The sequence below is a fragment of the Lissotriton vulgaris genome, chromosome 1_1 (genome assembly GCF_964263255.1).
Source record: "Lissotriton vulgaris chromosome 1_1, aLisVul1.2, whole genome shotgun sequence".
NCBI lineage: Eukaryota > Metazoa > Chordata > Amphibia > Caudata > Salamandridae > Lissotriton > Lissotriton vulgaris.
In genome coordinates this window covers 134,982,164-135,054,252 of record NC_141685.1, presented here as the reverse complement: position 1 = coordinate 135,054,252, position 72,089 = coordinate 134,982,164, and the positions used below count along the sequence as shown (strand labels likewise).

At 45.6% G+C, this 72,089-nt stretch overlaps 1 pseudogene; it reads right to left on the bottom strand.

Moving 5' to 3' along the window:
* Positions 1 to 34,905: 34,905 nt before the first annotated feature.
* LOC147737786 (protein-L-histidine N-pros-methyltransferase pseudogene) lies at positions 34,906 to 71,068 on the bottom strand (annotated as a pseudogene).
* Between the last annotated feature and the right edge of the window lie 1,021 nt (positions 71,069 to 72,089).

Sequence of the window (72,089 nt, the reverse complement as noted above, 5' to 3'; positions counted from 1 at the left end):
CTCTGTGCCTCAATGTGCAAAATGGTGGTGGGAACCGGCAGCTTCCTGGTTGTGATGTCATCACTGGGCTCGAAATGCGACTTCCCGTTTTCCCGATCTCGCGAGTTTGCGATCTCGCAAATAGCGATATCGCAAATAGCGATATCGCTATTTGCGAGATCGCAGTCCAGGCGCGGGTAGGCGGAAATTTCAATCGGATCGCTATCGGATTTTGCGATCGCGTGCGAATCGCTTTTTTTAATCGCAATTATTCATGAATTCGGATTTGCGATTTCTGAATAGCGATTCGCTATTTTTCGCTATTTCAGAATCGCAAATGCCGATTTTCATGAATATGGCGGAATGTTTTTTTGTTTTCTGAAGGTGAACATGTGCCTAAGATCACACAGTTTAAGTAAGGAAGCACTGATTTATTCACATTTTCTGGTTTCACCTTACAAACGAGACAGTAATTGAGTGTCTATTAGGCGTTCTTTATTTAAAGCCTTTGGTTTTTACTTATTTGTGCATTTCTGTGTAGTTTTTATAAAGATACAGCAGAACTCGACCTGAAGTCAGCCCTAATGGTTTTGGTACAACTGGCATTCTGAACATACATATTTGATTTAGTGTGCTTTTATACCCAAAAATGAGGAAAAAAGCTTTGGTGACATAAAAGTTTGCTTAAGATCACATAATTTAGGTTGTGTAAGCCCTGAATTATCCCTTATTTCTAGTTTTACTTTGTGTAAATCAGCCACTAATGAGCAGATTTTATGCTACAGGTAGTCCCCTTGCTTATGGTGAATGCGATTTAGCTATGAAAGTCATGGGGCCCAATGCCACCAAAACCATTAAACCATGGTATTGTGTGGGCACTAGAAGACAGCTGTAACTGTGGTGCATTAGAAAATGCATAATTTTATCAGATTTTTAAAAATGAGACTTGCACAGAAAATGGTGACGGGCCTCCCCGAAAATACCATGCCGCACCCCGCGAGAGATCTCCCTACATGCTCCAATCCCCAAAGGGTGAGTCTAGCCTCTCCATTTTCAAACTTCACCAGCCGCCACTGCGGGTATCGGAGCGCTTTACATAGCACCAGTTACGTTACACAAGGACACACATTCATTTTGTTAGGCACGGGGAGAATAAGTAATGTGCCCAGAATCACAGGAGGTTTGGCGACATTACCGAGACTCAAAGCGGGTTCCCCAGGTCCGAGGTCGAGCGCCTTAGCCGTTATGCCAACTTCTCTCCCCTTATTAAGATTCAAACGTGAGCTACAGATTCTCTGCTACGCTCTGCATCAAGCATACTTAACCCATCCCACCCAGCCACAAAATAATGTCCGAATCATGCACTACAGTGTGCGCGATCAGACCACGTGACGAGCAGTGGAGTATGTAAAACAAGATTGGGAGCGCGTCAGCCAGGCTCTCAAGGCGCTACAGCAGGAATAGCTTACGCGTGACCTTAAAAGGATGAACACGGACAGGCGGTTGGAATGAAGTAACCCGAGGTGCCTTACACATATGTTTCTGTGAGCTTCCCCGAGCATCTGTCTCTGGCAATGTACCCCTCCGATTAAAAGTGCTACATTAGCTCTTATGTTGGAGCGCTGAGCGGCGTTGAGAGGTGACAATCTTTCCGAAATGCCGTTCTGTTGGAAATCAGGGAGTTATGTCTCAGCACTGGTTGCAAGCGCACATTGTGGTTGCAGGTGTGCCTTAAGCTTGAATAGAAAGACAGTGGGAGACCCCTACAAAAAAAGAATTCTTTCAAGTTTTTTACAGATACATGCTTTACTTACCCCGTCCGGAATGCTTTATCTGTGTCAAGGGATTAGTTGTTCTATTGGTGCAAGTGCCAGAAGGCAAACACTGGAGCTAGTTGCACTTGGTTGGCCCTTGGAAACTAGAGAACTTCTGCAAAGGAGGTGGAGTGTGAGGGGGAGGGGCTCCAAAGGACGCCAACCTAGAAACTGCTACGTGGTTCTGACGTATGATTACCCAGCAAGCGGTTGAAGTGCATAACAAAAGTATGGAATGAGGAGGCGGGGCCAGTGACGTGGCTGAAAAAATGTTTTCAATATTTTGTTTATCTTTCATCTTAAGGTAAATACGTAGAAAATGTAACGGACGCCTTTCATGGACAATTAAAGCAAGTTAAAGGAATCGGAGGGCAATGTACGACAGCTCTTTGATTAATTCCATCCCCGCAGATGCAACCACATAGCTGCAGAAATGAATGCCGGCTGGAGCAATCATCACTTTCATTCACAGTTGTATAAAGTCCCAGATTGTAAGAGCTGTGAATATCCAAAGTATACCTTTAAAAATTGTATTACAAACAATAATAAAGAATATGCGCAAAGAGATTTACAGCCTTATTCATGAAGGGGCCGTTTTGCGAGCCCCTAATAGCGAATCATAGCGATTCGCTATTAAGGACTCGCAAAACGGTAATCATGTAGGAATCGCATAATAAAATGCGATTCCTACTGATTCCTTATTTGCGATTAGCAAATTGCTAATCGCAAATAAGGAATAACTCGCCATTCATTCCTATGGGCCAAAAGGCCCATAGGAATGAATGGGGAGTATTCCTTATTTGCGATTAGCAATTTGCTAATCGCAAATAAGATTGCGATTTGAAGGGTGCCAGGGGTGTCCACAGGACACCCTGTAGCACCCCTCAAATGAAATTTCACACAGGTGTTGCACACACACATGTCCAAAAGACATGTGTGTGTGTAACATGCAACTCAGAAAAATGCATTTAAATGCATTTTTCTGAGTTATCGCAATTTACCGGCAAGAAATTGCAAATTCGCAAATTTAAATTGGATGTTGAATTGCATTTAAGGAATCTCTAATAGAGATTCCTTAAATGTAATTCCTCGCACATTTGCGACATCGCAATTAGCGATTTTTGCATTTGGGATGCTGAATCCCAAATGCAAAAATCGCACTCGCAAAGGGCCGGATTCTCAGAATCCGGCCCTTTGCGAGCCGATTTAGCCTTCATGAATAAGGCTGTTAGTGTCAAATAAAACAAGTATGTCCAAATGTTGTGTTTTGTGATATAAAATCAGACCTAGTGCAAACCTTTTTTAAAATATAAGTTTCTATCAGAAGGACAGCACTTTTACATTTACATTTCTTTCAGGGCGCAGACACCCTGGCTTGTTTCTCCCTGCCTCCCACATCATGGCGTTGAAATACTGGCGGCACCTTATCAGGCCCTCAAGTTCAGAACTAACTGTTCAGGAGTCGTACTGGTTGTTTTATTAAAGCAAAAAGTGGGGGGAACTGTTTATGTAAAATTAGAAAAAGGCTCTTCAAGTCGTTCCCCAAATAGATTCACCTCTCCAACCACTGCCGCTTTCAGCTTTCAGCTCGGCGTCTTGCAAGGCTTACCAAAGCCTCCATGTTCCAAAAGCCGTCCCTGGTTCCTCTTTCTAACCTGTCACAGCCTTCCTCTAAACCGCACCATGAATATTGGAAGAACAAACACCACGCGTTTTCAAAATAACTAACAGGATCAAGGCATCAATTATCATGTTTTGAAGAAGTGCGTCGAAGTACTTCACGAGTCGGCAGAGTGATGACAAACGGAGGAAGGACAAGAGAAACGGAAGTGAGGGGCAGGCCGGGAGGAAGTCAGGCAAAATAGAGTGCGCATTGAGTCAGCCAATCCCAGGAAAAATAAGCTTTTATAAATGCAATAGGACTCTTATTTACACAAGCCCTATTTAATTTTTTTTTTAAAGTTTGGGAGTCGAAAAAGGCACAAACAGGAGGGGCGGGGGGAGGGGTACAGGAGGTTGAAAAGTGACGGACTGCAGGAGAGGGGGGGAAACAAGGAAAAATTGCATTACGGTAAAGGGACTGATAGCCTCGGAAGGCTACAAATGGCAACATGACCGTTAAGAGGAGGGACTAAGAATGGGAAAACCAACGAGAACACTGCATTTATGATGTAACCCAATCAAAACATGGGTGTAGAGTGGGTGGAGCTTAAACTAAGCTTACCCAATATAGCGTATACAGCATGCCTCGCAGAGCGATGGCAGTGCGTTGCACAGTAGCGCTATACGCGAGACCTAAAAAGCATTGGTATAATCTATAGGTGTCATTGTTGGGACATTGATGATCCAAAAGCTTCGTTCCATATATGTTGGATAATTAATAAGCGTTATTAAAGAAAAATGCGACATTTCGTTGTTGGCAAGAACACAAGGAGAAGTTTGTAGCAATCAAGAATAAGGTTGTAAATGCGCCATGTTTGAAGTTATTTGTAATGGGGGTGGATTTAGGTAGGTTCACCTAGTCTGGGGTCTAGCTGGGAGGACTGACTCCGATCCCCAACACTTGAAGATGCTGGGACTGCACTCCTTGGCTTGTCTGAGACCAGGCTGCGCACCGACGAGTGGAGGGAGGAGGGGTCCAGGGAGAACTCGGGGAAGGCCAACTAAGGGGCTGGGACTCGTATCTGGCTTGTACGGAGTGAGGCTGCGCTACCTGGGAAAACCAAACTTGAGGGACACCTGCATCATCCGGACGACTGGTCACTGCACATAGCTGTAGGGACGAAAGGACCGAGGGCTGCTCCAATTTTACCGCAATCAGGAGCCCGTCGGCCGGCTGGGCTCCCCCCACCTCTGAGGGAATCTCGCACCTGAGCCTGGAACCCGTGTGACGCACGTCCACCCGCCCGCCACCCCTGCCTGCTGTGACGACTCCACCTCGGGCCCCTACTGCCCTACACTCGCAGGACTATTTATTTTATTTATTTATTTTAGCTGTTTTGTAGCGCGCTCATATACTACCAGAGTGTCCTGGCGCGTAAAAAGAGAAACAAGCAAGTGGCCGGAGGAAAAAAGTAGAGATCTAAATTTTCTTTTTACTATTAGTATTTTAATAAGCCGTTCTGAAAAGATACGTTTTAAGTGCCTTCTTAAATATCACAAAATTTTCAGTTAATCTCAGGGAAAGGGGGAGGGTATTCCAAGTCCTAGCCGCGGTGACAGCAAGTGATTGGCCTCCTAAACGAACTCGCTGAAATCGGGGTACTCTTAAAAAGTTACAGTCAGCTGAACGCAAAGCCCGAGTAGGGACATAGCGGGTAAATCTTTCCCTCAAATAAGAAGGGCCAAGGTCATGAACTGCTTTAAAGGCTATGGTAAGAATTTTAAAGGTTATCCTCTGCACTACTGGCAACCAGTGTAGTTCCTTCATGTGAGTCCGAGTACTTTCTCTATATGGCACATTGCACAGTAGGCGAACAGTCGCATTTTGAATGATCTGAAGCCTTGCGATTAAAAAAGCCGGAGAGCCACACAGCAGAGAGTTGGCATAATCGAGCCGTGATAAAATAAGGGCCCTCGCAACCGACTCTCTTGCTGAAGACGGCAGATAAGGAAAAATCTTCCTCATGGCTTTTAGGGACCCGAAGCACACCCCAGTGAGTCTTTTTATGTGTGCTTCGAATCGCAGATCCTCTCCAAACCAGACTCCCAAGTTTTTAACAGGAATATTGACGGAGCCTGGCTGGGGAAAATCGGAAGGCCACAGAGTTTCTCTGAAGTTGGGCGAGAACTGGCCATACAGCAAGATTTCTGTTTTATCTTCATTGCACTTCAGCTGTGCTGCTGCTAACCAGTTGAACACAGCGGAGAGGCATGAACGCACAACCTCAGTGTTAGTATTCGCATCTGGCCACGTAAACAGGAGTTGCGTGTCATCCGCATACGCTATTATTTTTGCTCCCATTTGTTCAGCTAAAAAAATAAGAGGAGTGAGATATACATTAAAAAGGAGGGGGCTCAAAGTAGAGCCCTGGGGTACTCCTGTATTAAGGGGTTTAATCGAGGATGAGTAAGGAGGAATCCAGACCTGCTGAGACCTATCTGAAAGAAAGGATTTCACCCATTCCAGTGCAGAACTCACTATGCCGATATCGGCCAGCCTTGCCAAGAGAAGTGCGTGTGGAACAGTGTCAAACGCAGCAGAGAGGTCCAATAAAATTAGGACCGCTCTGCCGCCACTGTCTAAACACCCTCTAATCGCCTCTGTAACCTCTACCAGCGCTGTCTCTGTGCTATAGGCTGCACGAAAGCCAGATTGGGCTGGATGTAACGCCCCTGAAGTTTCAACAAAGGCATTAAGCTGGGAAAATGCAAGCTTCTCACCAATTTTAGCCATAGCTGGCAGAAGAGAAATAGGTCTGTAGTTGCTCGGCACAGCTGGGTCCGCGCCTGTTTTCTTTAGCAATGGCAAAAGCTTAGCCTGTTTCCATATTTTAGGGACAGTTGCAGTAGTAAATGATAGTCCTATTATTTGGGAGACTTCAGAAGCCACTACTTCGGCTGCTTCGGCCAGCACCCGGGCCGGGCAGACATCTCCGGGAGCACCAGATTTTAATGATTTAATTGCTGCCAGGGTATCATCGACCGAAGGGGGGATAAGTCTCTCCATGATGATGATGGGTGGAACCTTAGTTTCATTGTTATCCATCATCTCATATCCTCCTCCAACTGTTCTCAAACTTTGTTGAATGTTAGCAATTTTCGTTAGGAAGAAGGAGGAGAGCTTTTCACACCATTCGGTAGAAGGACTCATAGATACCTGCTCAGCACAGGGAGAGAGAAAGCTCTTTACTATCGAAAAGATTTCCCGACTGTTGTTATTAGCTCTCTCAATTCTTTTAGAGAAAAACTCAGTTTTTGCATGTTTAATGCTAGTATAGTAATCTCGCTGAGCTGAGCGAAACACTGCTTTAGACTGTGGACAGTAAGCTGATCTCCATGCTCGCTCCAGTTTCTTGCAAGCAAGTTTCAGAGTACGGAGGTGGGGCGAATACCATGGTTGAGAAGGGGTCATCCTATTTCTGCCTGAATCAGCCTTCTTCGAAGAAGAGGTCACCGCTGCTTTCATCCATCTGTCGTAAACCTGCAACGCAGAATCCATATCTGCCCCTAAGATGGCTAGACTAGACTGGCCAGTGTCGGAAGAATAGCGCTCCATCGCCGGATTTCCCCCCCCCCCCACTGTAAAATCGAGTGCACGTCCGTTGCCTCCCACCCGAGCTCCACACGACCAGGAGCTCAACAGGGAGTGTCGGGACAACAGACCGAGTGCTACCGAATTGAACGGGGGTTTCTTATTTCACCATTCCTAGCCGGGCACCTTCTCTCTCTCCCTCACTCTTAACAATGATGGCTGTGCAGTGGCTGGCCAAACAAGCACATACACAGGAAACTATTTCACCCTGGAAGATGGCGCCAGCATGGAGCGTGTTAGACCTGTCAGCGCTAAGGTGGTGTTACCCAGTTTTTTTTTGTCCCTTTTGCCTTATTTTTGCCACAGTCTTTTGTTGGACCTAGGTCTCTGGGCACCTTACCACTGCCAAACAGTGTTGAGGTACAGGTGCTCTCTCCCAACAACATGGCTGCCACAGGCCCCTGCTACTGCGGAGTGGCCTCTGTAGACACGCACTAGTAGTTAGGAGCAAGCTAGGATATCATGTTACAGTATCACTGCCATCCTGCCTTTTTGTTCCATAGCTTAATATGTGGAAGCTCCTGGACCTTCCAGCCATGGGAGGGGTTACGCTTTGCCGCCTTTAGAGGGTCACCTGACCTAGGGGTATAAGAGTAAAGGAGGGAAACCTAACTGTCCGTTGGGGCACCACTGGACCTGGGGGAACCTCTGCAGGAGTATAGGCGGTTGGGCCTAGAGGAGGAACCTACAAAACTGGGACTTGACTGGGCCTAGGCTGTATTCCCAGCGCTATTTTGTCCAGAACTGTTGCTGGCTGACAATGCCTGGAAGAACTGTCCGGCCCCCCTGTAGTGTAGTTCCTATATTCCCAATAGGCTCTGCGCATTGGAATAATATAAACAGCAGTGTAGACGTAGGACTGAGGTCGACTAGGTCTCTACTGACTATATTAGACTTAATTAGTTTTGCCAGCTAGCTCGGAGGTCACTAGACACTTTCTCGAATGTTCAGGAAAAAGTTAACTCTCTTGATTTAGACAAGAAGGGATTAGTTTCTGACAACCGCATAAACATGACAACTTTGCTCCCTCAGAATAAAGAGTGTATCTCTAGAGTCGTGTGAAAACAATAGACGCTTATTTCACTCAGTCAATCATGCATACTTAGTTTCACCAGAGTGCAGAGAAATAGAGAGACGGGCGTTTTCAATAAAAGTTGTTATTTATTTAGCAGTCTTCTTTCTCATGCAAGAGAAATGAATTGCCACAATTGCAATACTCATCATGAAGTAAAGTGCGTACAGTAAAAGGAGTATTATAAAATAATACTGTAAAAGCATTGATATGGTTTCTTAGCCATATGATACTTTAAAACGGATAAAATATATATATACATAAAAACACTGACTAACGTACTCAACTGGTGCTTCTAAGATACGCCTACCCGGTGTACCTGACCTAAGCCTAATACGTGGGAAGGAGTAAGTAAGTTGCAGTTTAAGTTAAGTTGTTTTTTTGCCAAGGAATCTGAATCAAGAATTCTCTTAAGGGTTTAGTCAGCTCCGTACCTTGGTAATAGAATGTAGGAGGTCTTGTATCTCTCTCTCAGGACTCGATCTCCCAGCAACCCGCAAGGGTGACTGGAAACACCGGAGCTGGATTTTCTCTGCTGGAGAAAAAGACAGCGTCTTTCTCAGTGCGTCAAAAGGGAGGGGCGGCTTCCTTCGGCTATCGCATCAGCTGGGCTTCGGGCAAGTAGATAAATGCTCTGCTCCAAACCACTGTGTGTTTGCTTAAGGCAACGTTGGTATATTTATACCTGAAAGGTGCCGGGTTTGACGTAAGGTTGGACATAAGACGTCACTAAGAACTAACAGTTCTTTCTGGACTCCAGGAGTTCTTGTGCAAATCAAAACAAGAGCAGGGGGATTTCCCGGGCTGCTGGAGGCTTGGTTTGTTTAAAGAACGCGTTGTACTTTCTAGGAGTCCATGGGAGTAGCCTTGCCGTATTTGGACTGCATGGGCTATTACTAAATATGGATATGATTCTTATGCCTTTATAAGGATATTATTTATTATAACCATACAAGGGCATAAATCGGGAATATCGAATTAGGGTCCTAGATAGAAACACAACATCCACTCCACGTATTAATGTCCATCATTACTAAAAACTAAGCAATATTAAACATATAACAATGCATGTGTGTTTTCCAACCCACCCCAAAATACATAATTCGCATTTGAAATGGTATATGGTAAATGCACGAAAATGAGTATTGGTACTGTACGTCTTTTAAGCTTTAAATGCATATATATATCAGCTGAATGAATTGCGAAAATTACACATGAAACGGCTCTGTATACAGAAAAGAAGGTCGAGACCATTTCATCACATATATATACAATACTGTTTATGTGCTAGAGGCTGAGGTAAAGTATTGTCTCTAGTATCTCTAAAAATAGAAGCTCTGTTCTCTAAGAATAGTTCTACTTTAAGCAGAGTACCATGTTCCAGAAAAAGGGTAAATATTTTGGAAGTGAAAAAAAATAATTTCGCTTTCAGGGGAAAAAATAGTTCCAATTTTTTTCAGTTGCTGTGTTTATCAAAAACTGAAGGCCGAATTCAGAGTTCAGGGAACGCTGTGTGCTTGTTGTTTGTAAAAGGTATTCTCGTTGTTCAGGGGGGAACATCATATCAGACAGGCTTGCAAAAAATTGGTCTACAACATCAGGTGAAAGATCGACCAAGTTTGAAAATGCTGAAACAGTGCATATGAGAGTGTGATTGCTATCATCGATGTTTGGATCAGCAATGCTCACAGAAGGTTGTACCCGTTTGGTGCTGCTTTCCTCTCGTACTTCACCGCCACCTACTCGTAGTGGTGAAGTCTCAACGAATGCCGTCGTCAGAATAGGTAGCCGCTGGGGACAACACGTTGCATGAGTCGGTACCGGACCTAGCAAAGTATCGATATCCATTGGTACTGCTGATGGTAGTGTAAGACAGACGTCCAACACGCATTCTTCTCCGCATAGCAGACATCGAAGCACAGGTAAGATGCAATCTGGCCAGATTGCTCTGCATGAAAGAAACCAAGTTGTACTTAGATTTCTTAGCCGGGCTAATCCGAGGACTTTAGTGATGCGGTCTCGGTAGCGTATAGGTAGGATCGTTTCTCCCATCGTTACTGGAGTCTTGTCTGTGGCTTGGCTTGCCATATCGGAGCAGAGTAAAACACTATGAAGAGGGAGAAAAATGCACCTCCTTTTTGCTTAGGAGAAAAACACAAGTTCACAAAGAAATTCAGGAGCTGATAGACGAGGAAGCGGAAAGTCAGGAAGGGACAGAAAAATGTAGACAAGTGGCAAGAATGTTTTATGAAAAACTGTACCAAAACGGAAATGAAAGCCAGGATTTAATTTCACAACATGTTGACCTCATTGAAAACTGTTTGTCATCTAATGAAAGTGATTTTATGAAGAAAGAGCTCACAGGGGAAGAGTTCTTGCAAGCTCTACAGAAATGTAACAAGCTATCTAGCCCCTGGGTGGATGGGCTTCCATGGGATTTCTACAAAGTTTTCTGGCCTACCATAGCCACCGATGTAATAGAAATGTTTAATAAATGTGTATGGAACAACTCCACCCCAGACAGTTTTTGTCATGGAATAATATCTCTGATACACAAAAAAGGACCAGAAAGAAACATTGGTAACTGGAGACCAATCTCCCTTTTAAAGGTGGACTACAAGCTTTTCACAAAGGTTCTAGCCAACAGGATGAAGAAAGTATTACAAACCGTAATACACGAAGATCAAACCTGCGCAGTCCCAGGCAGACAAATCTGGGACAACCTTATAACACTGAGGGACACAATCTGGTCAGCCAAAGACAGGAAAGAAGCAGTCGGCATCCTTGCAATAGACTTCAATAAAGCCTTTGAAAGAGCAGCACACACTTTCGTCCTACAAGTACTAAAGAATATGGGGTTCCCCCACGTCTTCATACACTCAATGGAAATGCTATATACAAATGCAACTAGCTGTGTAAATATAAATGGATCACTGTGTAACCACTTTTGCATCCAGACAGGAGTACGTCAAGACTGCCCCCTATCCCCTGCCCTCTTTATATGTGCCATGGAACCTTTACTGATACAAATCAGAAAAGACAAACTCATCAGAGGGACACTATTACCAGGAGCCAAAGGGCTGGAGGCCAAATGCATTGCTTACATGGACGACCTCACAGTAATCTGCAAAACACCACAAGCAGTGAGGAGAACTATTTTGCATGTACAAATCTTCGGCCAAGCATCCGGACTAACCCTAAATGAGGAGAAAACAACAGTTCTCACCAAGGGCCAATGGGACAACCTAACCAAGCTACCAGTCAAGACCACCACAGAGCCCACGAAAATCTTAGGTATCCACTTCTCCCAAGACACAAAGGGGGACAAAAACTGGCAACAAGCAACAAAAAAAGTCACAACAAATCTAGACCTCTGGCGCACCAGAAAGCTAACCCACGAAGAGAAGATCTTGGTCACAAAAGCAGTTATACTACCAATCCTTTATACATAGCTGTGGTTTCCCTCCAACCAAAGCCATGCCACAAAAACTGAACCCATGAAATCCTAACATATGAGAGCACTGTCATGAGAGATGTTCTTAGAACTATTGACAATAAACATTATGTTAGACATAATATCACGAGAGAGGAGAGACATGCACTGGAATCACTGAAGAACAACAAGGCGGTGGTTATCAAGCCAGCCGACAAAGGAGGATCAATAGTGGTACTAGATGTGGAAGACTACAAAGCAGAAATTCACTCTCAACTATCTGATGGTGTCAGCTACAGACCTCTAAGGCGAGATCCAACCAGAGAAATACGCACGGACATTACAGCCATAACAACCAAGGCACTGGAGATGGGATTTCTCTCTAAAAAGGAGTCCGATTATCTTAATGTGGGACAACCCAGAATACCAACTATATACGTCTTACCCAAAGTCCATAAGGACCCAGTAAAACCACCGGGCAGACCCATCATTTCCGGATGCGGCTCCCTACTGGAACCACTCTGCAAATATATTGATGTCTTCCTTAAACCGCTAGCAGAGGCTACTCCTACATACCTTAGAGACACCACACAAGTAATCACCTTCATTGATAACAAGCCATTCAACAAAGAGGAACAGATCCTGGTAACAATGGACATTGTCTCCCTATATACCAGCATTCCCCAGAGACCAGCACTTGATTGTATGAGGAGAGTACTTGATGGCCGGGAGCAACCTACCTCAGTACCAACTGAATTTCTAGTGGCACTTTTAGAAATTGCCATGACCAGAAATTTCTTCATTTTCCAAAGTAACTTCTTTGAACAGAGCAAAGGTGTAGCAATGGGCGCTGCCTTTGCTCCAGACTTAGCCATTCTCTACATGTCCGAAATGGAACAGGATAGCATCCTTTCACATAACAACCCATACAGAGCAATGATCACATCATGGCATCGATATATCGACGATGTCCTCATGATGTGGACTGGTCAAGAGGAATCCCTCAAGGCATTCCTGGCCTGGCTAAACAATCAGTCACATGACATTAAATTTACCATGCATTTTAATAAAGAATCGATCGATTTCCTGGACATAATCATTAAGGAGAAGGATGGACACCTCTATACCACCCTGTACCGTAAGCCATCCGAAAGGAATTCCCTACTACGGTATACAAGTCACCATACCAGAGGACTCAGGGACAATTTGCCCTTTGGCCAATTTCTCCGCTTGCGCAGAAACTGTTCCCTCAAAGATGACTTTTTTAGGGAATCAGATGACCTCATCAGTCGACTAATAGATCGAGGCTACCCCCAACGTCTTGTTAAGAGATCAAGAAAGAGAGCCTGGTTCCAGGACAGAGCCACACTACTGGAACCTAGGACCAGAACTACAGCACAGGACCGTATGATATGTGTGACGACGTTCTGCACTGAAAGCAATGCCATTCGTAAAATTGTCAACCAACATTGGGGCTTGGTTGGAGAAATTTTGAAAGCTCCTCATCCCCCTATGCATGCCTTCAAAAGATCTAGGAATGTCAGAGACTTTGTGGTGCGCTCCTTGCTTGAAACCCCACCAGCACCCACGATTCAAAGCTTATGGAATCTACCTGAACTAGTGGGCCACTTTAAGTGCACCAAATGCAAAGCCTGTCCGATGTGTTTGGAGACTAAGCAAATACAGTACAACGATCTCACTATAGAGCTTAAATCCCTGACCAACTGTAATTCAAGTGGGGTGATTTATGCCATTCTGTGTCCCTGTGACCTCATGTATATTGGACAGACACAGCAAAAAGTAAAAAGCCGCATATTTCAACACTGTAGCCGCATTCGCTGTACTACCCAAGGGGCCCCTTTGGTAGATCACTTCATCGAAAAAAAACACTCACCGGAATCCATCCGCTGGTTGGTAATTGAAAAAATTTCCCTGGGCCCACGGGGGGGAAATTTGAATACAATTCTTGACACAAGGGAATGCAAATGGATGCAAAAGTTTCAGACAATAAGTAATGGGTTGAATGAACTTGAAGCTAGCTTCTCGCAGATGGCGGGACTCAATCCTGAATAGACTATGGAACAATATAAACTCATTTGCTATATCCTGTATTCTCTGTGTAGTAACGTGTTCACATATTTGTCAATTACTCTCTATACTACAATGTTTGGACATTTTCCAGGCCATCACGATAATTGAACATTTTTCCCAGTACCTTTGACGCTGTTAGTTCTGTCTGGTCTTTTACATGTTAAATACTGTATATACTTGTATGCTTTTTGAATTCATCAGAATATAATACATCAGTCTGTCATAACTGCGTACATACTGGAACACAGCTTTTTTAAGAACTCCCCCAGGAGATGATTCAGCTCATTCAACACTTCCCCAGGAGGTTAGACAACTCATGCGAGACGCTCCCTTGCGCCGGCAAGACTAGCCTCGCTTCCCATTGGACCCGCGAGCCGAGCCCCTTTTTCCATTAGTCACCGGCATTGAGCGCCTGCACCGCGAGCACACTCGGATGCAGGACGCCGACGGAGATACAGCACGGCTGTGCGTTCCCGTCTTTAAGGTAATTACCATTCACACCAGCGCGAGTTTTTAGAGACACTCGCTCTGTGTGTCTGCACATGCAGAGCCAGTCTATTTTGCTAAATACCACTTCCCTTCTCCTTACAGTAAAAATACCAATCGAGGATCTAACTACCTGTGCCCAACGGCTGTGTGTTGACCTGCACGCCAAGTAAGTCCCGCTGACCTATCACCCCCGGCTATTTTTAATATAACAAGTTTCAGGGCCCTGATGGCACCTTTTAATTGTTTTTTCAGTACTACTTGGAGCTCGAGGGAGCCCCCTTTTCACAGACGGAACATTTGAAGACCGTTCTGACGGAGCAGGTATTCACCCACGTCCCTTCTTTGGTTAATATCACTTATCTCACCACGCAAATACTGAACTCTGTGTTCAAATTATTTTGTAGGCTCTCTTTCTCTTCCTGATGAAGACCCCACCATGAGGCCGCGAATCTGCCCTTTAGCGTAATCAGGGGTCGAAACGTAGAACTACGCCTCCACTCTACACACCATAGGAGCTTAATAAGCGATGAACTCTTGCTATCTATGTGTGATGTGACTTTGGGAACCTTTGCCCATTAATTTGACTGTAGAGGTTTTTCAATTGTCAATCTGGATGTAACCACTTTGTCACCACACCTTTACCTTGTCCCCTTCACTCACTCACTTACCTCCCCCTTTTTCCTCTGAGAGCACCATTTTCGAATACCGAATGTAATGACATGATAATTACATGTATACTCTATAATATGTTTACTCTTAACTTTGGCTGCAATTGGATCGCACTCTGACCTTGCATGATTAAAATGCCAAAATGTATGAAATGTATAAGTTGGTTCATTATTCCGACTCATTCTTAAATTTAATGGTGAGTGTGTGTTTACTTGGAATTATTTGATACTGTTTAAACTCAGACCAAACCTTATTTTGTACTGATCCACGGACCCAGGTCCTGAGTGTTTAGGGCCTCCCCCTTTCATACTCATACAAAAACTGAACAGGCTACTTTTCACCTTTCTTTGGAACTCTACCGCAGAAAAACTGAAAAGAGAACTCATCGGCAAATCCCACGACAAAGGAGGGAGGAAAATGCCAGGTGTCGCAGACTTTTTGCTCACTAAATATTTCATGCTATGCTACAGAAGCCTGCACAACAAGAACCCAAAAAATGTGTTGCGTGCTTATCTAGGATCCTGATCAATACTGTGACCTTATGCCCCTATTCGGCTATAAATCCATTTATTCCCTATATTGGCATAACCGTTCAAGTGCGATATTCAGAAAGTCATCTCTGGCCTCACACGAACAGAGCCACATTCCAGAATAGTTTTCTCTGCCACTTCCTTTGCAACCAATTAGTGCAATGACAGAGCAGAAGTCACTATCTGAGATTCCTAGATTAACACTCCGAGTTCTTCAACAAGATAAAAACTCAGCAAACCTGGAAATCCCCGCTTGCTGTGTTTTGATTAGTAATAGAACTCTAATGAGCAACTGATAGCGATCACTTCCTAAGTGACATCTTTATTGACCTCTTATGTCCAGCAAACTTACGTCAAACATGGCACCTTTCAGGTATAAATATTACCAACGTTGCCTTAAGCAAATGCTGTGTTGCTGCTGACGTTGTTAGCTGTGGTCCCCTGTTGCTGCAGCTTGCTGCCCGTCGCCTGAAGCTGCTGATACCATTATCACTGCCAAAGCGCGAACGATGGTGTGGTGAAACTAGGAGCTGAACAGCCGTCCCTCTGCGAAGAGCCCAGCAGATGCCAGCTGCCCGCGGACGCTGTCCCCCCTCCTTCTCCTCCTCGATGCGCTGAAGAAGAGACGCTGCCTTTCTCCTGCCGAGAAATCCAGCTCCAGCGTTTCTGGTCTACCCTTGCGGGTGACTGGGATACCGAGTTCCCCCTGAAGGAGATACCAGACCTCCACCATTCTATTCAGAGGTATGGTGTTGACTAAACCCTTAGTGAGAATTCTTGAAGCAAACCTTGGCAAAACCAACTTAACTTAAAGCTACTTACTTACTCCCCTCCCACGTATTAGGCTTAGGTCAGGTACACTGGGGTAGGCGTAGTTAGAAGCACCAGTTGAGTATTTTAGCCTAATGTATATATGACTGTATATATGTGTTATTACTTTTAAACCATTGTATGGCTAAGAAACCATATCAATGCTTTTACAGTATTATCTCGCAATACTTATCTTACTGTACGTACTTTTTATAATAACAAGTCTTGCAATTGTGGCAATACATTTCTCTTGTACGAGAAGAAAGACTGTTCAATAAATGTTAACCCTTTATTGACAAACGCCCGTCTCTCTATTCTCTACATATTGTGAAAGTAAACTGCACCAACCTGACTGAGTAAAATAACTGTCTATTGTTTCACACAACCCTAGAGATTGACTCTTGATCTGAGGAGCAAAGTTGTCATGTTGCACGGTTGTTGGAAAACTGAATCCCTTCTTGTCTGTGCCAGGGAAGCTGATCACTTCCTATGCAGTCAAGAAAGTTTCCAGTGACCTCTGAGCTAGTTGGTAACAAACCCAATTAAGTTTAGCATAGTCAGTAGAGGCCTGGAAGATCCGCACTTCTACGTCGATACTACTGTTTATGTTATTCCAATGCGCAGGGCCTAGTGGGAAACTAGGAACTACACTACATGGCGCCCAACGTTTGGTAAGGCGATAAACTAACGCAAGACGTTAGAGTAACTCAGTCGTGCATATTTCACACAGACCCCTTTCTCCCGTAAATACTCCAATAGACGTCTGGAGTGGGTGAAAGGTTAAAATCCGCCCGACCTTAGTAGGAAGAGATTCCTATGTAAAGCTCTGGTTTATTCAACGTTGAAGGATACAGTGTTCCAAAATTTTGTGCACCTAATCTTTGTCTCCGTGGAGACCTACTCTGCAAAACCTGCATTTATACAATGCCAGGAGAAAACAGAACCACTGGGGCCGCAGCAGATGCGACTCAGCAGGGTCCCGAACACACTGACCTGGATGCTATTATCATCCCGGTCCACTTAAGAAAATCTATAACTTTAAAACTTATAGAAAACGGACTGACACCACAAGGTGGTACAGTAATTTTCGTGATAGAGGCTCACGAATATCGGCAGACAGAGGTATTCTATTCATGGATAAACTTTCCAGCGGCAAACGCTACAACAAAAGAGTTTCACTATTACAAAATAGAGGAACCTCCGGAAGAGTACGCTCCTTTCGAGGAGACTGAAATCCCACTAAAATTCCAAGAGCACCTGCTCTGGTTTAATGGCGCCCTAAAACATAATGATCACATAACTAGGCTCGGTCCACTAGGTAGACCAGGAGCAACGTGGCCGGTTCTAGCCAGCTACACACCACATCCGGACATTGTAAAAATGTCAAAAGAAGAACTCTCAGTTAACATAAGAGAATTAACAGAAGCATATAGAGAGTTAGTAAAATGATTTATTAAAAATAATTTAAACACTCCTAAAAAGAGCTGGGATGGAAATAAACAATCCACTCCCAAGGAAAAAGTTTTCCAGTCCAGAGGAAGGTCTCCTCGACGGAGGGAAAGAACTCCGACTCAAGAACACCAGTCTCCCCAGAGGGAGCCCTCTGAGAAAAGATATAACCTTAGAAATAGGGATAATCTGAAAAAACCTGATAGATATCAAAGTATTGATACACGTCCCTCTCAATCTTTTCCACAGAATTCGGAAAGAAGAGGACGGTCAGACCCAGGAGAGCACACCAAGTCCAAAGACAAGGAACCTGCTCAGAGTAAAAAATCTCAATTTCAGAAAAAGAAGGTAGCCATTAGAGTAATCAACCATGCCGAGAATACTGAGGACACAGTTGAAAAACGGGGAGTGGGCATTGACAATGTTGGACAGTGCAGCAGAAATCAGTATAGCGCGCAAGATTTTGATGAGTCATCTGGAGACAGTGGACACGAATGAATACATTCAGGTTGAAACTGCCGACACCAGACTTAGCGAGCCCCATAAAATATACGAAATAACATTGCGTATAGAGGGTGATAAGACTAGGAAAATAAGAGGTCTATTTTGGGATAAACTCTCAAAAGGCTATGATATTCTGTTAGCTGAAAAATATTGGCCCCCAGAGTTTGTCAGGGAGTGCCCTCGTGGCGAAGAAGTGATTATGCCTGCCTCCTCGAATCACATTCCGATTCACAAAAAATATACATATGCAAGGAAATGGGCAGTAGCCCAGGCACCGGCATTATATAAAAATCATGTAGGATGGGATGAGGACTCTCCTCCCCACAAAATCCAGTTAAAAAGTGAACCAACTGCCCAACGGCAGTATCCCATTAAGCAAGAAGCTAAAAAACAAGTCAGGGAGATCTTAGATCAACTTGAATACCACGGGGTGATTGAAACATGCACCTCTCAAATGAACAATCCTTTGTTTCCTGTCTCCAAGCCAGACAATTCATATCGTCTAGTTTTGGACTACAGACACCTTAATACATGTTGCAAAACTTTTGCAGTACAAAACTCGCATAGTGCAGCCCTAATGAATAACATAGTTAGGAAAAAATATAAAACAACATTAGACATATCTAATGGTTTCTTTTGTCAAAACATTGCACCAGAAAGCAGATATTTGACCGCTTTCTCTGCATTTGGGTCGCAGAAAAAATTCTGTCGACTCCCACAGGGGTTCAAGAACAGCCCAGGACTATTCTCAGCTAGAGTAACAGAGTTACTACAAATATATGATGATGAGGCATTATCTTACGTAGATGATATCTATCTCACAGACGACGACTTGGATACTCACCTGAAAAGAGTGAACACCATTATACTTGGGTTCGCAGCAGAGGGTTACAAATTCAACTTTAAAAAGTCTCGAATTGCCCATCTGACAGTACTATTCTTAGGGTAAGAATTATCAAGTGAAGGAAAAAGCCTGGCGGACAACTTCTTAGAGAAGTGCGCTGTACTCCAAGCTCCAAAAACGCTGAAGAATTTACAATCCATTCTAGGTTTTCTGAATTTCGGAAGAACTTATATTCTAAATTACGCAGAGAGGGTTAAACCTCTCTACGAACTAATTAAACCTGATTTTAAACAAATCAATTGGACTCAAAAACACACAGAAATTTTGAGATCATTGCAAACAGACATGTTAGCTAAAACTAAATTAGATACACGTGACAACACACGCGATCTTGTAATCCGAGTCATCCCAGAAAGATGCGGATTCACGTACCTAACCTCTAATGAGGGAGAAAAGGTACCAATAGCATACAAATCACATTTGTACACAAAGGCTGAAATAAAATTCAGTTCAACGGAGAAAATTCTAACTGCGGTTCAGACTGCTGTAGCAAAAGAAAGGCCCCTAGCACAAGGTAAACGAATAATAATCGTAACACCTATACCGGCTTTAGAAGCGGTAACTAAAGCAAGCATTCCTAATGCTAAGGCTTTGCATCCGAGATGGATCCAGTGGGTTAATTCTCTTGCTGCAACAGACGTAGTTTACGAATTTGATCCTAACTTAAAAACACAGGAATTTTTACAATATGAATATGAATGCCCTCTGCCAATTGAAATCCTGCCTCTCGAAGAATACAGAAGTATTATATATACTGACGGATCAGCACAACCCGCAGTTGGGGGTAAGCAAGCTTACAGTGCTGCGTGCGCGATTGTAAAAGGTCGCTGGCACAAAGGAAAATTTAGACCACTGGTCACTAAAACACAATCTCAAGGAGATTGCTCGGCTCAACGAGCTGAATTGGTAGCATTTAAGATGGCGCTAGAAAATACCGATCGCGAATTCCCCACACTAATAGTGTGCGATTCTTTTTATTGCATACAATCTTATAATGAATACTTGCAGAATTGGGTGGAAAATGGTTTCAAAGATGCAAAAGGTGGCACAATAAAGCATAAAATGCTTTGGGAACAGGTAGTTCTTTTACAGAAAGAACTACAAAAGACTCACGTGATACATACACTGAGTCATCAACGTGATGGCGTTCACGTTGCAGGGAATTCATTGGCTGATGAAGCCGCGAAGGCAGCTGTGCAAACGGCTTCCGTAGCTGCGATAACTCGGTCACAAACAAAAATAGACAGCGATATTCTACAAGCTGTCAGTGCGTCAGTAAAAAATGATAAGTAAACACTCCCAAAAGGCTTTCCAGAAAAGTACTTATATTCAACAGATACGAATAATGTTCCTTTTGCTCGAATCCCTGGAGTGGGGGATAGGGTAATTCCAAACAGGGAACACAGGTTAGGACTAATCAAAGCGGCACACGAAGGGCTTGCCTCTGCACACGCTGGTGTTTCAGCAACAATATCACTATTAAAACAGAGATATTGGTGGCCTCGCTTGAGAATCATGGGACAGAAACAGCCCTGATTAAAGCCGCTGATGATGTACGCCGAATCAGAGACCTTGGCGGAACCGCAGTACTGATACTGCTTGACCTCTCAGCGGCATTCGACACGGTCGACCATAAGATCTTAGTCGACCGTGTCGAGAAGATGGGCATTTGTCACACAGCCAAAGAACTACTAGCCACTTTTCTCTCAGAGAGGACTCAAGCAGTCACCCTAGGACCTTACCAATCTGTTGAGCTGACGCTGCCATGTGGGGTACCTCAAGGCTCATCCCTGAGTCCGACACTATTTAACATCTATGTGTCGGACCTTGCTAATGTCATCAAGGCACACGGGATGGGCCTAACCTCATATGCTGATGACACACAATTGGTTATGGCCATAAAGGGAGATGGACCAGAAGTGGCCCAACGCTTTCAGAGGGGAATGACGGAGATAGGAAACTGGATGGCAACCAATTGCTTAAAACTTAATTCAGAAAAGACTGAAGTACTATTATTTGGCCCAATGTCACCCAGCTGGTCAGCAGAATGGTGGCCATCCAGTTTTGGTGCTGTTCCCAAACCAGTCCCTAAGGTCAGGAATGTGGGTGTCATCTTTGATGATGGCCTCAATTTTATGGACCATGCTAATAAAGTGGCTTCCACAGCCCACTATAAGCTCCGCATGATTAAAAAAATCAGTCCTTACCTCCCTGTGACGGCTATTAAAACCTTAGTCAGCTCCCTGGTTTTATCGTCACTGGATTACTGCAACGGTCTATTTTTAAATACACAATCCAGAGTACTGAGGAAACTGCAGTCAGTACAAAATGCCGCACCCCGCCTGGTTTTTGGAATTCCAAAATATGCATCCATCTCAGATGCAATTTCACGATTACACTGGCTGACAATCCAGAATCGGATTAAATTTAAATCATTATGTATTGTCTATAAGACACTTAATGGACAAGGCCCACACTCACTGAGTGAGCAACTGAAACCATACCAGCCTTCTCGCCAACTTCGGTCCTCCAATAACAATCTTCTAATGATTCCCCGTGTAAAAACAGTATCGTGGGGCGACCGTCGTTTTACGGTCGCGGCACCCAAATTGTGGAATTCCCTCCCGCTGGACATAAGAACCTGCCCAACGCTGCTCCAGTTTCGCAGGAAACTTAAAACATGGCTGTTCACTCAATAACTCATTAAAGGTATCGCTCAGATAATTAACATCATTGAGACCACTGCAAACAATTAGCGCCAAGACGCCTTCGGGTATATGCTGCGCTTAACAAATAGCAATAAATAAATAAAAATAAATAAATAAATAAATAAGAATACAAACTAAAAAGTATGTATTGGAATGCGATATATGCCAAAGGATAAAAGTATCAACAGTAAAATGACCAGCGCAGACACCCCTTCTCATCTCGGATAAACCATTTGCATGTGTTTACCTGGACCACTGTGGTCCCCTACAAAGGGATGGCAACTATAGATATATCATGGTAGCAGTGGATTCCTGTACGAGGTTCATATGGATGTGGCCCCAGCGCTCGGCTGACGCTAGAACGGTTATAAAAGATCTGCGAGTCTTTATCGGCACATACGCAATTACCACGTTACATTCTGACCAGGGTCCTGCTTTTAGCTCTCGAGCTTATAAGGAGGCCATGGTCAGCTTGGGAATTGGGTTGCGGTATTCTTGTCCGTCGCACCCCGAAGGGAATAGTGTGGTTGAAAGAAAAAAACGGGGCATAAAGCGATCTATAACAGCGAAGGTATTAGGTTCACTTGTAGTAGGGGTGGGTGACCCAATAAACCCTTGCGGGCTTGGGCAGTCAAAGTGTTTGAGGAGAAAGTTGCCAGCAAGGGATTTATTTAATATTTTAAGTTTAACAGTGTCGTGAAGTCTATATTATTAAGACTTATCAGCTGAATGGAACAGCAACTGTTCAACGTATTCTGAATCTGTTAACAAAATTCTATAGAAACTACCACACTAGCCCTATAGCAGTACAATGACTTGAACAGATTCACAAAAAATCTTGTGGTTCTAAACAGTAAATGAAATATTGAACACAAGAACAAAAGTAAAGCAACACGGAAAGGTTTGTTCTTCAAAAAAATTATTATTTATATTTTTACGAAAATAGATCATCAAAAAATCAAGGGTGTACAGTTATTGGCGATTGCATGTGTATCTTAAGTAAATGGAGCTGACAAAACAATCCATTAATACAAAAGAAAACAATCCAGTCTATGGCAAAGTAAATAAAATTGACTTCTTTTAAAGGATAATAAATAGAAAGTCAAATGCGGACAAAAGACTTGGATTGATGTGTCGACGTTTCGGTCTCAGTGGTGAAATCCAGAGACCATCATCAGGACAAAGAGATAATGCAATGAGGATGACCCCTACAAGAAATATATTTAATAAAATTAACAATTGATCCTAAAACGTGTTGCAAGCATATATCAACAATTTAAACATATATTTACATTATTCACATTGTACAGGTTCAGCGAATTATACATTATTTACATTACAGAAGTCTAACAGACTAGTCAGTGTGGTGACCAGAGTGTTAACTAGCAAGGTTACTTGAACCGAAGGAGGCAAATACACTTACTTATAGTATATATAAGACCAAGCTATTGGTGAACTCAAGCGGAAATTCAAGGTTCATTGCCTGTAGAAAATGGAAAAGGCCCAAATGAGCTGACAGATAACAAGATATGCTGCTTAAAGTGTCCCTATTAATATGGAAACCTATTTACCTTAGGGGAACTTCAAGTCTACCCTGTAGTTGTATCCAAATATCCAGGCCAGGTATTAGGTTCAGGCGCTGGGTGGGTCAAACATCTAATAAGTGTCCAGACTAGTCTTAATAACTTGCCAAGAAATTCTCTAAAAGGTTTCAGCCCATACGAACTATTGTTCGGAATTAGAATGAACATTCAGGACCTCGATAGTCAGATATCAGTGGTACAAGAAAAAACAACAGACTTTGACATCAAAGATCGTTTGGCTGTTTTACAGGAACTGAATGAAACAAGAAAATCCTTAAGCAACATAAAGTTAAAGCAACAGCCATCTACCACTGACGAGGCACCACAAGCAACAGCCCCAGCAAGGCCTGTCTGGATTCCAAAGATTGGGGATCTAGTCAGAGAAAAAAATCGCGGTGAAGAAGGAATTTGGGCCTTCTTACAGAAAAGCAGTACCTGTCTTGGCAGTCACCGGAACAAGATCAGTTGTTCTACCGCCCCTTGCTGGTAAAAAGGAGAACAGAGTTGTGTCTATCGACCTGGTAAAACCACAACCATGTGGCCTATAATCAACAGTAGGCCCAGTGGACTCCCAAGAAACAACAGAATACCCAAACTTGCAACAATCCAAGAGGTTCAAACTGAAAGACTAATCACATTCGATCAGCCTGCAGTGCACAGAGAAGGACTATGCAATAATGCCATGGAACTCGTGCCTCTTGAGACGCAGATTGAAACAGTTCGTCAAGAAACACCAGTCTACAATAATGTGGCTTCAGAAAGTGCTACCGAGAGACAAATTGAAAGAACAATCCCAACAATTGACAGAACTGCCTCTGGTTATTTCATCAACTTCGACAACTTCTCTGAAGATCAAAACGACCACGAAGTGATGCCAGAAACTAAAAAGTATTCTAAAGAAAATACAACAGGACTCCTTCAACAAATCAAAGAATTATATCTGGATTCACCGTTGATTGAGCATTGGATTATTTCAGGGGTATTCATACTCCTACTATGCCTAATTTTAGTTTTAATTTTAGGAAAGTTTATTACAATTGAATGGACACAGCAAGTCAGAACATCAACCTAGTCCTCAAACCACACAGATCATCCCACGTGAAGAAAAGAGAACTGTCAACAGTAAATGTCACAGCAATTCCAAAACCTGGTGGGGTAGTATGGGAGAAAACTGACTATGAGATCTATGGTCCGGTCGAAATCCTGAAGTATCCTCATCAACTGAAGGTTTCTTTAAGTGACTTTGTAAAACCTAGTACATTCTCTGATGATTGGGACTTTAACAGTATAAATGACATGATGTCTGATTTAGTAATGTCAGCTAGATTCACAGAACATGATTATTTACAAGGTTCATCTAGTTATGAGCAATTATTCTGCTACACACATTATGGTGATCATTATTTGCATAAATCTGCACAGCCTAGAAATGTTTTTATGTATAATCAATAAGAACATTGTGCTACACCACCTAAAAGCAGTTCTAAAACATTTTTTGAGAAATTCAAATACTTCTCAGGGTTTAACACCAGTGATGCAGAAACGTTTTATTACAAACTGTTAAATAAAACAGGAATGAAAACAATGCTGACAAATTCTAAATTGATATATTCAGAAGCATTTTATGAAAAAATGATGACATTTGGTTTTGATTATTGGAAAAATAACATTGAAACGAAAACCATTTGGGGTACAAAAGATTGGCAGGTACAAGGTCTTGAAGCACTATTCAGAACCTGCATGATACCAGAACAAATGATGTTTTTAAATGACACAATACACCAAACATCTTGTCTTGGCCTAGCTAAGATCAAAGACCTTAAAACACCGTCTATTCCAAAGCCAATACCTGAAAATACAACTACAGATATTGAGTTAGACGTCTCACAAATTTTACATTTTAACAGAACACATCCTGATTGGAAAAAGTGGTTAATCTGGCCTACTGACACAAACAACTGTCAAGATAGATTCCTGAACAAAACACAGGGGTTAAAAATGACCAGACTAGACCCTAGATACTCCCAGAGACAACATCCAGGGATAGTAACAACATACAATGTAGGGAAACTCTGCCTCGAATGGCTAACATCATCCACACTGGCTGAAATTAAGCAACACTTGTCTTTACTAAAAGATGGTGCTGATTTGCGCGATTTCATTCTTGGACCACGCAAACAGCGTCAAAAGTGTTTCATAGCGACCAGTATCTATGCTGCGTACAACGAGGCTTGGAAAGTCACACAAATTGAAACAGCTGAAAAAATACGAGAAATTGATCGTATTAATTTGGAAAAATCACTTTCTGTAGTGGACAATGGGTTAATGACTCTGTCCTCCAGAATATATTCGTTCGACAATATTGTATCTTCTGCCTTTGACATAATAGACATAGACTTGCTAATGTTACAACATGGCCAATCTCAATTACGTTCTATTGTACAATTGGGCTGGACGCTGCAAAATCTTCGTTCAGGCTATGTGCCTTGGCGTTTAATAAACACGACGTCATTATTTTCCATTTTTAACCTTACTGATAAACAAATCAGTTTGGCACAGAAAGGAGCAGACTATACAATCCTGTGCATCGAAAAACTGGAGAGATTACCATTGACAATGTCAGAGAGTCCTGTCATTGAATGGATAATACACAGAATTATCACTATTCCGATAACAACTTTCCGATTTAAAAAGTGCCTTGAATACATACCTACTGGCCAGTATGAACGATTGGGTAAAGGATATGTAAAATCTGAATGGAAAATACCATACACACATTCATGCTACAGTGACAGCGACAAAAATGTGTTTCTTAGTGGTGAAAATTGTAAACATTCACTTAGCGGTATACTTTTGTGCCAGGGTATTAATTTACACGGAGCTTGTGATGGAAATTCTAACAACCTTTCATGCCACCAGCTTGTCACACCTGCAACTCAGATAGAGCCCTTCTTTATGCAACTTGCAAACGGGAGTTACATTCTTAGAACGGATCACAGATGTTGTGGCCTTGTGCCAGGGAAAAGTTATCTAGTAAGAGTAACATCCATGCTCAAATGCTGTATGCAGGCATTGTTCCCGAGTGGGCCTGCAGACACAGTGACTCCCATCTGGCCTCGTCTGAATCTCTATTCTATACGAATTGATACTTTAAGCAAAATTAAGTCTGTGCTTTTGCAGACAACAGTGCCCATAACGTCATCAAAAGAGACGTATGATCTTCTTCAAGGACAGCTACTGAAGTTCATGAAATTTTATCAACAAATTGCCCCGTGCATTTCGTAGAAATGCTTAGCCAACTCCTTAACATGTCTAGTGCCACAGGCATCCCAGGCATATTTAAGACGATTTTTACGGGACTGCTAACACCATTTCAAGCAATTTTGGGAATCGTTCCTAATTTTGTACACTCTGTTTTTGGCGGCATACCCTTATTTTTGGGACTTGTAGCAGGGATTTTATTTTTGACCGTCCTGCTTCGTTATGGCAAGCCAAAGCTCAGACATAGCTCCCATGGGAATGGAAGAGACAATCCTAGCAATGCGCTACCGGGACAGGATAACTAACGTCCTTGGATTGGCCAGGCTGAGAGATCTAAACACGACCTGGTTCCTTTCATTCAGACCTATATGGCAGAACTGTATCTTACCGGTACTTCGATGTATGCTATGTGGAGATGAGTGCGTGTTGGACATCTGTCTTTCACTTCCATCAGCAGTACCAATGGACGTCGATACTTTGCTCAGTCCAATAACGGCTCACGCATTGTGTTGTCCCCAGCGGCTACCAATCCTGATGACGGCATTCATTGAGACTCCTGTGCTACGACTAGGTGGTAACAGTGGAGCAAGTGACAAAAGCGACATCACCCAGGTACGACCTTCTGTGAGCATTGCTGATCCCGACTATGATGACAGCAATCATTCTCACACCTGCCAAGTTACAGCATTATCGAATTTGGTTGAACTATCACCTGATTTTGTAGACCAATTCTTTGAGAGGCTGTCTGATATGATGTTCTCACCCGAACAGAAATAATAACTTTGGAGAAGCGTTCCGACACACAGCGTTCCCATGAACTCTGAATTCGGCCTTCAGTTTTGATCAACAAAAACTGCTAAAACCGTTGGAACTCTATTTTCCCGTTCAAGCATTAATTCTTTTGAATTGAACACTTTAATATTGATCCTTTTTTGGCACGAACAATTCTTTGCTTGAAGTAAAAACTATTCTTAGAGAACAGAAGCTTCAACTTCTATTTCTAAACACATCTAGAGACATAACAACCTTACACCAGCCTCTAGCATTTATTGCAATGCATTTTTATGTGATGATTTATCTCGCCCTTCTTCTGTTTCAGAGATATTTCATGTGTAATTCTTTTTGCATAATCGTTCATTGATTTCATATGCAATAATTTTTGAATGATTTCTATGCTTCAAAATCGTACAGTACCTATATTTTTCACGTATTACATTATACGCCTATTTCGAATGCATTTATGTATTTTGGTGTGGGCAATGTTACATCTTATTGCTCTAGTTTTAGTAATTTGATGGACATGAACCCGTGGAGTGGGTGTTGCGTGCTTATCTAGGATCCTGATCGATACTGTGACCTTATGCCCCCATTCGGCTATAAATCCATTTATTCCCTATATTGGCATAACCGTTCACGTGCGATATTTAGAAAGTCATCTCTGGCCTCACACGAACAGAGCCACATTCCAGAATAGTTTTCTCTGCCACTTCCTTTGCAACCAATTAGTGCAATGACAGAGCAAAAGTCACTATCTGAGATTCCTAGATTAACACTCCGAGTTCTTCAACAAGATAAAAACTCAGCAAACCTGGAAATCCCCGCTTGCTGTGTTTTGATTAGTAATAGAACTCTAATGAGCAACTGATAGCGATCACTTCCTAAGTGACATCTTTATTGACCTCTTATGTCCAGCAAACTTACGACAAACATGGCACCTTTCAGGTATAAATATTACCAACGTTGCCTTAAGCAAATGCTGTGTTGCTGCTGACGTTGTTAGCTGTGGCCCCCTGTTGCTGCAGCCTGCTGCCCGTCGCCTGAAGCTGCTGATACCATTATCGCTGCCAAAGCGCGAACGATGGTGTGGTGAAACTAGGAGCTGAACAGCCGTCCCTCTGCGAAGAGCCCAGCAGATGCCAGCTGCCCGCGGACGCTGTCCCCCCTCCTTCTCCTCCTCGACGCGCTGAAGAAGAGACGCTGCCTTTCTCCTGCCGAGAAATCCAGCTCCAGCGTTTCTGGTCTACCCTTGCGGGTGACTGGGATACCGAGTTCCCCCTGAAGGAGATACCAGACCTCCATCATTCTATTCAGAGGTATGGTGTTGACTAAACCCTTAGTGAGAATTCTTGAAGCAAACCTTGGCAAAACCAACTTAACTTAAAGCTACTTACTTACTCCCCTCCCACGTATTAGGCTTAGGTCAGGTACACTGGGGTAGGCGTAGTTAGAAGCACCAGTTGAGTATTTTAGCCTAATGTATATATGACTGTATATATGTTTTATTACTTTTAAACCATTGTATGGCTAAGAAACCATATCAATGCTTTTACAGTATTATCTCGCAATACTTATCTTACTGTACGTACTTTTTATAATAACAAGTCTTGCAATTGTGGCAATACATTTCTCTTGTACGAGAAGAAAGACTGTTCAATAAATGTTAACCCTTTATTGACAAACGCCCGTCTCTCTATTCTCTACATATTGTGAAAGTAAACTGCACCAACCTGACTGAGTAAAATAACTGTCTATTGTTTCACACGACCCTAGAGATTGACTCTTGATCTGAGGAGCAAAGTTTACATGTTGCACGGTTGTTGGAAAACTGAATCCCTTCTTGTCTGTGCCAGGGAAGCTGATCACTTCCTATGCAGTCAAGAAAGTTTCCAGTGACCTCTGAGCTAGTTGGTAACAAACCCAATTAAGTTTAGCATAGTCAGTAGAGGCCTGGAAGATCCGCACTTCTACGTCGATACTACTGTTTATGTTATTCCAATGCGCAGGGCCTAGTGGGAAACTAGGAACTACACTACAAGTGCAGCGTACATCAAATTTCACGCAGGCTTTTTGTTCCACCATTTCAAACTCCACTCAGTAGCAAACAAAGTCTTTGACCTCATCCGACCCCCAATGTATATATGCCTAGAACCCCTCATGGTGAAAAACAAAGCTCTACTACAAGACATTGGGGAGAAAACTACGGCAAGACAACTGACCACAGACATTGAAAATCAAACAACAATGAACACTATCGCCAACTGACCGGAAAAAAAGACAGCTGAAACGTGGAAACGAGTAAGCTGGAAACGGCTGACCAATGAGCAAAGAGACTTAGCCTGGATGGTTGTCCACGAATGCCTCCCCACCAGACAGTTCCAACACCGCAGAGGGATGGCGAGAACACAAAAATGCCCCAGACAAAGCTGCCTACACGAAGAAACCACAACTCATCTGATGTGGAACTGCCCCTATGCACATAAACTATAGAAGAAACTGGGCAAGCTCCTAAAACACTTTACCTCCATGACAAACCGACAACATGAGAACATTCTCTACGGCCTGGATCTACCCTCCCCAGACAAAGAGACCGCATGGAAAATAATCAACGCGGGGAAAGAAACCTGGGTATCTCCACGAACCTATTACTTTTCTCACACAAACAACTGACCACAATTGAATGATTAAAGTTGTGTTTCAATAAAGCAATGATATATGTAATGTATGACATTAAAAATTTAGGCCAGGCGAAAGCTAGCCAAACATGGAAATATAAAGAGTGGGCCAAATGGCTAATAAAAGCGTCATAAAAGACCCCCCAACATGGGGTAAGTCTTAATATATTAATGAATCTAGATGGAAACCACCAAAGTACATGTCTGCGAGCTCCACACTCGACTGGTAAAAAGTTCACCACCCTACAAGGGATCGGTTAAAATGTATCGTGCACCAAAATCTTTATAAATAAAGATATATTTTTACAACTAAATTAATCTGGGGGTGCCAGTGGTTACCGAGTAGGAGCTGCTCTATCACTAAAGAAGGATGGCAATGAGTGGGTGGTTGCATATGCATCACGCACCCCGACACAAGTGGGCAGAGGATTTTCAATGATAGGGAAAGAATTACTGGCTCCAACTTGGGCTGTAGAGAGTTTCAGGGTGTATGTTCGGGGTAGGAAATTCAAAATCTGTGCAAACCATAACTCTTTAGTGAATATTTCAAAAACAGGAGGTTGGAAAAATATAAGAGCACAGTTAGCACGATTGGCTTCAAAGTTGCAAATGTATTATTATGATATTGTAGGTGTTCCAGACAAAAATACTTGTGGTGCTGATAGGTTGTCACAGTTATCAGTGGAATCATGCAACGCACAGGAAATGGATGAGAGTGGACGTGATGTGGCATACATGTATGAAGATGTGATGTGTTGTAGGAACAGAGATGTGGCGAATAAGTTGGAGTTGCCTGAGGTGAAATGGATAGAAGAAACGAAAAAAGATGTGGTGCTGTTGGATGTAAAAAAAAAAAAATGTAAATAGGTGGCCATTGGACTGGGAATTGCAAGCTGAATTTAGCAATTTTTGGAAGGTAAAGGAGGAATTATCCTTTTGTAATGGTATTGTCCTAAGAGGAGATCGGTTTGTACCGCCTATTGGGAAGCGCGAGAACATTATCAAGTTAGGACATGAAGGCCATTGGTGGATGTCAAGCATGAGGAGGAAGGTTTAAGAAGAAATTTGGAGGTCAGGTTTGTATTTGATGGAGCAGGGTGAAGAGCAAAATTTTGTTCTAACCTGTGAAGTTAATCTCCCATAATGATTAATTATACTAATAAGTATGTGGTGAAATTATTAATCAACTTAGTTTAAAATTGCAACCATTACACACAGGATTAATTAATGTGCTTTATGTTGCCGCCGCAAAGAAGAAAATAATAAATTAACCTTGTCTGTTGTCTTTGTCAGTATTAAATGCGGCTGTTTAACTAATGGCATGTGCTTATTTTGTGTGCTTATGTTATGTCTTATTGTGACAAAAGCCTTTGGAGTTCGTGTGGTTCCTGGAAAATTAGTAAATATAAAAAGCTGCATTTATGTGCTTCTGCTAGGTAACATAATTAACCCCGTTAATTAGTAAAGGGGGAGGGTAACAGAATGGGTCTCAATTCTTTAATTAATTGATGTTTTGTGTTTGTTTAATAATAGTTTCCAAAGTGAGGCCTGAAAGTAGTTTGGAAAAATATGGCTGACCGAGACACAGACGTGAAATCTTGTCCAGAGTGGAGCCTTGCATTTACGCAATGGAGATTTTTGCTGCATAAACATTAACAATTGAAAAGACTTTTGCTTGAATAAAATGTGCTCACGGAAAGAAGGCCCAAAGACAGGAAGAGAAAGTCTCTGCCAAGATTAGGAAGCAATGTTTGAGCTCGTAGAAAGTAACATTTCTGAGGAAACGTAGGAAAATTGAGTACTAAGTTGGGGCTTAATATAACCCCTAATAAGATTGCTTCCTCTCTCTGTAACATCAACAATCTTGTTCAATCATCAAGCTTAAGACTCCAGCAATTTAAAATCACTTGTATGTTATACTACACACCTGAAAGGATATCTAAGTGGTCTACGAATATTTCGTTCAGTGATCGAACCAAATCCCAAATGCGGTCTAATTGCGGCGGATTTGGAACATATGCTGTTTTCTTGCCCAGTACTATCCAAGTTCTGGTCAGATATGGACAAGATATTGAAATTAAAACTGGTCTGCTCGCCCTCTCTTACGGCATCTTCAGTATTACTAGATATACGTACCACCAGCTTTAGTACTTATCGTATAGTCATGCTCTAAATTAGTTGTTACACGTGCCTGGATTTCCCCAAAACCCCTACATATCATGGAATGATGGTCATTGGTCAATGAAATTGATTCTATGGAGCACGCTGAGAGGTATTTGCTCATTATTGAACTGTGATAAAATTTGGGGCACCTTTATTATTTAAACATCCTTTTCAATTTTGGTACATATTTTGGGAAAATTAACCGCAACGTCATATTTTCTTTAATGTCTTGAATTGTAATGTAACTGTTTTAATTTTCATGCTGCTATTTTGTCTTTTCTCTCCCCATTTGGTTTTGTTTTATCAAATTGTATTCCTCCTTTTCATGTTGTCAATAAAAACTATTAAAAAAAAGAAAAATGCTATTTACAACATTGTGTTTTAAAATGATTCAAGGTCATGAGGGCAAGACTCTGTAGAATAGAGCTGGCTCTTTCAACCAAACTTCCATCCCCCCCAGCTACCACCCCCTTTGAAAGGCTGGGGCCCTGGGCCAGATTCCACTTTACCCATGCCTTAAACTTCTCTTTAAACTTTGTCTCAGTTCTGGGAAGAGCTAACTCTCCCAGGAGGGGGTTAATTGATAGAGCTGACATGCTTCAGGTGCAGTGGGAGGCAAGGGGTCTCCTCTGCTAAAACCAAAAGTGTGTCTTTTTGTTTGCTTTCGGGTTTAGCAGAGGAGACTCCTTGCCTCCCACTGCAGCTGAAGCTGTCAGCTTTGTGAATTAACCCCCCCTGGGAGAGTTAACATGACAAAAGAACAGGTACCTTCTGCCCCATCGATCTCCCCTCCCACCCCCTTCCACATACAAGAAGGCTTGCACAAACGGACGGAGGGAGGGCCAGGGCGCAGGGAACAAAGGTCAGATTGAAGTGGGAGTGCGCGACCCCCTTGGAAGGTGTCGTGCCCCCCAGGGGGGCGACCCCCCAAAAGATTGAAGAACACTGGGTTAGACTGAGCATGCTTAAGTCAGGCTCTATCGTAGGCTGGGGCCTGACCCTGCATTGCTCTATAAGCCAAAACCAGTGACTTAAACTGAATATGCCTGGTCACTGAAAGCCAGTGAAGCTTCTTCAGGTAGGAGAAATCGAGTGGCGATATGGGATGTTATCGATCAACCTGGCCGCTGCGTTCTGAACAATCTGTGCATTTCCCTTGGTGCCATCCTGGGAATCCTGTTTGCTGATGGACTGTCGGAGGATGGAGGAATCATGCACACTTGCTGGGTATTTGAAGGCGACATTGGTGGAGGTTCCACGGTGTTCTGTTGTTGCCTGCACATTGATGTGAGACGTGTGCTTTCTGTTGCGGTGATTGTGTGCTGTGTCGACAGGGGGCACAGGTATGACATGTGTGCTGTGGATTGCCCCCAAGACGTGCTTGCATCCAGCTATGGCGTATGGTCCCTGCTTGGTGGCCATCAGATCCTGCGTATAGGGACTGGGGTACCAGGCTGTGGTGATGTCCAGGACAGGTGTGATGGACTTGGATGTGGCTGGCTGTATGACTTCTCGTACTCTGGCGAGTGTTGGTTGGGTGTACCAGGGGCCAACATGTGCAGCTCAGCCCGCAGCTTTGTGTGGGGTGTGATGTTGGTTGTCTGCTGTGTTGGTTCAGTCGGCCTGTTTGGCCTTGTTGGTCAAGATGAATAGGATGGTTGTCCTTTTGGGCCTGTTGTGGGCAACTACATTGTCAGGTGTTAGTTCTGTGAGGCTGGTGTGGTTCCTGGGGGTCTGCTGTCTTTGTCTGGGCTGCCTCTGTGGTTTTCCGGGTAGCGGGGGGTGTTTTGGGTGGGGGGTTGGGGTCCTGGGGTGGTGGCGGTGGGTGTTGTGGCTCTCTTGGGTATCTGTGCCGCATGACCAGTGGCTCCATGGCATCTATTGCCCTTCAGATGTGGCTGTGGGCTGTGCTCCTTTTTGTGGTGCAGGCTGTGGTCCGAATTTGAACCAGGTCAGAGAAGGTGTTATTTTCCTGGTGCTAATGTGCCTTATCACCTGTTTTGTGTTCTTATTGCAGTTCTGTCTGGTCATTGTGAATGTTGTGGAGTGGTGTTATCGCAGCTTTTGGCACGGGAACGCCTACTCTGCATCTCATTAGCGATAGTTGCGGGAGTCATTTGTGGCAATGTTTTTTGCAGCTGCTATCGTGGTTGAACTGGTGCTGTGGGCTGGTAACACCTGCTTGTGAATGGGTAGATACATTTATCACTACTTTGGCTGCGATAAAGTGCAGTTAACTCCACGATAGCTCCTTGAGAATGTTCCCCTCAGTGTTGCAGATAGATGCTGCTGCTGCCCACCCCATTCTATTGAGAACCCAATGAATACCCCCTGACACTGATGCCGGGAAGACGATCTGCTATACAAATAAACAAGCTGGCCCACCACAAAAAGTGCACAAGAGGGGGCTTTGAAGCTGAGGATGAGCAACAGACCTGAAGAGGTTGGGTCTCGGAAAGACCAGAGACCGGCTGAAGCGGAAGCCAAGCTAGGACAGGCAAGGCCCCTTATACCCTCCTTCTACGACACAACATCTGTTGGAAGGGACGGCGGTTCGGCAGCTCACCGTGATGGGGCTGCACTTGAGGAAAAGCTGACCCTCCATTGCACCCAGAACCCGGGGCAGAGAGTATACGCTTTCCTCTGACTCCCTCCCTGGGAGCGCAGGCCCAGTGGGACTCTGGGACGGCCCCCGGATGAGACAGAGGTCGCTCAGAACAATGGCGCTAGCACACAAAACTCAACCTGCGAAACCTGCACTGTGAGTGTCCGTGGGAGCCCCCTGCTGATCTTCTTTCAGAAGAGGTGATACCTGCTGCGTCTGGAAAGTGAAAGCAATAACTAGAATCTTAAATTACATTGGGCAAACCTGACACTAGACAGACCAAACTCCCTTTCAAAAGGGAAAAAATTAAAAGCCAAGTGGACACACCACAGCCCGTTACCAGCCTAGACAACCCCCAGGAGGAAGACGCCTAAGATGTTGACATCAAAGAAATCTTGGTGGAAGTTAAGTTCAGTCTCTGCAACATAGATGCCAAACTAGACCTCATGGCCAGTCACCTCAACAGAATAAAGGAACAGGTGGATAAATACAATAATAGACTAGACCACATTGAACCTAGAGTCTCTGACGAAGAGAATGACCAAACAAAGGGGAATGAACAACTACTCAAGATGGAGAAAATACTTGAAATAATAAGAGCCAAAAACGAAGACCTAGAGGCACAAGCTAAACAAAATAACCTGAGAATGATTGGAGTCCAGAAGTCCACGGCCATTGACAATATGGAAAAATACGTAACAAACATGATCATTATTCTACTGTTTTGAGAGTGTTAGATTTTGTCTACTTTTTAGAGGAGGCCCCTGTCAAAAACACATAGGTAAGACACTGAAGCAGACAATCTATAGGACAGATCCCATACTACTGCCCTACTGTAACACGGTAGACACCAGACTGAGCTCACAACGACCCCAACCAAGTAGATGGCGCACCTAGAAGATGAACCTGCATACCAGCACCCAGATACAAAGCAGCACCGTAACTGGCGGGAAAGACCTGTGCAGAGCCCACTTCAGGGTTCCTTATCACATTTTGTATGATCTACCGTGGAGGGAGCCATCCACAAGGCATGAGCCACTGTTTCACCCACGAACGTGGAGGAAGGCTGGTGTGTACGCGAAGACCCTACATACCATCACCCTAATACTCATAACATACCAATGGCACCCAGAGGACATAGGCTCCTAACGCGGAATGTTAGACGGCTCAACAACCCCAGGAAATCTCGCCTTGTTCACACATACCCCAATAGACACCACACAGATATCTGCTTCCTTCAGGAAATAAACTTGACCCCACCCACCTCCACTCGCCTAGATGTGCGCTGGTGTTCAGAGGTACACCACTGCCTGAATTCCAACTATGCCAGGGGCACTGCAATACTTATAAGGAAAGGTATCTCATGGATGCTCAGTCAGATTAACCGCATCGATGCTGCGGCGATTTTCACGCTGTGCGGCTTTTTTTTAAAAGCCGCCTTACATGACGAGCTCAGCTCGTCATCAGCACACACCACCTGTGGGTGATGACGAGCTGAGCTTGTCATCAGCATCGAAAGGGTTAAAAAGGATACTGAGGGGCGGTATGATATAGCAGCAGGACAACTCCAACAGCAATCCCTCATACTTGTTTGCATATATGGTCCTAACATAGATGACCTAGAGTTTTACACTGAGCTGTGGCAGCAAATAGTGAAAATGGGCCACGGAACTATAACCTTGGGGGGAGATTTTAATGTAATCCTAGATCTGAACTAGACAGATCAGGAGCTGCTCGGCGGCCCCATCCTAAAGCAGTGGCACAACTCCATGCTTTAATACAAGATTTCAACATAAATTATGTATTTAGATATAAGAACGGGACACGTAGGTAGGGATCATGAGTGACATTAGCAAATGAAGCGTGGTCGCGCATAGACTACTGGCTGACCACCAGAGACATGACTACATGGTCAACAGCAACAGCCATGACACACCACCATCGGACAATGTCTGACCATGCTCCAGTACTTTTAGGGCTCACCTTTCCCTCGACCACCACATGTGCTTTTACATGGCACCATCCTCAACGGCGCACTGCGTGATCAGGTATTCTAGGCTGAAATACACCAGGCCATCACAGAACATTTTGCAGGGCTCAGTCAGCTCCCCCCAGATACTATGGGAGGCCTTCAAGGCAGTGGTAAGAGGGGCTTGTATCGCAAAGCAGACTGGGGTGCTAAAAGCAATCCATTCCTGACTTGCTGGAAAAAGATCTGCGGGAACTCGAGATGCTACTCTGTGACATGAGATCCCCTGGTACACTAGCGTCAATACGAGAGAAAATCACCGAATATGAGGAAGTTAGCAAACTGCTAACTTTACTATTTAACCCGTGAATTCCAAGAAAGACAGTTTAGGAAAGGCAAACATGCAGCAAAATCCTGGGGGATAAGCTGCGCAGGGCAAAAACTCAACACTATATTACAGAACTCCAGGATGAGCAATCAACAAACCAGACTTCCCCACAGGCCATACTCGACACGATGACCTCCTTCTACTCTAATCTCTACCATACTACGGAAGAGATACCTGAGGAAATGTGTGGTGACAGTACTTGGACTAACCCTTCACTGATTCTGTTCGCCACGGCAATGGAACCACTAGCAGCCCTACTACGACAACACAACGCGCACAGAGGGCTTAACTTCAGACTCCGCTGGTCTCGATGTATGCAGATGAAATAGCACTTTACATTCTAGAACCCCATATTAAACTTGATGCGGTTATCTGGGAGGTCATACACTTCTGGGAATTGTCGGGCGTCAAAATGAACTGGACTAAGTCCATTATCTTCCCCCTCACGGAAAACACCCCACAAATTGAATCGGAATACTCATTAATATGGGTGAGAGAACCAGTCAAATATCTGAGGGTATGGCTTAGCCACGACAGCGGAGACCTCTGGACAGCAAACTACGGTAGGGCAATCACCTGTCTAGAGGACAGACTCCCAATATGAAACCGTCTACCGATCCCCCTCTCGGGACTGTTTGCAATGACCAGGATGGTGGTTCTGCCAAAATTCAAGTCAACTTGTCAACCTGACTCTATCCTCCAAATTCCCAAAGCGCCTAAGATCACTATTAATAACACTTGCGTGGTCTGGGAAACAGCCCATGATAGCATGAGAAGTCCTCACCCTGCCCCTCCGACAGGGTGGATTAAACGCCCCAGATATGACATTATATGTTTTGTCACCCTTCAAATGCTAAGGGAAACTTTGGACATCCTTCCCGCCTCGGCAAGGAAAACTGTAGTCCACACTCTGGTGACCTCGCAGCTGGAATATGGGACTGTCCTATATTTGGGAGCATCCAAATGAAGCCTGCACTCCTGCAACGCATTCAGAATGCAGCGGTACACCTAGTTCTCAATCTACCCAGACGGGCTTCAGCGACGAAAGCCCCGGACTCCCTTCACTGTATGCCAATCAGTAAAATAATTCTCTTTAAAGCTTTATGTTCTGGCACCAGAATCTACAGGGAAAAGGTCATAGCTACCTGTTGATCTCCTGACCCCCTAAAAAACCTACTCAGGAGCACATCTACTCAAAGTTCCGAAAATCAAAAGGGCAAGGATGTGTGCAGGCTCATTTGACTATCTGGCAGCCAAAAATTGGAACACTCTGCTAGGAAGATCTGCACAGGTCATCTAAGGCCAGTGTCAGGTCCTCGCAGGACCTCAGGGTTACCAGGGACCTGGCATTAAAAGGGGAGTTAGACAGGGTTGTATAATGGCCCCATTCTTATTCAGCTTATATATAAATGATTTGGACAAAGTCCTAAGTTAAACCTTGAGGTAGATTTCCCATATGTAGGGTGTCGTGGACTTCCTGTTCTACTGAGGCTTTTTCTAGCTTTATGTCCGACTGGGATCTGGCTATCAACCACTCGAAATCATATGTTATGCTAGTGCGACTGCGTCCAAAAGAAATCTTTTAATTTAGGGTTGGTTCTTCCCCCATCCCCCATATGAATGTTTTCTCATATCTACGCGTTCTTCTGGATGGTCCGTTACAATGGGGGCCCCAAATCATTAAGAACAGGGGGGCTCTGATCAGGGCTAATGCGGCAATTTAATTTTTCCACAAAGATAGCGAGGAAACCAATAGGTGCCTTGTTAAAGGTATATCAGGCAAAAAGCCTGGCTATGTTGTAGCCAGCCTCAGCCAGGCCCACTAATGCAAGGGATTTGCCCTTCTCTGCATAAAGTCCTTTAGACCAATAGTAAGAAGTTGGCACAGAAACTGGAATAGAAAAGACAGGGTGAATTAAACCTCAAGAGGTGGAACTACATTCACACAGCACCCTTTGGTAAAGTATGAGGTAGCACACTGACTGAAGGAACTTGGTACTTTTCTACCAACATAGGGTCTCATCTGAAGGCGGTACAAGGCACAGAGTGTTGGTTACAGAACATATAAGGTCATTCAGCGAGTGTGCTAGCAACAAGTGGGAAGGGCTATCTGTTAGCCTATTCTCGTGGACACATCTTGACAGTTACATATCAGTAACAGTTGCAGACTGAACAGGGCATGCGCAAAGTAGTGGAGGATAAAAATATCTTGTCAGGAAAGTAGGACTAAACACATGGCAGCCAAAATGACCGACAGAAATAAAAAATGGATTCCGTAAACGGACAAGATAACGTCTAAACTCGAGATGTCTTCTGCTAATGCTTAATCTAATTATTACTAAATTACCACAGCTATAGCCAGTTACGGGAGTGAAATCTGGGGTCACACTATGGTGAGCCCCTTACAGGTGGCAGAGAACACATTTTTAAAGCGCCTGATGTGCGCCCCACAAAGCCTTTCTAATTTGTCGGCCCGCGAAGAACTTGGGGTTCTGTTTTGTGTGATACTCTAGCCTCGCGCCCTATTGTATTTTGGTTTAAATGCTGGCTGAATCCTGAGCTAAATCTCACTCACATTATATTGAGGGAGTGTTTGACTCTGGATAAAGCCCTCCAGATTCCATGGCTTAATTTCATCAAAGGAAGCCTGGAAGAGATAGGACGTGTAGAGCTGTGTCATAAGCCTGAAACAATCACCAGGAGGGATGTGGAGTCAGTAAAGTTATGCTATTTGTCTTTAAAGAAACTAGATAGGGACGAGCAGGAACTCAAGAAAGTAAGTGTCCGCAGGTTTATAATGCTCAAAACAACCCACTTACGGAGCCCGACCTCCTGGGGTCCCTGTCCACTCACGAGAAGTTTCTTCCAACCAGGTTCAGGATGAATTTGTTTCATTTTTTGCTGGCTAGACCCAAGGGTTGTCACAGAGGTCAAGTGGTAGCGTCCTGTGGCTGCGACGGCTTGTCTCCACAGGATTTGCTGCACTTTATGTTCTTCTGCAAATTTGACTCTGTTCCACGGAAACATTTCCTGGTACCTCTCTTGAAAAAGTTGAATTTCAGAAAAGTTCACCCAGCCTTCTTGTACCTACAACTGTTGAATGATGACGGTTTGTTCTTTGTTGTGGGTTTTCTAAAATCTACAATGAAATCAAGGGCTTGTATGGATGTATAATGTGTGGGCCGTTGGTCCACGGGCATTTCACAGTATGTTACCCTAGCTTTCTTTAAGGTGTAAAAGGAAAGCAGGCCAAGTCTTTAACTTTTATGATGTTTTATGGGGCGTCTGCTCTTTATGAATTAGTAGCTTTGTATATTCTGATATTTTTGGCATCTCGCACTTTATATCGAGTAGTATTTTGGAGTGGGCTCGTTTTTTATGCTGTTTTTTAATATGTCTGAATCTTTCTATGTATTGTAAAATTTTAACTTTTATGGCTGCCTTTGTGTAACCGAATAAAGTTTATTTGTATTGGAACACTCTGCTACCATTGCTGCGTGCATAAAAATCCACCCAGCCCTCTTGTACCTGCAACTGTTGAATGATGACCGTTTGTTCTTTGTTGAGGGGTTTCTGAAATCTGCAATGAAATCAAGGGCTTGTATGGATGTATAATGTGTGGGCCGTTGGTCCACGGGCATTTCACAGTATGTTACCCTGGCTTTCTTTAAGGTGTAAAAGAAAAGCAGGCCCATTTTTACCTTTTTTTTTAACTTTTATGAATTAGTAGCTTTGTATATTTTGATATTTTTGGCATCTCGCACTTTATATCGAGTAGTATTTTGGAGTTTGTTCATTTTTTATACAGTTTTTTAATATGTCTGAATCTTTCTATGTATTGTAAATTTTTAACTTTCATGGCTGCCTTTGTGTAGCCGAATAAAGTTTATTTGGATTGCAACACTCTGCTACCTTTGCTGCGTGCATAAAACAAGGAGAACATCTTCCGCAGAGGCCTAAAAACCTGGCTTTACCAGTTATAAGAATAATGAACTTAGAGCAGAGTACCACTCTAACCGGACGCACAGCTGATTCACGATGACGCTCTCCAATATACCACAAAAATGCTTCATGTTCAAGAGTGTTTTAATCGTTCATATTCCATAATTTCATTCGATTACAAAATCCTTCTCCTGTCACAAGGGAGACGATTGTTTATGCAAGGAAAGTTTCTGATGCGTCAGATATGCTATTCCGAGCCTTTTTCTGAGGCACGAAGTTTGCATGAAACATCCTCAGTACTAGTAAATCATGTTCCCAATGCATTTCGAGCTTTTTTTAGCTCTTCGTCGGGGGTTTACTGCAGATATTAAAAACAACAACATTTAGACTGTGTGATCTATCCTTAAAGACTAACACAGAACTATTCAACATTTTATTCACAAATTTGTGCTAAGTTCTAATCATTAACTCGTAATCAATATTTTCCCTCCAGCCGTGCTCCCATGCGCTGTCGACAATGCCCAAACTACCCTCTCTCGAGCAGCATACCCCACCCTCTTCTCTAACTATACCTTGATTCATATGCAAAAAAAATTAATTTTGTTTGCTCGTCAACACTTTGCATATTCAACACTCTTACAGCCTTATTCATGAAGGCTAAATCGGTTCGCAAAGGACCGGATTCTGAGAATCCGGCCCTTTGCGAGTGCGATTTTTGCATTTGGGATTCAGCATCCCAAATGCAAAAATCGCTAATTGCGATCTCGCAAATGTGCGAGGAATTACATTTAAGGAATCTCTATTAGAGATTCCTTAAATGCAATTCAACATCCAATTTAAATTTGCGAATTCGCAATTTCTTGCCGCAATTTACCGCGAGGTCAGACCTCGCGGTAAATTGCGAAAACTCAGAAAAATGCATTTAAATGCATTTTTCTGAGTTGCATGTTACACACACACATGTCCTTTGGACATGTGTGTGTGCAACACCTGTGTGAAATTTCATTTGAGGGGTGCTACAGGGTGTCCTGTGGACACCCTTGGCACCCTTCAAATCGCAATCTTATTTGCGATTAGCTAATTGCTAATCGCAAATAAGGAATACTCCCTATTCATTCCTATGGGCCTTTTGGCCCATAGGAATGAATGGCGAGTTATTCCTTATTTGCGATTAGCAATTTGCTAATCGCAAATAAGGAATCAGTAGGAATCGCATTTTATTATGCGATTCCTACATGATTACCGATTTGCGAGTCCTTAATAGCGAATCGCTATGATTCGCTATTAGGGGCTCGCAAAACGGCCCGTTCATGAATCAGGCTGTTAGTGATTGTGAAACGCGCATCGAAGTCCACAGTGATGTTTATACATATAGACAGTTCATTCACTCATGCAAAACTGACCCCAGTAACAAAACTGGCCCCCACTGCTCCAAAACGGAGCCCACCCTTCTAGCCGACCAGGCAAACGCTTGATGCCTGCTAAGGTCAGTCCAGCTGGGGAGGGGGGGGGGGGGGGTTGTGTCATGTTCAAAATAAGAAAGTGCAGTGCAGGCATCTGCAACCACAGCAAAGCTGCGCTGATATATGTTAGGAAACTGGGGCCACCGGCCTCCTTCCACAGTGCCAGTAATTTGGGTGGTGGATATGTTATTCAGTTATTTGGCTACAGAAGGGTAGGTGGTGGGATAGAAGAGGGAAAGAGGTTTGCATTTATATAGCCACCTGAAACCCCTAATGGGGTGTTGAAGCGCTTTTTTTGGCAAGTAGCATGCTACTTGGAAACGCATAAGGATTAGCGTTGAAATAGTATAGTGAAAAATGAAAGTAGTTTGAGTGGTGGATATGTTAGTCAGTTATTTGGATTGAGAAGGTTGGGGAGGGGTTGAAAGGGAAAAAGGTTTGCATTTATATAGCGCTTGTAACCCTGTTGGGGTGTTGATGCACTTTATTGGTGAGTGGCACGCTTCTCTGGAACCCATAAAGGATTAGTGGTGAATTAATATAGTGGAATATGGAATTTGAATGGATGAAGAGGGCCGGATTAATGAGGCCCCTACAACTAAATACATTATTTATCTTGTTGTGCATTATATACAGATTATTAAAAACAAATGGTCTTGGCAAACAGCAGACTCAAAAGAAATATTTCATGGTAAATCTTGTAGGGCTTTAACTGAGAAAACCATGGCTTCCTAAAACCAGTGTTTGCCAGATGTGACATTAACAGTTAAAATAGTGGAACACTCACAATGAGGCCCTGAACGTGTGAATGCTATAACGAGCCTCTCTCCTATCCTTTTGCCAACAGCCCCCATGTTGAAGCTCCACAGCAGGAGACTGGAAGGAAGCACCAGACCCAGAGATCAATAACATAACTTAGACTAAGGTCTCTCTAGTAATCGATGCTTGCTCCCTTGATAGTACGTACTGGGAGGAACATCCTGCCATCCTTCGTCTATGGGGGCAGCATTATGCACCCTCGTCAAGTGACACGTCAGAAAACCCCCTCCCCCTTAACTTTGAGTTTGGCTTTATAAGGAAGGGTTCTTACAATATCGTAAATGCTCATTTTTGTGGAAGCCTAGTTACTCTCGCTGTGGTTATCTACCATCCTCTTCACTTCTTCTGTCCACCAGACCTCCTCCATACACCCTCACCTCACTTCTTACCTATTCCGCTTCGGATCTCTCTCTCCATTCTCCAAAACGTATATTGACTTATAGCCACCCTTTTGGCTCCCTCCCCACAGTAGAGTTTTCTTCCTCTCCGAGCTACCTTACGTCTTTCCCCTCATACCACTGAGCTCATTTCCCTCCAATGCCCATCGTCCAGCTCCCCAGCCATAACATGTTAACGTGTCCCTTTACGGTCATGCCTCTTACGAGTTTCTCTACTGTCCCCTCAATTCTATGTTTCTACATCCAAAGCATCACCAACTAAGTCATCAGAAGCGAGTTCCAATGAGCTGACCTAGAACTACAGCTCCCAGAAACCACTGGGCGGTGAAAAGAAATGCCCACCGCGGGGGCACAGCTGCCCTAGAGAACAAGCATTGGCATAGCCAATAGGTCTCGCCTTTGGGACCTTACAAGTGTTTAGCCATGCAACAGTTGATGTTGTTGCACCAAGGATATTGTTCTGCATAACTAAATACTTATAAGGTTCCAAAGGCGAGACCTTTTGGCTATGCCAATGCTTCTTTTATTTTATGTATTTTACTTAATCTTGCATTCCGTAAGAGTGCTATCTAATTTCAGGGTGTTGTTTTTTTTTATTTTTTCAGTGTAGCCGATTACTCTTCTATAGTTCCTACTTTAAACAGAGTTCTCCATGTGCTCATGAGTCTGGATTGGAGGCTGAATGCAGTGCTTGTTTTGATGGTGCTCATCAGTGGGTTAAACAGGTGTTCATAATGCGTGGTCATCCAATCCTTGGCCCCTCTGCAGGGCACACAGACAATGGTCACATATTTTAGTTGTAATTGTGATTCAGTCCAAATGTGTGTGATGGAGGCATACAGTTGTTAAAATATTGCATATGGTGAAAGTAAAAGAAATTGCAGTGTTTCCAGGTGAGTTGGGTGCGTTGTGTTTGGGGTGGTGAAGTGAAGAAGATGCGAGGAAGTGCCTTTAGTTAAGAGTGAAAAGAGGGTGATGAAGAGAAAATAAATGGGGAGTAAGATATGCAGATGAAGGAGCTGTGGTGGAAAAAGGGCATACACCTCCAACACACAGTGAACAGAACAGAAGAGACTCACTCTGACGACCACTACCCCTTCCACAGTCCTCAGTAATGTTTAATTCAATCTCACAATTTCAGGATTGAAATATTTCCAATATTAATTATAGAGAACAAAATAATTGCTATTACTAATTTATCTTAAACCAACCAGAAGTCTTGGCTGGTTTTAGGTGTGTGTCAGTCATGTGACGTCCCATACACTTCCCTTGGGTCTCTTTTATCCTCCTTCCACGTCCCATTCCATTGCTCTCTAGCATTCATCCTCACAATGTCCCTATACGGTCCCAATCCTGTTTGTCATTATTCTAATACACCAGATAAGTTTCCGCTCTCAGACCTATCATATGTAAGAACAGAAGTGAAGGTTGGCAACTCTATTGTTTTTTGTAAACTTATACAAGACTCAGCACTGTGCATGCTGTGCGCACTTCTCTAAAGTGGAAAAGACACAGGCTTTATTTTTCCAGTGCAGGCGGGGGTGGGGTGTAAAGGTTCACTGATTTTGTAAGGCATCTCCAATCTTAAACTATCATGAGTGCACAGCAGCAGCAGCCTAAAGGAGGGGGCAGAAGGTGGGGCGTATGCTTTCTGGGTGTGAACTAAAACACTGCCTCAATATGCCAGACCGGCCCTGTGTAGCGCTGAATAAGGACATTTCTGGTATATGGAGTGAAAACCACCATGAGTCACCGCATTTACCTCAGCTGCTTGTCATATCAGTTTCCTCCCAGCGAATACAAGAGTTTAAATAAAATTCTTTATTGGTTTTACATCTTGAAAGCATGAAAACAATCAAGGTGCAGCCATACAGTGGGACCGCCTCTGTTGAGGTGATTCGTAGTGGAGTCACAATGCCAAATCCGACGAATAGTCATAAGTAAAAGCGAATACAAGAGTTAAAGGCTTGTGAAACAATCTGAGCATAGACCGTTCATTGTGGCCCTATAAAGTGTTCCACTCTCCAGAAACCCAAGACATTGCTTTATCTCTCTCAAACGAAAACGTGGCATGCACCTGGTCAAATTTCAATGCCTGTACTTCACTGCGCAGAATCAATCGATGATAAAAAGTGCCTCTACAGCACTGAGATTGATTCTTATAAGGACTATATACAGCCTCAGGTGAATACGATGATAACCTAATAGGATATGGAACAAGGCATATTTTTGGGCTGCCTATCGGTGTGACGCTGAAAGCTCGCAACCAAAACTGTGCATGTTTAAATTGTGCAAAGAATGTTGGTTCACCCTAAGAATCGAACCATCTTGATTTGGACACCTTTTATGGGGCTAAATGAAAACAATGTGTAAAGATGGCAAAAAGCAGTATTTGTTACAGTAACAAAACTCTTCCTTAAGACATTAGTCTAAAATATTCACCCCAGTTTGCTTACTCTCAAAAAACCAATAGTATTCTTTCTATTGCGCTCGTATGTTTCCTCTTTTCTTTGGAAAAACTACAAACTCAATATTCTCCTGGAAGCCAAGCAGTCACAGGTGATCCATTAGAATACCGATGAGAAGCAACGTAGTAGACGTACACATCAGTACAACAAAGTAGGGGTGGGCGCAAATTCCGTTCCGCGCTCGGAACACAAAAATGTCAAAACTTCTGCAATCCGTGGTGGAACGGAAGCATCTTCATTGATAATATGAATGACAAGATTCTTTCTGGCACAGTGCTCCTGTCACAAAAATTAAAGCTCAACAGGAAGCACTTACACATATAAATAAAGCAGGTGCCCGAATTTAAGCTCAAATTCTGTAACTCATTAATCAGCCCAAAAACATCGTGAGCTTTGTCGAGGCTGGGCAGGTGTGCTTTCTCCCCATATCTACCCTCGAAAATTAGCTGAGATGCTTGATGGAGGCCTTTGCATCCTTGACTTTCACGAGCGCATTCCCCGTGCAGTTCCTGTGACTGGGAGTTTCTTTATCCTCATCTGCTGCTCTGATCAGTCTCTGACATTTATAAACACAAGAGAGGCATGTGAACTCGCAAAGAAACCCGCCCGTTTGGCCCCGCCACACACACTAGTAGTGTGCACCATTTTCCTGCCCTTTACCCACTTTACTCAAGGGAGCCCGGCGCCCTTCGGCGCGTTGGCAAAGTTACACACACACATGGTCACTGGAGACAACTCTTCTGGCCCTTTACGCAGCTATAGTTTAGGAAAAGCACTATACATTTACTGAGGTAGCACTTACTGATTAGCCAGTAGAAAGTACTCCAGTTGAGTAGAGGTATCGCACAAAACTGTGGCGTCTTCTTGGATAAATATGAAGGGCAGGATTCATTATGGCACGATGCTGCTGTCACAAAAATTAATGGTCAACAGGAATCACTTACAGTTAAGATATAAGAAAGCAGGTGCCCGAGTTTAAGCTCCAATTCAGTAACTCTGGCACAGTGCTCCTGTCACAAAAATTAAAGCTCAAAAGGAAGCACTTACAGATATAAATAAAGCAGGTGCCCGAATTTAAGCTCAAATTCAGTAACTCATTAATCAGGCCAAAAAAATGATGAGCTTTGTCGAGGCTGGGCATGTATTTTTTCTCTTCATATCTATCCTCAAAAATTAGCAGGGGTGCTTGATGGAGGCCTTTGCAACCTTGAATTTCACGAGCACAATCCCGTGCAGTTCCTGTGACCAGGATCTTCTTTCTCCTCATCTGCAGCTCTGATCGGTCTCTGACCTTTTATAAACACAAGAGAGGCATGTTAACTCGAAAAAAAGCCCTGCCCCCGAAATCTCTGCGAGCACGCGAAATTCCACGTGTTCGCGGAGATTTTTTGCCGTTTCGCCACATTTTGCGAAAGGCAAATACCACCCACCAAAGCTTGTATCACGTAGTGATGTGTGACAGTGCAACTTTCCATTCAAGGTTAAAAGCTTTCCAAGTACCTTTTTAGTGGGCTGATTGCGGGCAATTGTGAAAATATTTATTAATTGCAGCACTGTAATGCACCGCAATTAACATCAATTTTTTCACTATGGCCCGCAATCATCCCACAGCCGTGCTCCTTTCAGAGAAGAAAGGCATCACAAGTCGTGCTTTTGGCTGCATTTCTTCTCTTAAAGGAGCACAGCTGCGGGCTGATTGTGGGCCATTGTGAAAATATTCATGTTAATTGCAGCTCATTACGGCGCTACAATTTACAAATATTTTCACAATCGCCCACCAACAGCCCCCAGCCGCACTTCATGAAGGAGGAAATACAACAAGTGCAGGAGCCGCCACAACCAGGAAATTATCATTTTTCGCACCGCTTACGTTATAAAAACGGTGGCACGAATGATCTACTGGGATGTGCTGTGGGTGCGCGCTCCACATGAAGCACTGCGCGCTCGGAGGAACAGACACTGCTTATAACCATTTCTATAGTGCTGTTACACACCAGTCGGTGTAGCCAGGCACTTTACAAATGATTTTATTATTATTATTATATGCACTATGTGCACAGGCTCTATATGCCCACTACTGGACATATCCCATCAAATTTCAACCGCATGTGGTGGTGGAGGGAGACCTGGTACATCGCACCCCCCTGTCCACGGCACTATATCACCCTTACAGAAGGACAGATGTTACCACGACTGATTGTGTGCGATGGGTATAGGACGGCCTAAGACGTCAGGCATTGCTCCCATGCCTTTACGCTCGCTCCATTTTGATAATCAATAACCCACTGATACCGGCACTGGTGGACTCCAACACTAAAAACAAGCATTTGCAATGCAATAGGTCTTGCATTTGCGAGAGTTTAAGGTACTGGCATTATAAACGACAATGCCTTTAATTTATGTTTTAAAAACCAACACATAAATAAAAAAGTATTGTCATTTACAATTCCTATAGCTCAAACTCTTGCAAACGATTGACCTATTGCATGCTAAATGCTTGTCTCCCTAGGCGGCGGTGCTTCTTGTGAAGATTACTATTTTGTCTCGGCTGTGAGTTATTGCCATACCGCCTTCTTTTCTTAGGTCAAGCCTAGGCAGCGCAGCTGCCAGGTGATCTGCTGTATGTACCTTTTGGGGGCTGACTCATCCCACTGGTTCGGATTGGTTTATGTCTGTGTCATTCCAAAATCATAGCCTACAATTGGTTAATGGTTGGCACATGTCCAACCTTTTCTTGCAAGTTCAATCAATCAATCAATCAATCAGTAATATGTTAAGCGCACTACATACCCGCGAGGGTCTCAAGGCACTGGGAGGGCCACTACTGATCGAACAGGCAGTGCCCTCCCGAAGGTCAGCAGGTCTTGGGTCTGACGTAGGCTCAGTGGGAGGGTATTCCATGTCTTGGCGGCGAGGTGGGAGAAGGATCTCCTGCCGGTGGTTGCTCTTCGGACGCGCGGGACAGTGGCGAGTGAGAGGTCGGCAGAGCGTAGCTGGCGGTTGGGGGTATAGAAGAAAAGTCGTCTGTTGAGGTAGGCTGGACCGGTTTTGTGGAGTGCCCTGTGTGCGTGGATGAGGAGCTTGAAGGATATCCTCCTCGTGATGGGGAGCCAGTGCAGGTCTCTCAGGTGGGGGGTGATGTGGCCGTGGCATGGTACGTCGAGGATCAGTCGTGCCAAGGCATTTTGAATGCGTTGTAGTTGTTTGATGAGCTTGGTGGGGGCTCCTGCGAAGAGGGTGTGTCCGTAGTCGAGTCTGCTGCTGAAGAGAGCCTGGGTGATTGTCTTTCTTGTATCTGTCGGGATCCATCTGTAGATATTGTGGAGCTCGCAGAGGGTGTTGAAGCAGGAGAAGGAGATGGCATTGACTTGCTTGATCATTGAGAGCGTTAAGTCGAGGATGATTCCCAAGTTGCGTGCATTGTTGGTGGGTGTCGGGCTGCCCCCAGTGCCGTCGGCCACCAGGAGTCATCCCAGGCTGAAGGGTTGAAGCCGAGGATGAGGACCTCCGTTTTGCCTGAGTTCAGCTTCAGGCGGCTGATCTTCATCCAGTCGGCGACGGCCTTCATTCCTTCGTGGAGGTTGGCTTTGGTGGTGATGGGGTCCTTGGTGAGGGAGAGGATCAGCTGAGTGTCGATGGTGTAGGAGATCATGTTGAGGTCGTGCTGTCGGGTGACGTCTGCGAGCTGGGCCATGTTAACGTTGAACAGTGTCGGGCTGAGGGAGAATCCATGGGGTACGCCGCAGATAATCTCAGAGGCTGCGGATCAGAATTGAGGAGGCAGACGCTCTGGGTTCTGCTGGAGAGGAAGGAGGTGGTCTATTCCAGAGTCTTGTCTTGGATCCCTGCGGCGTGGAGGCGTGCGGTGGCAGACGGTGTCGAAGACAGGGGAGAGGTCTAAGAGGATGAGTGCTGCAGTCTCACGTTTGTCCAGCATGGTCCTGATGTCGTCGGTGGTGGCGATGAGGGTGGTCTCAGTGCTGTGGTTGCTGTGGAACCCTGACTGGGAAGGGTCCAGGATTCTGTTTTCTTCGAGGTATCGAGTTAGCTGTCTGTTGACGATCTTCTCGATGACCTTGGCCAGGAATGGGAGCAGAGAGATTTGCCGGAAGTTCTTGAGGTCTGTTGGGTCTGCCTTGGGTTTTTTGAGTAGGGCGTTGATCTTGGCATGTTTCCAGCTCTCTGGGAAGGTCACGGTCTTGAGGGAGAGGTTTATGACATTGCGCAGGTGGGGTGTGATGAAGCTGCATGCTTTGTTGAAGACGTGGTGCGGGAATGGGTCTAATGGAGAGCCGAGTGGATAGTGCTCATGGTCTTGATGGTGTCATCAGTGCTCACGCTGGCCCAGGCTAGCATGGGGTCATGGTCGATGATGTGCTGAGAGTCTGTTGTGTTGCTGTCTGTTGGGGCTGTCTGGGTGATGAAGCTGTCGTGGATGTCTAATATCTTGCGGCGGAAGAAAGTGGCAAGGGAGTCACACAGGGCTTGCAACGGTGGTATGTCGGTGTTGGAGCTGGGGTTAAAGCGTTCCTTCACGATGTTGAAGAGCTCTTTGCTATCGTGTGCAGTGTTGTCGACTCGGTCTTTGAAGGTGGTCCACTTGGCATCCCTGATGAGATGATGGTGGTTGCAGATGGTGTCCTTGTGTGCTGCGTGGCTGTTCGTGTCTGTTGACTGTGCCATTTCTTCTCTAGTTTCTGGCAAGCTCGCTTGGAGGCTATTTATTTATGTATGCGTTTTTATATAGCGCAGACTTTACCCGAAGGTGTCAGAGCGCTTCACAATAGGAATAGAACTGATACAATAGAACATTACAAGTGAAAAAATTACAAAAGCAAACGTTACATTACATGAGTCAAAATTGACAATCGTGGGCAAACATAATACAAGAGGTAGCAAACGGTGCATTACAGGAGGAAAAAGTGACATGTGTGCAGGTTACAAAAGAGTACAAAGTACAAGTAGAGGTATAATACTGCAATAAATGGAGGACACTCAAACACAAGAACAAACCTTACGAAGGCAATGGCGGCACTTGTGAAAGTATCGAAAGCAAACAAAATGTAAGAGGTAGCAAACAGTGTGTTACAAGAGAAAAGAGACATGTGTATGTTACAAAAGAGTACCAAACACAGGTAAAAGGGTAATACTGCAATTAATGGCAGTCTCTCAAACCACAACAACACACTGGGAAGGCACTTCCATAGTCATGGAGAATAGAGATTTTCTATACTAAAAGGTCTTCCTTCAGATAATAGAGAGGCCATGAATTAACTTTGGAAGTGTCTTTGAAGGAGGAGAACTTTGAGGTCATTTTTGAAGGCCTGAGAGGAGGTGGTGGTCTGGAGCTGAGGCGGAAGTGAATTCCAGATTCTCACTGCGTTGCCTGAAAAGGATTGGGCCATCGATCTTTCCTTCTTGAACGTGGGAGGTTCAAGCAGTAGATTTTCCGCTTTACGTGATGGTCTAGAGCCTCCAGAGAGTTTCAGTTTATTAGCCAGATAGCGAAGAGAGGAGGAGTGCAAGGCTTTGTGGGTGATGCAGGCAGTCTTGTAGATAGATCTTGCCTCGATGGGAAGCCAGCGGAGGGTGGATAACAGGGGGGTGATGTGGTCGCTTCTTTTGGCCCCATAAATGAAACGAGCTGCTGAATGGAGAACAGACTTAAGGGGGGACAGGTGGGAAGAGACTTGCAGTAGTCCAGTCTGGAGAGGACCAGCGATTGGACCAGGGTTTTAAGGTCTTGCTCCGGGAAGAAGGGACGAATCCCCCAAAGAAGGCGCAGTTGGTATCGAGCAGACTTTGCAATTGAATCAATGTGGGAGATTAGATTGAGTTTTGTGTCGAGTATGACACCAAGGGATTTTGCGCTGTCGACAATTGTTGTATTTCTATCTAGGACCCTAATTCGATATTCCTGATTCATGCCCTTATGTGGTTATAAGTAATAATATCCTTATAAAGGCATAAGAATCATATCCATATTCAGTAGTAGCCCATGCAGTCCAAAGCACAGCACGGCTACTCCCATCAACTCCTAGAAAGCACAACGCGTTCTTTAAACAAACCAAGCCTCCAGCAGCCCGGGAATTCCCCCCCTGCTTTTGATTTGATTTGAACAAGAACTGGAGTCCAGAAAGAACTGTTAGTTCTTAGTGACGTCTTATGTCCAACCTTACGTCAAACCCGGCACCTTTCAGGTATAAATATACCAACAGTTGCTTTAAGCAAACACACGGTGGTTTGGAGCAGAGCGGCTATCTACTTGCCCGAGAGCCCAGCTGATGCGAGAGCCCACGGAAGCCGCCCCTCCCCTTTGACGCGCTGGAGAAGCTGCTTTTTATCACGCCGAGAAAATCCAGCTCCGGTGTTCCCGAGTCACCCTCGCGGGTTGCTGGGAGATCGAGTCCTGAAGAAAGAGATACCAGACCTCCCACATTCTATTACCAAGGTACGGGGCTGACTAAACCCTTAAGAGAATTCTTGATTCAGATTCTTGGCAAAACAATCTTAACCAACTTAACTTAAACTGCTACTTACTTACTCCTTCCCAAGTATTAGGCTTAGGTCAGGTACACCGGGGTAGGCGTAGTTAGAAGCACCAGTTGAGTACGCTAGTCAATAATTTTATGTATGTATGTATTTTATCCATTTTAAAGTATCATATGGCTAAGAAACCATATCAATGCTTTTACAGTATTATTTCATAATACTACTTTTACTGTACGCACTTAACTTTATGATAAGTATTGCAATTGTGGCAATTCATTTCTCTTGCATGAGAAAGAAGACTGCTCAATAAATACCACCTTTTATTGAAAACGCCCGTCTCTCTATTTCTCTGCACTCTGGTGAAACTAAGTATGCACGGTTGACTGAGTGAAATAGCTGCCTATTGTTTTCACACGACTCAAGGTATACACTCTTTTCTGAGGGAGCAAAGGTGTCATGTTTGTATGGTTGTCAGAAGCTAATCCCTTCTTGTCTAAATCCAGAGAGTTAACTCTTTCCTGAACATTCGAGAAAGTTTCTAGTGACCTCTGAACTACCTGGCAAAACTAATTAAGTCTAATATAGTCAGTAGATACCTAGTCGACCTCAGTCCTAAGTCTACACTGCTGTTTATATTATTCCAATGCGCAGAGCCTATTGGGAATATAGGAACTACACTACACAATGATGGGTTTATTGTTCAGTAAATTCATCTGGTCCATCCATGATTGAACCGGGGGAGGAGAAAGTGAGGAGGAGAGTGTGAGAAGTTGGCCTGGTATATAATGCTCACTAATTCTTAGTGATCACTTTGTACCATGCCAAGCAACCCTTATGATGATTGGTTGTAATTCAACCTTGTAGACCAGTTATCCTAGTGGTAACGTGGACAAAGCAGTCTTAGGCTAAACTCTGAAAGGCATGTGAAGCCAGCTGTATTACCATACACAACCCCCTTGAATACCAAATGAAAGGACACCACACAGATATATATTGAAAATATATATTGATTTATTAACTATAAAATCCCCTGGACTCTTTATGAGCACAGAAGCACAAGCGTTAAATCACAAGACAGTTTAAAATACACAAAAGTTGCACAATATGGATGAGCCCTAGGGGCCACCTAAACCATATACTAAGAAAGTGGTATAAGAGATACCAATCGGAATGGGAACAGGCCTAGGGCCTTGGGAATCGCTGGAGCTATTCGAGACTAGCAGTGACTAGTGAAGTAGTGTGGCTCACTGGTTAGAGGCGGCAGACCCGAGAGCAGAGGACGGCCCGGGACCAGGGTTCGATTCCCGGCGCGGCAGGTTTCTGGACCAGGGTCAGCGGACTCGATAATTCTCTCGCCTCGGTGCCCACTCTGATCAGCGATCACACTCGGCAACTCTGGGCATTAGCTTGCCTCATCTTCACTAACGGCCCCACCAGACCGCCGGGGATGCCTGGTCTCACCCTGGAGATACCCATTAAGGGACCATCTCCCAGGGAAGCCAGGAAGGGTTTTGCAGCGGTCGAAGCGCCTTGGGACCCTCCGGGTAAGTAGTGCGCTATATAAATGCCTATACATACATACATACATACTAAGTCGGGAAAGGCCCGCGGGACTCGGGTGCAGTGTTCAAAGTGCACGCACTTTCCAATGTAAAGTCTATGGTGCGTAAAAAGTACAAAGTTAGTTAGTTCGGAACCTTCCGAGTGACCTAGAAAGCTGAAACTTGAGACACAGGCCCTAGAGATGTGTACCAGAGTAGGAACACCGGCGGAGCTGAGTTACCTCACCCACAGGAAGCGGGTGCACAGGGTCGAAGTAGTGTCGGGTTTCGTTACGCTGGTCGATGGTGCTTGGAGCTGAAGATGCTGCAGGCGGCTTGATGTGAAGAGTTCCGGTGGATCCAAGGGTGGATCTGAAGATGTGAAGACCTGAAAGCAGAGGGGACAATGTTCAAAGTCACTAGCCAGTGACTACCGTGGAACCAGATTGGAACCAGGCGATGTCGGGTGCAAACAGGCGTTGTTGTGTAGCTTCTCTCTGCAGCCACGTGGACACCGGGGGTCGAGGACGTTTAGGAGTCGGTCACAAGCTGTTCCATGCAGGCTTCTCACTGTTGGCGGTGTCGGCAACTTGATCGGAGCAAACAGGCCTTGGCTAATGCAAGCCATGCAGGAATTGAAAGATGCTTAACACTCGGACCAGCAAGGTCAGAGCGAGTGCTCCTTTTCACAGGAGCTTGGGTGAGTCTGGAGCAACCAGACCCGCTGTGTAGTTCGTCGGTTTTGTTGCCAAGATGGCCGCTGACCACGTGGCTAGTGGCCGGGATGGCGCGTCAAGTGGCACAATGCAAAAGGGCCCCACGCAGAACGTGGAGATGCTGGGGGGCTGATCTTCGGTGCAAGGGCTGCTCGGTGGTGAGGGTTCTCAGTCCCCAAAGCACAACATCGAGGATGCCTCAGATGCTGCGCAGTCAGCTTTTCGAGTGTCTTCCAAGAGGTCCGGTCCCACGTCACTCGGTGCCTCCACGGGTCCCTTCTTTGCACGGACTGTGGATCGGGCTTTGAGAGGTCTGGGAGTCTGGTTCTTATTGGGCTCTGGGCTCGGGCTCCGGCGGGAGGCGGCGGCAAAGCAGACTTCGAGTTGCTGGTTGGTGCCTGTATTCACAGGGTGGCAACTCCTAGGCCACAAGGGAGATTCTCTTCAGTCTTCTGTGCAGCAGAATGTCGAAGTCCAGTCTTCTTCTTGTTTAAAGTTGATTCAGGATGATCTGCTGTGCAATGGCGCTGCTCCCACTCTTATTCCAAATCTGAGGGGTGGATCACCTACTAGGTCCCTCCTCTGGGAGGAACCAGGAAGGGGGGCGGTTACACCCCCTTTCCTTTGTCCAGCTCCTCGCCAGGCCTGGGTCTGGAAAGTCCCAGGACCGGTTTGGACTGGCTTACGCACGGGGACACCTTGTGTGCCCCGGGCATGTCTCAATCTATTCAGCCCTGTCCTACCCAATACACAAAACCCTGTCTGGGGTGGTGCTCGCACCTCCCAAGGCAGGAAACCCTTTGTCCAAGCCTCCCTCGCTGGAAGGACTCCTAGCAGCAGGAGGTCAGACTCGTGTCTGTGGTGGCAGCATCCATTTTGTGATGCTGAGGCTCTGGTTAACTTTAACCGGGGTTAAGGCTACACACATGTCGTGTCCCTCTAGAAGGGTGAAATGCTATCCCCGTCTACAGAACTGTCGAGGGGATAGTATTCCAATTCGTATGACACCTTACTCGACATGTTTTGATAAAGCCAAACCAAAGATAGCATATAACCGCGAGGATTATACTGCACTTAAGAGTATATGGTATGGCAATATCCCGGAACAGCTTAGGGAGTGGTTCCCGACAGCTGCAGACCGGCTCAGCTCATGCTAGAGCACCATCTCACATATTTCCAAGCACTCTGCCTCCAGGGTTGAAGAGGCCTTCCATAGGAGTGGCTGATAGGAACATATGTGTCCAGTTTAAGGGTAGATATAGGGATACTATACCTAAGTAAGAGGTGATTACACCAACTTACCCCAGCTGAGTGATCAGCCAGTTGTGTCAAATATGGAGGCCAGGCCAGGGGTGGCACAATACATGCTGCAGCCCCTGGTAGGCCTTGGAAACACCTATGCCCTGGGTACCTATGGTACACTGTTACAGGGGCCTATAAGGTGAACCAATTCCAATTGTGTTATGCACCTAAGGCACATGGAGTCCATTTTAAGGAGAGAGCAATTAGCCTGGGGCCCTGAATGGCAGGATCCCAGGCCAACTAAGTCAAAAACCAGCTAAACACCAGGCAAAACGTTTGGGGGTAACCATAGTCAGATATCCACCTTCCTACAGAGAGGAGGAGGAATTCCGTTTTGGAGGGCTTCAGAATCATTTGCTGTGTTGACATCCAGTTTTGAATCGAGTCCAGAGTAGAGCTTAGGACGGAGAGATCGTGAGTGGAGGTAACCTTGAGGTAAATTTGAGTGTCGTCTGCGTAGAGATGATAGTGGACCCCAGATTTACTTAGGAGATTTCCCAGTTGTTCCAAATAGAGATTGAACAGTGTGGGTGCAAGTATAGAGCCTTGAGGAACACCTTGACCACCCGCCAAAGGCGATGAAAGACTGTCCGCTATTTTGATCATTTGGGATCTATCAGAGAGGAAGGAAGCAAACCATTTAAGTACAGTGCCCTCCAAGCCCATTCTCTGTTGAAGAGTGTTAAGGAGGGTGTTGTGATTGACAGTGTCAAAGGCTGCAGAAAGGTCAAGGAGAATTAGAAGATAGGACCACCGCAAATCGAGTATCCGCATTGCGTCATCAATCACTTGCAGCAGGGCTGTTTCAGTGCTGCAGTTTTGGATGAAGCCGGACTGAAAATTGTCAAGAAGATCATTGTCCTTGATATGACGAGAGAGCTGTTTCGCAACACATCTTTCTGTGATCTTCGCAAGAAAGGGTAGGTTAGTGATGGGCGGAAGTTGTTGAGGTAATTCGCATAAGCAGTGGGTTTTTTAAGCAAAGGGGTGACCTGCCCAGTTTTGAAGGGAAGAGGAAGGGATCCTTGACAGAGGGACAGGTTGACCAGAGCGGTCCAATAGGGAAGAGAAAGGGTATAGAAGTCAATGGCAATGGCACTGGGGATGGGGTCAAGAGAATGGTTGGAGGGCTTTGTTTCTAGGATGCACTTGAGGAGGACAACTTCAGAGATGGGGTCGAAGTTTTGCCAAATAGTTAGTGATTTGCGCTCCTCTGGAGGGGTAGGATGAGCGACCTGATCCACAAGTGATTTCACTTTTTCATCAAAGAATACAGTGAAATCCGCAGCTTTCTTTGTAGATTCCTCCAACTTGGAGTTTGGGGAGAGCAGTTAGTATTCTTGATGAGATCAAAACGTTTTTGGGTCTATTTTTGGCTGAGTCAAGGAGGGTTCTGAAGTCCGACGCTTTCCCAAGGAAGTTGTGGTTGTGGTACTTGGATCTTGCTGAGCGAAGCGTGGCCAAATTATCGGTGGAGGGCGCTTGTCTCCATTGTTTCTCTAGGAGTCTTAGGTGCTTCCTTTCTTCATAGAGGGATTTGTTGAACCAAGGTGCTGAGGGAATGGGCCTTTTCTTTTTGCTTTGGAGAGGAGCGACGTTATTGATTTCGACTGCAAGGACTGAGAGGCATTGGGAGGTGAGGATGTCAACATCTAGGTTTGGGTCTAGCCTTGGAAGTGACAGCAAAGCTGATTCACAGAGGGAACCAACGTCAATATTTTTAGTGTCACGGAACCAGGAGGTAGCCCTCTTAGGTTGGCCAAGAGTTATAGAGTGTGATAGGTGAAGAGAGAATGGGATGAGGAGGTGGTCAGACCAGTCTACATGAATAGGGGTAGCGATAGAAAGCATGCTTGCTTTAGAAATACCAAGGGCCATTATTGAGCCCTTAGAGTGTGTTGATTCTGTGCTGTGTTGGATAAGATCGTCTGTAGAGAGGAAGGTGGCCAGCAAATTCGCGGAAGAGACTTGCGGAGAGCCCTAGTGGTGATTGAAGTCACCCACGAAGGTCTGATTGTCACTTTGCGAGTATTGGTGGCTGATGAAGTCTGTGAGTTCCTCCATAATCAAAGGGCCGCTGACAGGTGGGCGGTAAATGACATGGAATCTGAGGGGTGAGCGGTGTTGTAGTTGAAGCTCAAGAGATAGACATTCAAAAGTGTGGAAGGCGCTGATGGGAGAAGACTTAAGTTGAAGGAAGTTTCTAAAGATGACTGCAACACCTCCCCCAATGTTGTCAGTTCTGTCATTCCTAAAAATAGAATAGCCTGTGGGTAATAGGAGATCAAACATAGAGTGAGAGGTATCATTGAACCAGGTCTCTGTTAGGAAGAACATGTCAATATTGTGATGGGTGATGACATCAGAGATTTTGAGTTTGTGTTTTATTGCAGATCTGCAGTTGTGGAGCAAACATCGCAGCTCTGTCGAGACTGTTTTGGTGACGGGGCACATGGGCTAAGAAGGGGGATAGGGATGTTGTTCTTATACGGGGTGCACGGGAGGGTTTAGGTGGATGCTTGGTTCTGACAGAGGAGATGGTCGGAATAGTGTAGATAGTTGGGTTACTCAGGGATGCAAGTTGAGGAAGGGTGGCGTTCAAGGGCTTGTGTGAGTGAACGATGTTTGCAGACGACAGGTTATGCTTGGCTATTGTGGGGTGAGGGGGTGAGGTGCATCTCAAGGACCGATGAGAGTTTTCCAAAGGAGTTGAGGTGAATTGGAAAGTATGTATGTATGTATAGGCATTTATATAGCGCACTACTTACCCGTAGGGTCCCTTGGCGTCCCAAGTGGAAATCTTGGAGCTTAAAACTGAAATGGAAGCTACAAGCTGGGAGATGGAGGAGATAAGAGAGCCAAGCTTATTTTCAAGAGAGAGTAGGGCCGAGCACGGAAGTTTGGGTGTCTCGATGGCAAAAGGAGGGGGTGAAATTGGTTGCGGAAGGCAGGAAGAGATGGGGGACAGGAGGAGAGTTGGGGTATAGGGTTCAAAGGTGGGGAAAGGTGGAGGTTGAGAGCGGGGGTTGGGGTATCAGAGGTCAAGGGAGAGTTGTCTTTGTTGGCGTTGCACGAAGGAAATTAATTAAGGACATATTTAGGGGGAGATGGGTGTGGATCAAGGCGGTGGGATAGAAGGAGAGGGAGACGGGAGGACTGTGAGGTGTCATAGGAGTGTAGGAGGTTTGGGGGGAAAGAGGGGAGGTGGTTGGAGAGGTCCTGTTGGCTAGGAGAGCTGGCTGGGAGGGAATGGGCATCTGGCTGAGTGAGGGGGTTGGGAGAGGGGGAAGTTGAAGAAAGGAAATGGTTCTGCTGGGCCCGATGGGTGGAGAGGGAAAGGGTTACCAAGGGGGGAGAGGGGGTAGCACAGCATTGCTGGCAGAGTGGGGGGAAGGAGAGAGATGCAGTAGGAATGTGGAGAAATCAGTGTAAGAAGCGAGGGGAGGAGGGGGTAGAGAAGAGGGGGAGAGGGAGGAATAAGGGGAGCATAAGGAAAGTTAGCTTGGGAGGAGGTTGGAGGAGGGGTAGACTAAAAAAGGGAGTAGCAGGTAGGAATAGGGGGGAGAAGATGAGATTGGAGTACCGGGACGGTGCATATTGGACGAGGAGCGTATTAGCTAGTGGTACGGATGACGTGATGAAGGGGGGCATACTGTGAAGTGTGAGGAAAGGGAGAGGAGGGCACAAGGGAGGGGGATGGAAGAGGGCCGACATGAGCCCCCTGAGGGTGTAGCCTATTGGAGTGTGGAGGGTCAGGGGAGGAGAAAGGGAGTAATGGGTGGAGCTAGATGGAGAGTCAGGGGAAAACACAGTCGCAGAGGAGGGGAGTAGGGAGGGGAAGAGGTGGTCAAAGAGAGAGAGACAGGTGTCTTTGCCGAGTTCTGGGGTGAACCAGCTGGCCCTCTTGTTGGTGTCTCTGTGGGGGGGGTTTCTTCAGCAGGGCGAGGGTGTTGGCGCAGTCCTCAATCCAGCGCCTGAGGCTGTGGGCAGCATCGTCGGTGTTGGATTGTACAGTGAGTGGGCTGAGAGTAAGGTTTGCATGTAGTTGGTCTTCGGTAATATTGCTCCAGCAGCGGTGGGGGATCTGTTGGATGCGGTGGTGAGTGGTGGGTTTCTGTAAGGTGAAATGGATACAGTGGTGATCGGTCCAGAGGAGTTTGGTGTTGTGGTTGAAGGAGACGTGCAGGCTAGAGGAGAAGACGGGGTCGAACGTGTGGCCGGCGTAGTGGGTGGGCATTGTGACGAGTTGTCTCAGCCCGAGGTTGGTGAGGTTATCGATCAGGGTTGTGGAGTTGCTGTCTTTGTTGTTCTCAAGCATAAGTTCAGGTCTCCGAGGAGGATGTAGTCTGAGGAGGTCAGGGTGTGCGTGCTAATAAAGTCGGCGATGGAGTCGCTGAACTGGGGGCGGAGTCGTGGGGGTCGATAGATGAGGGGGCCTCTGAGGGTGGAGTAGGGGTCTGTGTGGTTCTGGAAATGCATGTGTTTGGTGGTGCTGAGAGTGTCATCGGTGCTGGTCGAGACGTTGATGGTAGGGTCAAGGGTCGTTCTCCTCACCGGGCAGCGGCTGCATATAGGGCGAGGTGGGAGGAAGGAGAAGCTGGGAGGCAGGAGGCGGGAGCAGTCAGGGGGCGGGCTGCAGGGGGCGCAGCAGCAGGAGCGGTGAGGGGCGACTAAAGGAACGGAAGGCAAAGGGCACAAAATAGAGGGGCAACGAGTGGAACAGGAGGCAAAAGGGCATGGAAATGCAGGGGCAACAAATGGAACAGAAGGCAAAAATGGGCAGAGGGTTACAGGGGCAGCTTAAGGAACAAAAGGCAAAGACGGGCAGAGAGACACAGAGACAGCGAGGGGTACAGAAGGTATAACCGGGCAGAGAGACACTGGGATATCGAGGCGAACAGAAGGAAAAAATGGCACAGATCAAGTACCGGCAGCAGGGGAAGAAAGAGAACAGCAGTCACAGGCACACAAAAAAATGATAATAAAGGCAATACAGTAAATACAATACAATAAATAGCGGAAAAATAGCAGAGATGAACAAACCTATGACCTACCACTGGCCACCAGGAATGAGGCACAGGTGGTTGCCTGCGGGTTGAGGAAGGCCTCAAACGTACTCAGCAGCGGCAGCTGGGGCAGGGACACACAGGCGGTGCTGTGCGGAGGGGGAGCGGCCTACCTGGCAGGGCCAAGTTAACTCTCATGGAGTATTGCCTCTGGATCGAGCAGCCCTGTGCATGCTGCTTGAATGCTTTTATCCTCTTTCCTTTCTTTCTTCCTTACGAAGAGCTTATATTTTAAAGTGTTTTATTGTTAACCTAGCCATAAATCCCCAAAGCTTTCTTTGCTATTTGGGGATTTGGAACCCCTTTTTGTCTCTTGTTATTTTCTGTGCGCACGTTTTGGGAATTTCACTTCAAGCACATATGAAAACATTCAGTTTACTGCTTTTCTGAACATCATGTTGTGGATATTTACCTTTGATGCTACTTAAAACACTCTCAATGGACATGTCGGAAATCACACAGGTCACCTCCAGACTTATAGCTTTAGGGGACCAAGAGCCACATGCATCAAGCATCTTTGCCCTCGCGAGGGCAAAAAGGACTTTTCTGAAGCATGAAAGGCTTTGTATTTGCAAATTAGGTAATTGCTTTTTTTAAAATTACCTATATGGCGAATGCATTCAGGAAATTGCAATTGGTCATTCCCTAATGCCGATGCGCGTAGCCTAAATGCGAACTGTGCATTTAGAATTCGCTGATTACCTTCAACTTCAAGTTGATGGTAATTTGCACATGCATTGAAAATGCACAAAAATGCATTTTTCAAAGTGATATGTGGCACAGTTGGGGCCCGAGGCACCATCCAGTTCTGTGCCATTGGCGTCCCAGTTCAGTCCATCCCTAATTGGCATACTAATCCCTGAACAGTATTTTTTTAATGGCTTCGGAAACGCTTCTGTTATCTAAAGGTGTAATATCTGACATTAGTTTTTGCGCATTTTAATCCAGAAAATCCTAGCCACTGGCAGTCAGTGGATCACTCCTGAATCTCCAAAGCTCAGTGTGTGTGAATCTACTAATGAAAAAGTTACACGGACGGATTACAGCTCCCTGAGTCAGCAGCAAGGATTGCTGAGCCATAGTGGTGGCCACATCTCCCCTACTGTCAAGATCATTTGCCCTACCAATCCACCCGCCTACCACAATAAGATACATTTTGTGCAAACTGTTCCTTCAAATGTACAGTGGGCCTCATTTATGAAAAGTGACGCATCACTGCGTGAAAACAGCGATGCGTCCCTTTTCATTGCGTCCTACTTGCGACATGCTGGATGCGTCATATTTATAATATGCCGCATCATGTCGCAAGGAGTTACAGATACGTCCGAATTTCTGACATATCTGTAGGGTGCAAAAGTGACGCATTGATGGAGTGTGTCACAAAAGTGACGCAACTCCAGCAATGTGGAGTGGTGTGGCTCACTGGTTAGAGGCGGCAGACCCGACAGCAGAGGACGGCCCGGGACCAGGGTTCAATTCCCGACGCAGCAGGATCGTGGACCAGGGTCAGCGGACTCGATAATTCTCATCTCGGTGCCTACTCTAACCAGGGATCACACTCGGCAACTCTGGGCATTAGCTTGCCTCATCTCCACAACGGCCCCCCACATACGCCAGGGATGCCTGGTTTCACCTTGGAGATACCCAGTAGGGACCATCTCACAGGGAAAGCCAGGACGGGTTCCCCAGCGGTCTACTGCGCAGAGATACTCCTTCGGGAGTCGATTCTAGCGCATTACAAACCCACAATTAATGTGTCCTTTTACATGGGACAAGCCCCATGTGAAAGGGCCTGCGTCAGTCTTACGCCTGCTGTGAGGCAGGCTCAAGAAATTGACGCATTTGTGTCCTAGAAGTGGCGCAGTGAAATCTCATAGATTTCACTGCATCACTTCTACGACCCTTTCTTGCGTCAATACGACCCCATGCATACATTATACCTGGTGCAGGTATAATGTGGCGCAGGGGTTTACAAAGTGACGCATCTACTTAGATGCGTCACTTTGTAAATATGGCGCAACAAGGTGCATTTTTTACATCACTGGTGCGTCACAATAAGTGACGCACCAGTGGCGTAAAAGTGACGCACAGACACATAAATGAAGCCCAGTCTTTTTAGCTATTTGTGCGTGCACTCAGGGATGTCTGTGGGGCAGCAACACACATTTCAGGACTTTCTGTGCTGCACATTGTTCCTTTCCATGCCCTGTCCAGCTGGTGTTAGTCTGCTAAGGACATCCACTGACTTCTGCCAACATGTTTTGCACACTTTAACCTCTAACACTTTAAAGGCCGGGCTTAGATCAAATGTTAAAGTAAAATGTTTTTTCCTTACGTGACTGGCAATAAATCTTGAAACTCTGAGAGTTGTAAGAGTGTGAAGAGTGCATACTTTATGTTGTCTAACCGAGGTGCAGCAGGGGAGCCCAGTTCGAGCTGTGCATTTGTTTACTGTATTCATTCATTATCTTCATTAGAGCCAGAGGTTGGTCCCTCCTGCCTCTGTCCCCTGCATCCACGTTGGCTGCGTTCATGATAGTCACTCGCTTTGGTACTCTATCAGTTGGGTTAGGTAGGTCTTTGATTTGCCCACCCCACTTCATGTACTCGTCCATTTTCTTGGTATAGGGCTTATCTCTTCGCATCTCAGGGGGATCTTCTAAAAAACGTGTGATAATCATCGGCGAAATCGGTTATCGCAATGTTTCCTATCGCGGTCCTTCATGGGAAAATAACTCTGTGTTAACGTTCTATTTCCAACACGGCGATTACATGCAATATGTTCCCGATAACGTGTCAAATGTCCGCGATAAAGTCTCCAGGACGGCGATAAAAATGTAAACCCCAATGCAAATGAAGTTGCGATGGGTTCAACCGCGATAAATAAATCAGCAATAATCTTCACCGGGCCTGCAAGTCACACACGGCAGGTGGGAAAAATCACTATAAAAGTAGAAAAAAAACATACAAACAAAAGCAAAACATCAGCGAAGCACAATCGAGGTAGCCGGAGCAAGTACAGAGAAAAACCAGAGCCCCACAAGCCCCGCGGAGGACCAGCCTGGGACCTTGAGGTCAGGGAAGGCCAAGGACAAGAAGAAGAGGAAGACGCAGTTCAGTCCGCAGGCAAACAGGATCCTGATAACGGAGGTGGTAGAACACCATCAACAACTTTTTGTCACCTCCACTGCGTCATTGGCAACAAAAAATGGAATATGGCAGTCCATCGTGGACAAGGTGAATGCAGTCGGAGTGCTGAAGAGGACAACGGAAGAGGTTAAGAGGCGCTGGAAGAATGTGAAGCGCAAAACGCAGCAGAAACTCGCTAACAACCAGAAGGCAGCAATGCAGACTGGAGTTGGGAGTCCAATGCCACAGGAAGAGCTGGACGAGATAGAGGAAATGGTGTCCACCGTCATCAGTGGGGAGACGGTGGCAGGAGTTGGGGGACCGGACACCGCTCAACATGACCTGACACAACAGCACCAGGATGAGTAACAACCAGAGACTGGGGGGATGTTAGAGATGGGCACAAATGCACAACTAAGTATAGCACATCTACAGACAAACCATGTCCCAGACCCCCAACTCCCAGCAAGAGACCAATGTACCCAAGTCTGCAACATCTCAGCACTGTATAAGCAGAGAAGTGAAAGGCACACCGCATGAAAGAGAGAAGGGGCAGCAAAATCAGAGCTTCAGGGGTGACTATCAAAAAAAATGCAGCACAAACACATAACATGCAGAGCACATCACCATGCATCAACATACATGTGAACACAATGTTAAACTACATCTCCCCTTCACATTGCAGAGGGCAAACCAACACCTCTGCAGAGCAGGCAGAACCTCTGTTCTCTGATGATGAAGAGGACCACCAACCCTTCGACACAGACGCCATCCAAGAGTTCATTGACAGCCCCCGCACCCCACCTCCAGGAGCAGGGCAGCCCAGCTGCATCTAGGAGACCCCACCCCCTGCACAGACCACACAGCAGGCACCACCACAGCTGCCTCCCAGGACCCCCACGAGGAACACCTGGCCTTCCAACGCCGTGTATTGGGGTACCAGGAGAAACGGGCTGACCAGGTGTGGGCGGGGTTCGACCGCATGACAGCCAAACTAGATACCATACGTGGGTATCTAAGTCCCATCAGGGACCACTCACAGTCCCTAACGGACACCCCCAGCCCCCTCCATGTCCTCCAATGATCCATGGCTGACATCGCTGGAGTCCTCACTCAGAGACAAGAACAACTGTCTAGTCAAAGTGGATCTAGCGATGTCAACCGGGAGTTGGCACACATGCGGAGGATAATGGAGACCATGAAGCGGATGCAGGGGAAAAGAGCGGCTGCCATGGCTGCACACCAGCGAGAGGTATCTGGGATCCTCATTACACTAAACACCCTCCTCATGACATTGCTGCCTCAAGGCCTTGCGATAATATATGCTGCTGCTACGACTACATCCACATCTCCGCCCCCTGAAGTGTCCGTGCCACGCAGCGTGGCAGACATTCCACCTCCAGCCCCTGAGGTATCACTGCCACCCAGTGCTGGAGACAGAGCACCACCCACATGTGAGGCACCTGAAACAGCAGAGGATGAAGATGCGGATGATCTGCCTTCGTGGTAAGCAGGACGCAGTAGCATTCATCTCCGCCATATGGCTGGATTGTGCTTGGTTCTGCCCTCGTCATCATCACCTTCCACTGTCCCCCGATACACTCTGCAACACTCAACGTGGACCTTTGACATGGACTGCCATTTTCTGTTTGGTCACCAATGACACTGCATTCAGACTGCGGACTGTACTCTTTCTCTTCTGATGAACTTGACATTCCCTAAATGACTCTGGCTGGCCCTCCACGGGCCAAAAATGTAAAGTGGGGTTTGCATCGCCCTGTCTTGCTCCAGCTGCAACACTCCACTGAATGTGCATTAAACATTCATATTCAAACAGATGTGTCATGTCTATGATCTTTCACGTGTGGAAGTACGGATGATGTAGGGTCAGTGGTTCCCCCTTACGTCCATGTTACTCATGTTGTGGGACTTGGGTCACAGGGAGATACATTGCCAATTGCGGTCCGGGTGGCGCGACACTAAAACAGAGATACACGCATTAATTACTTCCTTGTTCAGCCCAGGATGGAACCACGTCCAGAGCCCCGGGGTCATTGTTCACACCCTTGCGTTGGACTGGCATACGCTAGGCCAGCCCACTCCTCTTACGCTCACAGGCGTGGCAACAACGCTTCATGTCCCAGGTCTTCCCTGTAGTGATCTGCTGATCACAGGTCTAGTTGTCAGCATGTCAAAGCCACTCCCTCATGGCTGGTTTACACCCACCCCACACCCATCCGGGACATGCTTCACAGGACATGTGGCCCTGCCAATTAAAAGGGCAGGGCACACGTGCTGGACACCATTTCCACTCTCTATCTGGGCGTATCCGTGTGGTTATTATTTATGCATGAGGGACTAGGGCCCTACCACATCACATTCCCTAGTGCCGGAGGTGACATGATGGTGTCCGCACCACAAGACTCAATCATAAAGGGTCCATGACTTGTGGGGCACAGACTTGGTGGCACTGGATACACTGCGGCTGGCACAGGCCCACCGCTTCAGGATGGTGACTTTCAGTGCACTGAGGTAGGGGCACCTAAAGAGCTAAGCGGGTGTGCATCCTGCGATGATACCCCATCCTGGCGGTCTGGACTGGTAAGGATTTGGTGAGCCCTGCTGGACTGCAGTGTAGGCCTGAGCCAGCGGGCAGTGAGGGTCTACTGCCACGTGGCATTGCCTCTCGGGCAAACAGAGGTAGTGGCACCTAAAGGGCTGAGCAGGTGTGCAGCCTGCGATGATGCCGTGTGCACTGATATGATCTCTGCCATTGCGAAATCAAGACCCAGACTCAAGTGGGTGCCTTGGTGGCCTGTGGTGCGGGGTGATGATGCTGAGGCTGCCATGGGCACGGGCCTCAGGCTTGAAGCTTGCACCGGCGCGTGGTGGGCCCTCTTGGACACCCGCCGGTGTCGGAAGGTGAGCAGTGAGGCCTGGATGCGCAAGGGCGTGCAATTGTCGCTGGGCGGTGGGAGGGGCTGGGGTGCAGCAGCCAGTGTGCGCAGGGGCGGGCAAGCGATGATGGCATGTGCAACTGTATGGACTCTGCCATTCATGACTCTGGACTCTGTTTCAGATAAGGGACCTGGTGGACTGCAGTCTAAACCGGCACGTGGTTGGACACGCACCGGTGGTAGCAGGTGAGCAGTGAGGCCTGGGTCCTCAGTGTTGGCTCTCTCTCCCTCTCTTTCTCCCTCTCCCTCTTTCTCTCTCTTCCTCTCTTTCTCTCTCCCTCTTTCTCTCTCCCTCTCCCTCTCTTTCTCTCTCTCCCTCTCTTTCTCTCTTCCTCTCTCCCTCTTTCTATCTCTCCCTCTTTCTCTCCCTCTCTCGCTCTTTCTCTCTCTCTCTCTCTATCTCCCTCTCCCTCTCTTTCTCTCTCTCCCTCTCTTTCTCTCTCCCTCTCTCCCTCTTTCTCTCTCTCTCTCGCTCCCTGTCTTGTTCAGGTTGTCGTCTGACATTACACCAGGTAAGAGCAGATGTTAAATTCCTGCTGCTATCGCACCTTATCATATGTTTTGTGTTCTTATGGCGGATTTGGCTGGTCGTTGAGAATGTTATGAAGTGGTGTTGTCACGTCTTTTTGCACGGGAACGCCTACTCTGCATCTCATTAGCAAGTTGACGGTTTTCATCTTTGGCGAAGCTTTTTGCGATTGCTATTGCAGAGAAATTGGTGCTATCGGATGTTAGCATGCTACTTTGGCTGCTAACTTGGCGATAAGCCCTTGATTATATGCCTCCTCATTTATACAAAAAAAGTTACATTTCCACCTTGTAGAGTAAGGGGCAGATTTACAAGCCCCTTGCGCCTCTTTTACGCCGCCGTTGCGTAACTTTTGTGACACAGCGGCGGCGCAAAAGATGCACCATGGTGCTGGGTATTTACAACGTGACGCATCTGGGAGATGCGCCACATTGTAAAGCCCTGCGCCAGAAAGAGCCGTTCCGGCGCAAGGGGGTGGGGGGGCGTTCTGGTGCAGGCACGCCTCCTAAAAGTGGCTGAGTGAAATACTGAGTCACTTTTACGTCCATGCTGCGCCAAAAGCCTGCACCTGTTTGAAGCAGGCGTAAAGGATTGACGCAGCATTGGACAGATAGGGCCCCCAGAGCATTGCTGGAGCTGCGTCACGCTTGTGACGTGACTCCAGCAATGAGCCGCCTTTATGGCAAAGACGCGTCACAGATGCGTCACGCATCTGTGCCGTTTTTGCCCCGTGGCAGCGCATTCATGGTGGCGAAGCCGTGGCGCACAATAACTGGCGCACCCCTGCGAACATAAAGGGATGGAGCAGTTATTGTAAATCTGCCCCCAGATCTCTGAAATACGCTTTCCAGCAGACGTGGAGCGGGGCCAATCGATTTCCATCCCTTCTTCCCCACTTTTCTGTTGTTGTTTTTATTGCCCAGTGAATAGCGAGGCGGCGTCCAAACATTCCTAAATGGATACAATTTTTTTTTTCTCGTCTCCAAAACATTTATTGGCATAATTAAAAACATGTGCTTGAGAATGAAGATCAGAAATACTACTTTGTAACATAGAAGAACATTTGCCAAAACGCTATGGGGCAGATTTATGTTAACTGGCGCATCCCCAGGGATGCGCCAGTTAACATGCGCCACAGCTCCACCAGCCATGGTGCGCCGCATTTATAATGCGGCGCACCATGGTGCAAAAACGGCACAGATGCGTGACGCATCTGTGCCGCAAATGTGGCGCATTGCTGGAGTTGCGTCGCAAGCGCGACGCAGCTCCAGCAAGGCTCGGGGGTGCCCCATTTTAACAATGCTGCGTCAAGACCTACGCCTGCTTCAAGCAGGCGCAGGCTTTTGACGCAGCGTTGGCTTAAAAGTGACTGAGTGAAATCTCATAGATTTCACTGAGCCACTTTTGTGAGGCGCACCTGCCCCGGAACGCCCACCCTGCGCCGGAACGCCCACAAGCGGCGCAGGGCTTTACAACGTGACGCATCTGCCTAGATGCGTCGCGTTGTAAATCGTTCGTAGGGATGCGCCACGTTTACGCCGCCTTGCGTGACGCAACAGCGGCGTAAACGTGGCGCAAGGGCCTCATAAATCTGCCCCTATATATTCAACAATGCTTTGAAGTAAGTGCCAGTCTTCACTTGTTTTCCATAATAAAAAAAAAAAGAAAGCAAAAAGCAATCTGTCACACTGTATCAACTGTATTGATTCTGTTTGGTTACGGTCTATAGTGCAGTTAAGTATAAAAAATATGTCCACTATTGTCGGGAGCGCAGTCTGCACTGTCGGGGTGCGAGCTGATAAAAATGATGATTCCGTATAAAACAATGGGGCATATTACCAAGCAATAGCGATAATTATCGCTATTGCTTGGTTAGAGACAAAAATTTACCGCAGCGCTGAGGCGATTTTTACCGCAAATAAACACTGGTATTACCAAGGTTTAACGCAAATGCGGTAAAAATCGCCGCAAAGCATGAATATCGCTGAAAAGTCCGCGATATTCATGCATGAGCGAGCTAATGCTCTTTGCCATGTTATCCACCTCCCATTGGATAACATGGCTAAGAACTGCTCAGGGCAGGTGTTAGCTTTTGGAGATATTCCCGCATAGCGCGAATATCTCCAAAAGTTGGTAATAGGAGATAGCGATGTTAGCGACTGTTTTCAGTCTCTAACATCTTGGCACGCCCACTTTGCATCTCATTAGTGATAAATATCACTGACATGCAAAGTGGGGCCCAAGATGGTCGCTATCTCCTACTAGCTGTCTCTAACTGGTGTTAACGGCAGCTAGGTAATAGGGAGATAATTTTATCTCCGCTTTCTTGGCTTTTAAAGCCAAAAAAGCGGAGATAAACCCCCTTGATAATATGCCCCAATGTCCTTCAGGCACACTAAGAGGAAACACATCTTTATTGCCTCGATGGGGAATACTGCCTCATGGAAAACTTCAGTCAGGCTGTTCACCTGCTCCTCCCAAACCTTCCCGTTGACTTCCATAACTTCGGACACTTGAATTTGGAGATGACCCACGTGCAAGTGAATGAGAGCGCTGCTTCATCCGCATCTTCATCCTCTGCTGTTTCAGGTGCCTCACATGTGGGCGGTGTTCTGTCTCCAGCTTGCGGTAGATCCTTTTCCACATATGGGTGAAAGGGAAGAACCAGTGCCAGAATGACTCGGCCCCTAGTTGGCTCCAGTACATTTGGGATTTCTTTCAATAAAGTCACAGGTCGATCGCAGCGATCGAGAAGATTCATATTGGAATCCTGTGTTCTGCCATTCGTCTATTTCAAGTACCCTGTACTTTTTTTTCTGAAGTTGCCATATCATAGTTTGCGACATCTCTGTTACGTAGATTTCTTCGAAATGAGGGCCCATGACTTTCGTAACTTCTCCATCTCCTAAATCAAGAAGCCTGTAAGATTTCCAGCCTGGATTTATTTTAAGAAGTCTTTGAAACTGTTCTGGCGAAAACACAAACATGGAGCCACTTCCAAGCAACCCATTGATTGAAGTCCTAGAAAGAAACATGCTACAAACAGATGGCATGAAAGAGTGATATAGTTGTATGGACGGCCAGCGGGAGTTTAACAGGGCTCCTCCGGTGGTCCACATCCTTTTCAGGGCCAGCAGCGGTACAACACAGCCGAGCAACCAGCCCAGGAACAACCGAGCAACCAGCCCAGGAGCAACAGAGCAACCAGCCCAGGAACAACCGAGCAACCAGCCAGGAACAACCGAGCAACCAGCCCAGGAACAACCAAGCAACCAGCCCAGGAACAGAACAACCGAGCAACCGGCCCAGGAACAACCGAGCAACCAGCCCAGGAACAACCAAGCAACCAGCCCAGGAACAGCCCAGGAACAACCGAGCAACCGGCCCAGGGTCAACCGAGCAACCGGCCCAGGAACAACCGAGCAACCAGCCCAGGAACAACCGAGCAACCAGCCAGGAACAACCAAGCAACCAGCCCAGGAACAGAACAACCGAGCAACCGGCCCAGGAACAGCCGAGCAACCGGCCCAGGAGCAATCTCATCTGTTCAATGAAGGGCAGGAGCTGGGCGACATCCCGAGCAGGCAGCCGATCCGCCCTATTGCACGAAACTTACACATTATGCCATTGACTAACTTAACTAATATGACCGATGCTTATTGAAAGAAGCTAATTACCCATTAACTTCCCTTAGAAGAGTAGTGTGCCTGACTATGATTCATGCCTTCCCACTAGAAGACTGATACTCTGGCCTCTTCGTTCTTAAATGTCCGCTCTTTATCGTTTCAAATGCCACAAAGAGCCCTGCATTTAGAATGAGAGTAAAGCAGCATTATGAGGCGCGCACAGGATTGTGGGTATGCAGATTAGGAATGATGCGCTGACTCTTTCCTTCGAGCCTCCCGACCTATAGCGACAGGAGGGAGCGTTGCACCTCCCGCTCCTTCGCGCAGGCGCCTCGTACTGCGTCACGTGACCATGTGACGCCTTCCGGTAGCGCCTGCGGGTTCTAGCTCCTGTCAGCTGCCGAGGAGGCCCAATTGTCCCAGTAAACTCACATGTTAACAAAGTACGGAGTTTCTTGTAAAGAAACCCTCTAAAAATTGATGAAAGCTCCGCTTCTCACGGCCCCTCGAAGTG